Below are 60,948 nucleotides of genomic sequence, written 5' to 3' on the forward strand. Positions count from 1 at the left end.
AAGACATTCATTGTAAATCTATCACTCAGTGATGTCTGCTGTATTTTACTGACTCTTTGATTTTCATTTCTAAATACAGCTTCAGGTGGAGACATTTTGGCTGGCGTTACTGTGATAGCATTAATAGGCTTCTTGCACCATTTTTGACTGCCTAACAAAATAATTTATTACTTACCTTCAGGAAGTTACAACACAGAGAACAAACTTGTAGGTTATCATCCAGTAAAGCTTTGTACAGGCGTTTTGATTTCTCAAAGTCATGGGCTGAGTATCCAAAGTAAGAAATAAAGACAACAATCTATCTGTCTGAAACAAGAGGACTTTTATTATTGGAGTGAGGTTGAAATTTCCAGTGCTGACATCACGATCTCTCTTCATGTATTGCAATTCCAAAAAATTACAAAAATAGCATGGTAGGAACATAAACCAGAAATTAACTTGTCCAAGTGACAGCCATGGTAATAAAATGATAAATAATAATGCTCTAAGCATGTTGACAGATATCTGTAATATTCAGTGCTCTGTATGCTACCTTCAGCATAAAAATGGATCACAAGCTATGAGGCAGAGTGTATTGCTATCCAAGTGTTTATGTCCTGTGCTATTGATGGAACTCCTGAGCTGCCTCCACTGCTTGGAGACAAGCTTTGACAGATGCAAGCCACAGCTGTAAACAGAGGTGCTACTGCTGAGATGAGAGTTTTTTCTAGCACAGATTCTGCCAGCCTCAAAAAAACAAGGTTCATTTATGGGGAAAGCAAGTCATCTGTGCTGTTCACCATACTGGGGCTGGTAAAGCTTCCTTCCATCAGCTGCCTCAGTACTCTACGAGTCATAAACCAGTCTCTAGAAAGACTAACTTCCTTGCCAGGGCTGCATCTCCAAGATTTATAGGAGAACAGAGAACAGTCATGCTTTGCAGTTGCTAATTTATGACTCTCCTGGGTATTTTGTACCAATTCTTCCATCTCACATGTGCCTAATTTAGCTCTCCTGACTTAAGCAAATGCTCAGTTCTACTCTCTGTAGGAGTTATGCCTGAGAAAAGAGGCCTGAGTAGATCCCAGAAGGGAAAAAGCACCCAGTAATAAGGTAAATTCCACTATAGATAGAAAGGCTACATTCCTTCCACACTAAATCAGCTGAAAACTATTGCAGTATGCATTGCACTTGAGGGGGTTTCATGTTTGAACTTGAAAAGAGGCCTGACAGTGGTCAGAAATATGTTTTGAGACATCAGCTTTATGAAGAAATATAAGCTTTATGAACAGAAATTATGTGAAATTATGGCTGGAACTGTACAGCAGATAAGAATGCCCTTGAACTTGGCTAACTTCTGGAATAGTTATTCATTCAAAAAACCTTATAAGGTTTTACTGCTCCTGAACTATTATAAAACATATAGTTTGAAAAGTCTTCAATTAGAGGGAAATTTGAATTAGTCAATGGGCTTTTGCTTTTCAAGTTTTATCTTCTAGTGGTGCTTCTGGTCTCCCATATGAATAACTCCTCAGCATATTTATATCTAAGAGAGAAGATAATCATAAAATTGCCAAATTCTAAGTTCATTTTTAGTCAACACTTTTCAAAGAACATTTTTACTAGGACACAATTTTTAAAAAAATTCAAAAGAAATACAAGGAAAATTAATTGTATTTTAATTAACTTAGCTCCTCATTTTCCAGACAGCTATAGTGTAGATAAAAGTTATGGATTTATTTTCTAATTATAAGATTGAAGACAGAATTTTTGTCAATTCTGCAGAAATATTGAAAAGTTTAAGTAAACACAATTTCATTGAAATATTCACTGTTTATTTTACCCTTATATCTCAACAGGTTATGAGCAGACAACAAATAAAGCCTCTGCCACAAATACCCATAAAAGCCACAAAGTCACAGTTCAAATCTAACAGCGTCCTTTGCAGGAAATTGTTCCTGCCGTAGTCCCCAACATCAGCAGTTGGCACAGGCTGTAACTATGCAGTGGCTTATTTTAAACAATTTTGAATGAAAAGACAGCACTCTCAGACTCTCTGACTGAGTGATTACTTTTGGGCTCTGGTTAAAGCTGTCTGGTTCTATAATAACCACCAAAAGTTTACAAAGGGCTAGAAAATTATTTATCACAGGTTTTGTACCATTAACTCCATTCAGGATATGAGTAAGATGGTAACACTGAGGCAAAATAAAGTTGGGTAAGATGAACCATGCAGAAGAAAAAGTCCTGGAGGAACTAGGACAAATCAATATTTAAGGTAAAGTTTAAATTTTGTCATACTCTAAATCAAATCCTCTGAGCAAGAGACTCACCAGAACATTGATATAAAATAGAAGCAAGTTTATAACAAGCTCACAGGATATTCAAGTATTAGTCTTTTATGCACTTAGAGATTAAATGACAAAAACCTTCAAGTCCTCCTTAAAAATTAACACATAGAGGCTTATAAAGCCCCTGATTTCCACACATACAGCCAGAGTTGGTTGCAGTGTTACAAGTGTAGGAGAAATGTTTGGTTTGGATTTCACTGGGTTGTATTTTTCCCAAATATTAAGTAGGTGACTGCAGAACTGTCTAGCAGGTGAGAGGTGTGGGTTTTTTCCACATACCTGCTCAATTTGTACTTTTATTTACTTGCTTTTCCAGTATGTTTACCAAGAAACCTTTTGCAGCAGCATTTCTATTCTTATAAAAACTGAGAAAAGTGACAAACGCTCATTCAAGCTTTCTTCAGGACTTTATCTCGTTTCCTTGTCTTCCTTAATTTAAAATCCATATTTATCATGAAACAGGGTAAATAAGGTGTATCACAGCTCATGCAACTGATTTGAACTTCATGGAAAATGCTTTTTATCGTAGTATTAAAGGCACTTGTTACAGGTTAAGGAAGTAATTTATGTCTCTGTTGGATCCCTACAGTAGGCATCCCTTGAAGAACTGGAAGGCAGAATACCACCAATCCAACTATTTGTGATAGATCCTAACTATTCCAGGAAAGAAGACAAAACAAGAAATCTCTTCCTTCAGAAACTGCTCCCAGATAAAAAAAAAAAAGGGAAAAAAAAAAAATAAAAGAAGGCTATTGTCTTCAGACAGGAACAAAGATTTCGCTTAAGATAGTCAAAATGCTGTCTATTACCCTCACAAAGAAGAGTGACTGTTCAAAACCACCTACATGTCTGCAGTCACTATCTACACAGTATCAAATGATGCAACATTAATTTTTTTACAAGTTCTTTTCTCAGGGAACTAAGTCTGACTCAGTAAATTGCTATTCAATTAAATCAGTCAAAATCACAATCACTGTGTGTTAAAGGACAGCTGGCGAGGATCTTCTCTGTATCTTGCCTTTCTTTGCAATTTCCACTGTCACCCTTTTCATTCTTCTAAAAAAGCTGATGAGAATACAGCCCCACCTAAATCCATATTTTTGCATGCTTATCTTTTCTAAGGAGCAGGTCTAAAGCAAATTTTCCACATCATCAAGGTTTCAGTCCTGCCAGCCTTTCTGAGGATGGGCATTGCAACAGGAAGGAAGAGCCTGAGTTGGGTGCAAGCCCACCCTGCCTGGCTGGGGAGAGGCAGAAATGCTAAGCAAACATCTGATCTGCAGTGATGAACAGGAATATACAATTTAAAGATAGCACAATCAGTCAAATACAGACACATGGGATTCCAGAATTTATTCAGCTGGGGTCAGAATCCTGGTCTTGTCCAAAGTACCCAAATGTCAATCCACTAAGAACAAATTAATAAATAGCACAAGAAAATTATCTCTGTGTGTGAGAGGACAAAATTGTAGAATTTTATAGGCATAGAGACAAGCTATTTTAAAACAGAAGCATTATGATTACCTGCCAAAACATACAAATCTTTCCTTTCTTATGGGGTCTAACACCTTTCCAACCATACAGAAGGAGTAATTTTAAATAATGCTTCCAGGAACTGTTGGAGATCCACAGTACCAGGTATTGATCCGCCTGTCCTCTGGCATTACAAAGCATCAGTTGCCTGAGCTTGTATCCTCTACTTTTTTTCCCAAACCAGCAGTATTACTGTGGCTCCTTGTAATTCTTTTCTATCAATAGCAAGCAGGTGAAGAAAGGAGGTATCCAAACAGAAAGACCATAAAGGGAATATTTATTTAGTGATTTTAATGTGAAAGTCTTGTGCACACAACAAATTTGTATCACTTGCTCTCTCATGACTGACCCTATGTGCATTCTTAAAACAGAAAAATTAATGAAGTTTACATTAGGTCCCAGCATGCTATACTCAACTAAATCATCTGACATATGCTGAAATTTTGACTGTGCAGACTGTTTAGGCAGCAGCATCCTTGCCTGAAATACTAGAGTTAGTATAAACCTTAAAACCTTTGGTCTGGATCATGTTCTGAAGAAAGCTGTTCTCTTACGGTATTTAATGCTGTACGCACTATAGGCTTTGTACCGACACATTTAACAATGGTAATCGGTTTCTTATTCCCCAAACTTCATTAATCCAATATCCTGTAGGTAGAAAAGTGCAGTAGAATCTCACTCACTTTAGTAGATAAGTGACCAGATATCTTCATTTTAAGTCTGCTCTGAAGCCATCTTAAGAGACCGATTTTCTGTGGTACTGCAGGTGATAGTTTTTACACTGATGAACATGAGCTACTGCTATTTCTGTGTTACTGTCTCTCACCAGAAGCTGCAGAAAACACTGTCAACCACTCTGTTAGCTCATATTCATCAAGCAGCAGCCTGACCTTTTGTGCTTTCTCACTCTCCCGTGGAGCATCCTGTGCCCCCACACAATGAAACACAGGAACCCAAAGGACACAGAAAACAAAACATCCTTATTGACCACGGAAGAACAGACATCACCTCACACAGTCATCTCCACAGTTCGATCAGAGCTTCATGCACCACTTACAGATGCCTAAAGCCAGAGTGTCTCTGACCCTCATACCTCTCCACAGTTACTCAGCTGCACACAGTGCTAGCCTGCGATGGTCAAGAGGACAACACGTGTTTGCCCATTCTCCCTGGCTTCACCGTCTGCTTTTATTGATTATGATCAGCTGTAAAGCCTGTGAATTCTGGGTGCTCCAGGGGTTTTCTTGACAGCTAACTAAGCCTGAGGCTAATACAGACTCATGCAGCTCCAAACAATCCTACCTGGGTTTCTTCCTCCTCCCCCTTCGCCATGCACTGCATTTAACAGTAATTGTTTATGATAAGGAGATTGCAATTAGGAACATGCACTAGCATAAGTGTCCAGTATTTCATATGCCAAGCATGTGCCACCAGCACAGTCAAAATACCTCTAAAGATTTCTTTAAATTTTTATTATTTTCTAAGAGTAGATAAGGAGTCCCTCCCCCACTATGCACACATAACATTTATGCAGCAGAACTCCACTTTCCTGTGACAGCTGATTCAAATGCAGACCAAGTTACTAGCACTGCACATATGAAGTTATTGGTTTTCTCAGTAAGCAGGAGATAAATGTCACAGAAACCAGTACAGTGAACCTTTAAAATGGCAGTCAAGCAGAGAAATTTAGGGCTAAGCTTAAGGACAAATATTCCCAGTCCAGTGTTCATCCAAGAGTGAGAGGCTGTGTGCTGATCTTTGTTTGCAATTCCTGCTTGTGCTGCACAGGTTAGTAAAGGATTTAAGAATATATATAATATGAAACTATAAGGAAAAGGTAAGTAGATGACAGAGTCCTCTTGCAAGCACACACAACTCCACATAGATGCAAAGACAGCACTCCTGTGAGAAGTGGAGTTTCAGGTGTGTAAAAGGTGGCAGTGGGAATGGTAATTTGAGACTTCTGTTAACACTTTTTCTTTAAAACTTGCTTATTCATTCAAGCTATCAACATGTTGACTCATTTCTCTTTGGCTAGAGGTAATAGCTGCACGCTACCATGCATTTAAGTTTCAACCAAATTAGAGTACTAGTTAGGATTCTTTGCCCCTGGCTGACAGTCTTACAGAGCTGTCAAGAGAGCAGAAGACTTTCTCCAGGTAAATAAGATCTGCATTGCCATGGCACAGTTCTTGCTAAATCCTTTTATCTGATGCTGCCATCAGTGAGACCCACCAAGGCAGAAATACATGCCATGCCCACAATTCTGCATACTCTGCTAATTGAGTTTCCTTGCAAAACAAAAAGCTTCTAGAAAAAAAAAAAAAAAACAGCTTTATCCAACTGGCAGAATTAATGCCTCAGTCTTTCGAATTTCACTGCAAATATAAAGAAAAAAACTACTTCAGTAATATATTATATAGGATTTAGGGAAGAAAAAGCTTTCGTGAACTACGGACGTTTGTATAAGCATTTTTTAGATTTATCTGAAAGATGGCTATTCCTCTTGATTAAATAGAGATGTAATCATCATTTGGAAGATGGATTTCACAGCAAATTATCAGGCAGTTAAGACCACAAAGTTTTATCATTCTACCTAAATGAATGGAGCTCAGTAAATAGGTTGTCTAAGAACATCAAGGGCAGACAATGCATTTCCAAGCTTTTATCCATCAACCTACTCCATGTCACATAGAGCAGCCTAATCAAGAGTACAGAAATTCAAAGAAGAGCTTTAAGATCAAGAGGTTTGTTATATTTGAAGTCCACAGCATATAAAGAAAGAGCCCAGTAAGGTTTCAGAGCCATAGAGCACAGTCTTCATGGCAATGTCTTAAATAGCCACCTCTATACATTATCATCTTCCCAACTCAATAACGCTCTCCAATAAGCTCTTACAGATTTTTTTCATCTTGTCAGTCAATATAGGTTTACTTTCATTATGAAAAAAAAAAAAAGTCAATCTTAGCTGTTATGGGCAGTAATATCTAAGTCAACATAAACAGCATTATGTAATAGTAACAACCCTAATGCTCAGGTTGTTCTTCAATTATGAAAGGGTATGTCCTTTTCCTGAGATACCTTTGCAATGGAAGCCTTTGCTGCAGACCTTAGAAATTCAGGAGAGAAAGTCCTTGGGCTAAAAAAAGTGATTTCCTCTTGTCTTATGAAATTCCATTAAATTTTAGCAGCAATCTCAACTGTTAAAAAATTCAAATATTTTATTTCTTTTCTTTCCCTTGCCCTCCCCAGAATATAGAACAGCTGCACTAAGTCAGACTAAAGGTTCATCTGGTTCTGTTCCCTGCCTCTCTGACAGTGGCCAGTAGCAGATGTTTAGGGATAACATGTAAAATGTAGGGCAGACATACCATGATATTCCCTGCTAAACCTCCCAGCTTCTGACAGTCAGCAGTTTAGAGACTTCTTGAGTCCAACTTAAGGCCTACAAAACTGCATATATAATTAGATGCTATATTCCCCATGTGCATTACCTTGTATTTATCAACATGAATTTTGTCTACCCAGCCATTCAGAATTATCAGATAATTCTGCAGATCTTAAGACTCCATCTTTTTTATGATGCTGAAAATTTTGTGTGATTGTCAGCCCTTTTCAAGTCATACTTCATCCCTTTCCCACTCTATTTAGTAATATCTTAAGTAGCACAATTTCTGGAACAAGTTTCTGTGACATTCAAACACTAATCCTATGTCATTCTAAAAAATTATCATTTGTGCTTCTTCTTAACTTTCTTCATAATTTTCCTCTCATGACAGCTTTATTTAATTTAGAAGCTTCGGTAAGGACTACTGAAAAAGTTAGAATTTTTTAATCTTTGTACAAAATATCAACCAGGGAAGCCTTATCCACATGATCTTTACTGCTTCAAATAACTCAAATGGATTTATGGGGAGATATTTAATTTTTCAAAAGCTGTGATGAATTGGTGTGTGTACTCATTCTCAGTTTTATTATTGTTTACACCAGATTTCCTAATACAAAAAACAAGCAATTACTCAAAACTCTCTGGAATTAGTTTTATATGTTGGTGTCATATTTCATTTTTCATGTGAGGTCCTTTTGAGGTTGTGGGCAAATTATGATAATTTGCTACCACTGTTTTCACTACGGAGCAGTGTTCCATAATGAAACATCTCCTGTTAATACATGATTTTCAACCATTTTCTCCAAGTCACCCTGCATAAAAGATCTCCCTTGCATGTGATCAGTCTTCTGTCCTCCTCTAGCCCACAGTGGGTGAGGGCTTGCCCACACACCCCCACCTGAGGATTTCTCAAAGCAGAAAAAAGCAGTGACTAGGTTGTGCCCTGTGAACTTCTTTGATCTATTGCACTTCCAAAGTTACCACTGGGGACCAATTTAGGAGCACTAAGCTCTGAAGGGTATTAAAAAGCTGTTTAATGTCATTCTGAAATACACACTGTGATTTTAAAGCCAATTGCAAATTAAACACAACTTTTTCAAATTCTGTCTAATTAGGGGATCAAAAACCAGGGATGTCAGTTCTCTAAGCTGCAAATAATGTTCCTAAACCAGCAGCTGCTATTTATACCCTTTTCACATTGCAAAATGGCTCCAGCCATTTGATTCAAGAAATACCTGCAGAACTGTTTTGTGTTTGAAAGCAGCTGGAGGGTGAAAGCGTCTTTGGTTTGAGCATGGCTGACCTGTTTAATTCTGCTGCCTGAACCAGTCTATAAAGTACTACCAATTCGTGCTTTTTCACTGATACAGCCTCTGGACACTCATAATAAGGCGCATGCCAAACAAAAGGACTCCCTTTGGCATTTCTTGCAGGGGACACAAGACTTGAGTGTAAGAAATAAAGGAGATATTTTATTCAGACTACTGAGCAGAGGCACTATCTACACTTCTTCGTGGTTCTTTCATTTCTAGACCAAACACAGACTACACTGTACTAGTGAGCTGATGTTTGCTCTTCACTTTAATGTGTTAGCTTTTCAAAACTGAATTCATGCACATGGATGACCCCTTAACCAGCATAGAAAAAAAATTATTATCTAGAACCTCATGTCAGCGAATCCCATTAAAATTACTCTGTGATTTAATATGTTCAGCTTACTATATACAGTCGTGTTGAAAAGCGTGCTTGTAGGCAGAAATTGTCTAGGCAAAGCTGGTTGTTTAAAAAAGTCAGCAGAGATATGAAGTTGAAAGTGTTGATTTAAGGAGCATAGGATTATTTTTGGCAAGTAAATAATAAATGAAGCTTTTAGGCAGAAATAGGGGCAGCTGTGACAGGCTTTAAATTAAGAAGAGAAACACCCGTATGTGCTGCATCTCACGTGTACAACACATTGTATTACTATGAGAAATCCACTAAAATAACTATTGAATCTATAAAGTCTGAAAGTTCAAAACAGGAATCAGGCACCTATTTTATTGGACTGTCAGCAAGGTGGATAACACAGCACTTCAGCACCTGCAATCTGCAAGGGCACTGCAAGCTACATGAGTCCTTGCAACATTAAGCTCTGAGTACACACAGCTTGCAGCTAAGGCCTGGGTTTTGCTCAGCTAACACGTCTAACCCAGATCCTCAGTCTTTGATCACACCTATCAGATCCAGACTTTGTACAGTAAACACAGAGGTAGTTATGCATTTTTATTCCACACCAGTGTTATTAGGCCATTCAGCGGAAAACTGTAACATCAATCTGGTCCTTGTTTTAAATCAGATAAAACTTCAAAAGCCACTGTCCCCTTACAGGTGGAGGATGGTGGCAGTGCTTAGACATGGATGGGCAAGAGAAGAGCCTCTATTTTGCTGTTGAGTAGTCCTTAAAATCACCAGAGAGATGGGGATACATGAAATTGCAATCTGACAAGGACATCACAAAAACCTCCACCGATTCTGCAAGATTCTTCATAGGTAATAGCACATTGTAAAAAATTGCTATTACTGGTAGCTGTGAGATATTATTTACGTGTTTCATTTCACTATCTGTACCTGGCTATGAAAAAAAAAATCTAAATTACTCAATTCTACATCCATAATCTTTGAGATGGACATATAGCAAAATTTTTTTTCCAGTCTAATCCCACCAGCTGTGTGCAAAAAAAAATTGAAAAAATAAAACAATAAAATAAAAAAATAAAAAAAAAATAGAGGGTGGAACATCAAATACTGCATCATTTCTCAGCCTGGTTTGAGTGAGGAACAAAAATAAGCTTTTGTACCAAAAATCTAAAACTTTTCTTTTCTCAAAAAATTAATTAATTAAATACAATTAATTAAGTTAGTTACTGAGGTTCCTAAACTTTTATCAGCATTATAAATGTCCATGAGTCTACAGGATACAAATAACAATCAGCATGTTCTTATTCCAAACGATGATCTGCTCTGAAATTGTTATGTTTATGTATTATAAGCTGCAACTGTCAAAATACCGGCTTGCTGGAAATTTTGACAGAAGTTTTGCAGGCATTTTTGCTACCATTCACTGTGCTTAACTATTTGAGAAACAGATTCAGCAAGAAAAAGTCAGAGACCAGACCAGTTAACCCCTGCAACACATCCCACTCTACTTGGGAAACATTCCATGGACTTTATGTAGCAAACACACACTCGAGGCACTGTTTGTGTGCCTGTGTGGAACCTCCTGTGACACCTCCTGGCCCCAGTGGCACCTCCTGGCCCCAGTGACATCTCCTGGCCCCAGGGACACCTCCTGGCTCCAGGGACACCTGCTGGCCCCAGGGACACCTCCTGGCTCCAGGGTCATCTCCTGGCTCCAGGGACACCTCCTGGCCCCAGGGACACCTCCTGGCTCCAGGGTCATCTCCTGGCCCCAGGGACACCTCCTGGCTCCAGGGACACGTCCTGGCCCCAGTGGCACCTCCTGGCCCCAGTGACATCTCCTGGCTCCAGGGACACCTGCTGGCCCCAGGGACACCTCCTGGCCCCAGTGGCACCTCCTGGCCCCAGTGACATCTCCTGGCCCCAGGGACACCTCCTGGCTCCAGGGTCATCTCCTGGCTCCAGGGACACCTCCTGGCCCCAGGGACACCTCCTGGCCCCAGGGACACCTCCTGGCCTCAGTGACATCTCCTGGCTCCAGGGACACCTCCTGGCCCCAGTGGCACCTCCTGGCCCCAGTGGCACCTCCTGTCAGACACGCAGGGAGCTCTGCACTGCCACCCAGCTCCCTGTCCCGGGACCCTGGGCTCCATCTCTGCAGGCACAGCTCCTGCTGCCCTCCAGCCCCTGCAGCAGGCAGGAGCCAGCACATGTGGATGCTCTGCCTGTCTGTCTGCCAGCAGCATTTTCTGAGGAAAATTCACATTTCCTTAAGCAATTCACAGCTCCTGTAAGTCCCACACCGGGTCTGACATTCCCCTTGGACACGCATGGGTGTGGATGGCGGGGATGCAGGAGCTAATTAGAAGCTGGAATTCACACAGCACAGCAACAGACACATTACAGGACTTCCCAAGCTTACAGATGTAGCTTAGTGTCAAAATTTTAGAGTAATTTTATCAGGCTTTAGATGTCATATCTCTTTGATATTAAATATCCAATAATTTGATTATCTCTGTAGCTCGAACAGGTGGCACCGTACAACTGCAGAGCTCTTCAAAACAACATTGCAGCACAAAGGTTAAAACAGATTCCACTCAACTCCAGTTACCTTTAAGTGAAACACAGCAAATTCAGAGGAGCTGCAACATGCCTTAATGTGTACTTGATACACTGACCTTCCTTTAAGCTTAGCCATTTAAAAATAAATACTTGAGAATTATTTACATTGCATTTTTTCAGATCAGTATAGAAAAAACTAAATATTCATACACTCCATCTCCATTTTTCATGGAATACTACCAATCTTCATTTTCACTGTTTCTTTAATGTTGGCAAGGAGAAATTAATTGCATTAATTCCTTAATTTTTCTATGAAGAATCTAACTTTGATTTTCAAGATACGGCAGTTTCCTAATTAATTTTATTTGAGGACTTTCTTCCCTGAAAACAAACTTCAGGCAAGGTTATACATAACTACATATTTTGCCTCAGTTTGAAATCCTTATACAACTAAATTTTTTTTAGCACTTTCAAAGTAATTAACGAAGTCAAAAAGTCTCTCATGACATCACATTTCAGCCATGCTAAAGCTTCTGCTTTAATCTCCGTGCCCTGGCACTGAAGTGGTACTTAGCTTACCTAAGTGAAATAAATTAGTACAGGAAAAATTTGATCCATGATGTACTTCATTCTGCAGTCTTACCCACTTTCAGGAAACCTCATGCCAGTAGTGCACCTCTCCCAAGATAAACGTAACTACAACTGCATAAATGTTAAAATAAAGTCAGGCAGAAAAACCTGGCTTTTTGCCTGTTTCAAAAGGCACAGAAATATGTTATTCTCATCCACTCCAGGTTTACAAATTTTGCTGTGAGCAAAACACATTTTTGCTGCATCCTTCCCTAAGTAATTTTCCCAGGGTACAATATGATTCTTCCTTGAAGAATTTTGCTTTGCAAAAAGAAGCTGCTAGAACTTTTTTCTTATTAAAAGCAGTTTTCTGGAGTACCTTACAATGAAACACCTCTCCTAACCACCTAATTATTCCAGCATCTATAGAAATCAGAGACAGGTAGTGGCAAAATAACAGTTCCAAATTCTTCCCTAAAGGTTTCTTTTCTCTGCACTTCCCCAGCCTACTGGAGCTCACATTAGCCAAGTTGCTCAGAGACATTCACCTGAGAATTCCAGAAAATTCTGCATTTTGGACTAGAACTAAGTGAAAAAAAATCATCACTCTTTTTGGTGGGATTTAATAATTGTCAAACCATCTTTCTCAAGGAAAATATATTTATTAGCATTGCAAAGTCAAAGCTATTATGTTATTCTTTAGCAACACTGAATCAAGCTGAGTCTGAAAAATAAAAATAAAAAACCTATCTCTCAACTTCTAATTCAGTGTAACAGGGGCACCTCTGGGAGCAGGCCAGTTGTATGCCATTCCTTATACAACACCATGAGCAGGTTCTTTTCCCAATCCTAAGTGAATGACATAATCCCCTCCTTGATTTTGTTGAGGGACATCTACACTGCAGGTCATGTAGCTGTCTTCAGGATTCCTACTTAATACAATCCCAGAAGCACAGGTACAGCAGCACAGAGCACAACATGGACAGCAATAGGCTGTGAAATAGAAACATGAAGAAATAAAGTAAATATTCAATAATTAGCCCAAACAGAGTTATTTTAGCTGCTATGGCCAAAGTGCTACTGAGCCTTAGGCTAAGTTGTTTAAAGCTTCTAAGGAATGTCTTATAGTCCAGGTCCCTAGCATTCCTCAAAGTCCTTTTTCATTTCTGTTCCACCCTGACTGGATGCTGATCCAACGAGACAGTCTGATTTATTTGTTGGATGAAGCTGGCAAAACCATGTATGTCCAGTGTCTTGATTAATCTTCTATGGCTCTTTCATTCCATGCCAACAAGGAGGATTTTTTTATTCCCTGACTTACGTGCTGTAAGGTTTGCTTTCTTTGATTTTTTTTTAGATTATGCAAGTTAGATGAAATTAGACCTCATGACTGTTATCTGTATTGCTCACCAATGTGTCATATTTTGCTGAGTACAATGCACTTTACGCATGCAGAAAGAGCAGAGAGTGAAAGAGCTCACATCCATCTGTTATAGCTGTTATGGACGCTGGACTTGGTAAACTGGCAGCTTATGCTTTGTATTAAATAAAGTGCTTTTCTATGCAGTCTTTGTACACAGACTCAAAAAACCTAACATGAGAGGTAAATAAAATGCAAAAACAGTTCTCAGCAGAGCCAAGATGATAAGTTCACTGGATTAAAAAAAAAAATTAAATCAATTACTTTTTCCCAAGTGGTCACTGACAAACAGCACATGTCAAAGCATTTCATCAAATGAATAAACATAAGGAAAGTATAGTTAAAAGAAGAGTTGAGGGCCAGGGCTCTGAAGTTGACATTGACTCCTGGTTGTTGCAAATACTGTCAGTGGTACAGGAGGGTAGAACTAATAAAAGAGAGTTGAAAGCTGAGTTATATTTTCTGTTTAGGCATTGGTCTCGCAGCTTCTAGACCGTGAGTTTGGATTATTTTAGTAGCTTCTTTGTGAATTTTGGACCTTCTAAGGGTTATTTTACTTATTTCTACCTCCAACACATTATTTGGCAGGCCTGACCTCAGGCTGACAGCTAAATGTGTTTGTACAATCACAAATGTGATGGCTCTTTATCTTAAATTTAACCTGTGGCCACCAGAACAGCATTGATACAGTTACACTGGCAAGGCTATGAGGTAGAGACCATAACCATTTCACACACTGAAGAGGCAGAGTGGGATATTTAGGCTGTGCTTGTTGGTGGATTGCACAAACCCCATTGACTTCAGCCAAACTTGGCGCTTATCTAGGAGGCCCCACACAAGCCTGCAACAGCACCAGAGCTAAAGTTTAAAACTTGTGGTTGACAAAGACTTTTTTTTCTTTTATATAATGGGAAAACAGACATGTCTTAAATGCAAAGTGAATGCCAGAAGAAAATCCTTTAAGACGCTATGCTGAAAATTTCAGTCAAATATACTTTGGCAAACTGGAGACACACTTTGTGCATTCTCTATGAAGTTTCCCCTGCTGAAAAAAGGTCATGCCTTCCAGCTATTTCAGAAATGAAAATACCCCACACAGGTTATATTAAAACAAGTGAAAGTGTATAAAATATATACACAGTCAAATGCAAAGAGTACAGTCAAATGTAGCATTGAGGTTGCTCAACCAACCACACAGGTCAGGAAATTCCAAAAGTTAATGGTCCATGGTCTTCTCTTGTATAACTCTACTGAAAATATTTTGCATTCCCAAAACTCACTGATATAGAAACTTATGAAGAATTTCCATTCATTTTAGTTTATTAATGTTTGATAATTCATGGTGGAGACTAGTAGAAGATTCTATCTGGACACATTAAGATAAAACTGAGTTAATTTCAGTCTGGGTGTATAATCTTTGCATGAGAAATCTGAAGACCAAGTGGTCCAAAGACAATTTAGTGCTTAACAGCTCAGGAGTTAAGTTAATTTTCTCTCTCTTACAGATTCCGAAGTGACCTTTGGGAAATCACCTAAATCTCCATGCAATATTAATTCATTTCCATATTAGTATATTTCATATAGAATAACTTCTTTTCAACTTGATCTACTTTATTTTCTTCTGCAAGAACAATGAAATAAGCCAATTTTGAAGCTGGCATCAGTAATATTTTTTATTCTAGAACATTTATTTTTAAAATATATCAAAAGGAGCATATCTTTCCCACATTGTCATAACAGAAGTAGCTCTTAAAATGCTTTATGAAAATTCAAGACATTCACTATTCATGGAAAACATCAACATGAAAGGACTGTTTCAGGGAGTCAAGACTGCCCTGAAAAGAACTGAAGCTTGACTATATGAAGGAAATTTGGACAATTATCCCATTGACTTTGCCATTGTCAGACTGTCACCTAGCACTTGTGTCGTGTTCACTGTCACTGCTACCTTGCACATTTTTCTGGCAGAAATCCACATAAGTTTCCTGAAAATATTGAAACATTTCATAGTTCCATTGTTTTCTTTTCAGAAAATAAGATATGAAGAAAGCCACTTGATTCTCTTACAGTTAGTCAAAGGTTGAGTAAGGAATGCTTCGTGGTTTTAAATTTTTCTTTAAATTTGAAATATATTTTAAATAATAACATGTATAATATGTGTTTATGTATTTGGAAAATACCTTTTATTTTTCCCTTAACCTATATTCTTATTGAAAAAAAAGCAGATCAACTCTATTTAAACAAGTCACTGTCTGAATTATTCAGAAATATTCATCAAAAATTGCAAATTTCTAGTGTTTGCTTAGAGAAATTAAGCTGAAACACACTGGCAGGACTAAAACACTATAGGCACTGTTGATTTATACCACAAATTGCCCTTGCATTTTTATTATGTTGATGTGTGTTGTTGATTAAATATTTCATATACATTGAAATATTTCTTTACCTTCTTTAGAAGGTAAAACATACATGTGGACTTCTTCTAGTAGACTTTTACTTTCCTAAAATGCAGAATATACTTGCTGTATTTAAAGATCTCCTGATACCTTTCATGTGTACTTACAGCTTCATTAAGTTGTATGAAAATATTATTAAATGGATGTATTTGCTACTGGGGGTGGTTTCACAGGTGTTTAAAAATATGCCATCTGACTGTCCCTAAAAACATGGCAAAACTTTGATATCATAATATATTATAAACTGAGATACCCCAAATACACATTAACATTCCTCCTTGGGAAATCTGTGAGATCTAGTTATAGATGCTCAGTTTTCCTTTTCTGAGTATATTTCAACTTAAGTGTAAACACAGAATTTAAAATTATGTCAAAGAAATGGAAAAAATGTCATTGAAATTTTTCAGCCTTGAAGTGTGAAGTTTTAGAGATGTTAGATTTTATATTCTGTTTGTTCTCAAAGATATAGTTTTGTCTTTAGAATTGTCAACATATGGCTAAATAAAAGTGAAAAGCATTTGCAAGGCTGTCATGTTAAAAAAAAAAAAATCTGGTTAACCTGTATTTTGCATAAAAATGGCTGCTGAAAAGCTCTGTCCCCCAGTGTATCAATAAAATAGGACTGATTTGCCTGGAAATTTCATGTATGCTCTGAAATTCAGAAAAAAAAATCAAGAATGAAAATTGGTGCTCTGGAGATCCAAGTACCCCAAGAAAACCAAAGGATGCTCCTGCATGTTACATTTTATACACTAATATCTCATTTAGCAGACAAATGTGGAAAAGTACATGTAGCCAGGAAACTTCCAAACAATACAGGGGAAAAGGGAAAGATCACACACGTTTTAAGTGAGGCCAGTATTCATAAGTGCTCAAAATTAAAAACTATACTTAAGAAAATAAATTTTTATCATTTATCACTAACTAAATAAACTTTGTAAGAGTTAAGCCCTTCCCCATCTGAGAAAAATTAGCCATAAGTATTATCATTACTAAGTTTTAGAAACATCTGTTGTAAAAAACAACTTTGCCTGAATCTTTTATTTTATATTTCTTGGTAGGAACTTGTGCCCTGGCTTTGGTAAAGATGTCCTCAGACTGTCCCCCTGAGAAGTACCAGTGCTAACAGGAGTTTGCTGTTGCTGCTTCAAGACCTCCTGGTTCCTGAGCCCACAGCTGTCCACAAGTTCTCCCTCCACAACTTGGAGTGGGCTGAGAAAAGGTTGAACTGCAAAGTCACCCAGAGTGCTGGGAGCAGGGACCAGAAGTTCAGATATCTTCTCTCCCAGGACAGTGATGGCCTGAGTGATGAGAGATGTTAGTAGTCATTGCACAGAAAACTCAGTGCAATGCAGGAATGTAGGGTCCCTGGAAATTCCTTAAAGCGGAGGGATATAATTGCTTGGGTTAAATGTAAATCACAAATGAGAAAGCTCCAAATTGCCTGGAGATTGGGAAAGTGACAAGTGCCAGGCCATTCCTGACAAATCCAGCTATCAGTGCTAGACAAAATGTTTCAGCTTCCCAGATTTTCACAGATAAAACTACAATCAAAACAGAAATGAAAGTGCATAGTTACCAAGATGACAGTTATTTAGACCCCAAAACTGACTTTCTTTGAATTAAAAATGATTTCTGAGAAATAAAAAGTCCTAACACTTGTTCAACAGCTTTAATTTTAAAAAATAACAGCAATCAAAAATTATTATATTCTTTCAGTCTGGTTTTTCATTTCATAGTTTTTGTGTTTCTTTAATTATGCAATACATAGCAGACTCTAGGATTTTCCCAAGAGGTTATAACATACCATCTCTTAGAAACAAACACTTTAATTGGGTACATAATTCTGGCTTTTACAAGGTGTTTAATCAGCTCCTAAGGCAGATAAATTCAGGTTTGTATACCACATGTCTGAGTAAAAATATGAATGTTTTAGTGAAGGGTATTTATAAAGGCCATCCTTGGCCTCAGGGGTTAACTTCCTTATGCAATATCTCCTGCTTTGAAATACCCTCTGCCAGAGCCTCTCTTGCTACCAAGCACAAGGACAGTTTCAGACCAAAAAAAAAGGCTAAATTAGCCATTGTGAGCCCCCCACTTTTACACATGCAGGATTTTTTTCTATTAAGATATTAAAGTGAAGGTAGATTATAAACTTTCATATCCCATTTTTCATAATACTAATGTCTTCATGCTGTTTCCAAACCCTTCTGCAGTTTGTGCAGTTCTGCAGTTTGTGATTCTCTCACTAAGACCTGTGCAAGTCCCCATAAAACCTATGTGTATCAATAAGCTCTGGCTGGATCCAAACCCCAGCAGGACAAAGCTTTCTTGAAGACTACAGGATTAACAAATACTACAAAAGTAAACTATAGAAAATGAAATGCACAGTGTACAGATCCAGTGAGTGCTCCAAGAGATCACTCCCAGGTGCAGAGGATGGACAGACTCAGGCCAGCTTCTCGTGATGTGACAGAAATGTTCCAGCATTCACATTTTGCACACGTTCCAGCATTCACATTATGCAAGTATTCCATAGTGAGAGTTATGTTCTCTGAAGCATGAATATAAAATAAAGAAGCTTTCAGTGGAAAATATGTATGCTTTCATCAGTATTTTTCATTTAAGTGTTCTTGCATGCTAATCAGAGCCATCATTTAGAACATAAACTCACGCTTCTCTTGGATCTCAGTTCATTAACTGCTGTGCAGAAAGGGCTGTGGATTCCAGAAGCATCAGTGCAGAAATTGCTCCACATGGGAAAAACTCTGACCTTCTGTTTGGCTTCCAGAGAAATTAAGGGAGTTTTATAACGATGGGCAACTCCAAATTTATGGGTGATGAAGTCTGAAAGAAAGGCCAATATTTAGGTTAGCAGATAACTCTCCAGACTTAGCCAGCCAGCCATCCAGCCAGCTCCACTAGAAAGCAGCTTCAAATGAAGAGCAATTGATCTTACAAACACAAAGGGAATGAACTTAGTCTAGGAGCCATCCAAAACAATACACAAATGCATTCTTGAGAGACAACAGGAATATCTGTGTGGACATAAACCACAATACACTCTGCCAGAAGTGTGACATCTCAGGATAGGGAGAGACATATGCAAGAGTCCAGACCCCATTTATGAAGTTCCAAAATGTAAAAGCCACAAATTCTTTTGTAACATCACAATTCCCTTATTTTTTGTCATGTAAGGCAATATTATCTGTGGCTAAATTGCTAAAAGTCATCTCATCTCAGTCAACATCTGTTGGATTTTCACAAAATAAAATCTTCTCAGTCCATATATTTTTCAAATATCTGGATAGGGCATATTCAATTTTCTCTAGCATATCAGTAGTGCCTAGAAGAGGGAAAACATATTTTATAGACCTTTTAGACAGGTCATGTGAGTAGAAGTATATCATGCTGCCTTCTAAATTCTGTGAAGAGGATTAAGGAAAAAGGAGATTCCCCAGAAATGCCCAGAGACACAAGAAAATCTGGCAGCCTTACTCACAGGCTATCCATGGAGTAAAGGACTACTTAACACAAGAACAGTTTGTAAGTTCCAGATTTACAAAGATGATTAAAAATTGGGTCCTTTTAGTTGCCTTTTCTAAAGTATGAAACAATAAATAGTAGAAGAAAATATTTCAAGAGCATTTCTGTTTGTTTTTTTCACATTATTAATTAACATCAGATGTTAATTCTCTAAATTTTGTTTTTTAAGACTGTGAAGTCCTAGGCTCATATGAGCCATGACTTCTGGCTAAGCTTGATTAACTTCCCAATTTTGAATGTTCATTCTTGCTGTCATATTGAAATCCAATTTTCAAGGGGATGCCAAGTCCTTGATGAAAACAGTCTTTTATTATATCCTAACCAATGGATTAGAATTAGATTGGGCTCATATGGGAATAATCAATCACAGATTATATTTAGGCCATTGAGTACATTTAATATGCACTTACATTTACAATGTATAAAAAGATATATACTTTTAAAAGCATTGTTTTGACACGACTGAAGAAAATACAGATTTAAAGTATTCTAGGTCATTTGGACACATCTTTCTTCCATTAATTTTAATGGAAGAGATGGACCAGGTTCATGTTTGGCTTGCAGTGATATAATTTCACAGAAGTCAGTTGGACAATATTGATTTACTTTTGCTAAGAATAAGAGTGTAGATCTCCCAAAAGAGAATCAGTTTGTGAAACAAAATGATACTGTGCCAGAAAAATTCAAAAGTATTCTCATTTTGCAAAGATATATTGATTCAAACTCCTGAGCTCCATCCTTTACTTCAATTATTACATTCTTACTGATTTTGACATGTATGAACACAAAATACTTAAGTCCCTTTAAATGGTAAAAAAGTTCCATAAATTAGGGCTCCTAGATAAGCAATTTGCTAGTTAACCTCTTAAAAGATTTCTGAGAATATTGGTGTCCTCAGAAAATACTACTGGACATACTCAGAAATGTGTTCATTTTGGTAATATTTTGTTTCAGAAAAATATCCAATCAAATACAGTTCAGTTATATCAAACCATGCTAACACTATAAGACTGCTAAATGACTTTTTATTTAACTTCTATTTAACACATTATAAAATACTCTATAGCATAAAATAATAACAGAAAATTAAGACAAAAAATATCTTGATTAACTAATATATTTTTATGCATTTTTCCATACATAAACTGTACAGCAGCATAAGGTATTTCTTAAGATACATAGTTGTTAACATGGTTAGTTGGAATTGATTTAAAATTATTTCACCATTAAAGGTTTAGATTTACTAACTACCTAGATAATGCATTTTACTGTACTACACAAATATAATACAAAAGTATTAATTAATGTATGTATAATTTTATGAGATGATGCAAGCTATTGACAAGTCTGTGTTCTACTTATTTTCTGTAAATGTCTTCAGAGAAGACGATTTTAACTGCAAGCAAACCTATGGTGAATCCAATCTAAATGGTAATATAATAATCCAGTTTTGTCACCTTATTTCTTTTTTTTATCCTTAAATAACATGTTTTTAAAAAATGTCTATTAAAAACTTTAAAAAGAAGAAAGAAAAAAAAATGAGACTATCTTGTCAGGAGAGTTTCTCAAATTATGTGATTCTCCAAGAGTGAATTACAGGGATACAAGCCAATAAAATTTTTATAGCTCCTTCTTCACCATATCAGAAACTTGATGAGAAGGTTTCTGAGTAAAGTACTCTCTGTTAGATCTGGGTTGTGGGAGTTGCTGAAAAAATCCTTTCATGATATCATGTAGGCACAGTTCAGTAAGAAGAACCACAAATACCTGTAAATTAGAAATATAGTACAACTTAAAACCAAAAAGAAAACTCCATTTCTCTGGAAAACCAACCATCAGTTCCTCATTACCACTCTGTGCTCTCTGATTCTTGGCTTTGTCTTTCAGACTCCCACCAATCAGGACTATTTCAAGTCCAATACTGGCTTTTATCTTCACTGAGGGACAGTAGTCTTTCCAGTGGAAGTTATTTTGAGCACCACTGAGTGCAGCTTTACCAGACCTTCAAACAGCTCCATTTTCTGCTTTTACACTTGTGAACTGGCTGTTGGATTAACATATAAAATATCCCTGGTCATATTATAAGTCCATGATACTAATGTACAAGTATGTTAATAGATTAAGGATGTGTTATAGCTGTTTTTTTAACCTGATGCCAGATTAAATTACTAATCTGGAATGCCTCAGATATTTTTCCTGACTATGAAGATTAACTCAGAAAAACACGCCAAATATTTCAGTGTCTTCTTACAGTGACATTATGGTGGTTCATTTTGAGTGCTAATGGGAGGATGAGGTTGCTGTTTTCAAAAAAAAAATTGCACGACAATCCAGAATTATAGAACAAACAATTTCAAAAATAAATTTAAAAGGCCATCTGGTCTAATTCCTGTTGAAAATAGGGCCCAATGTAAATGCCTTGTACAGAACTGAGTCCTATTGAACAGCTTGCTATTCCTATTTAGCTACAGACAATTATTACAATATTATATAGGCCCTGAACATTGATGATCTAGTAGACAATTCACCTGTTCAGAAAGGATTCTTGTGATCATGATGTGTTCAGCATCACGAAAAGGACTTAAGAATAACTGAAGTGGTTGCCACCATGCCCTACATTTCAGTTTTAATAAATGGTCACTCTTACTTATTTGATGTTTTGTGGACTGTTAAAATCTACAGACTGAGTAGATCTGAGTGCAGATGTGTTACAGGTTCCAAAAATGTTTAATGTGTGGAACTGTTGGGGTTTTTTATCAATTTTTGTTGCTGTGCTTCCAGAAGGAGTGGAGGGATAATATTTCTGGAATATTGAGTCTGATTATATTGAGTAAAGGTTCATTTTTTTACCAAATAAAAGTATAAATATAAAGCTGTGTGTAGGCTAATCTGGAAACAAGAACTATTATTTAATTGGTTTGTACTGATAGCGCAGTACTTTTTAAATTTAAATAAAACATCACAGCACAGTTGTGACATTTCATCTCTTTAGTGAAGTGGAAAATATCACATGCTTTAACAAACAGACTTTTTATTTACAAATCTATGCAAGTAAGAATTTTCAGACAGTAAGATATTCTGCCTCCTAATAACAAGATGAAAAGATTTTTAATTTGTAAAATAGGAGGGGAAAGTGAAAAACAATACAAAACAAAACCAAAACTGGAGGGTGCCTCAAAAAGAATTGTTCAGTTTATAGCTGAAATCCTTTTATTTTCCCTTCCCTCCTACACCAGAGCTGTATGTTCTGGTCCTATGCAGACTCCTGCAATGGCCAGAGCAATGTACTTCTCTCCTTCAGACCTCTCTTTTCCTCTGCATTTTAAAGAAGACCCCTCTGGAAAAAAGGACACTGAGAAGTGATGAATTTGGTATGGAAAAGATATGACAGAGCAAAGTTGCAATATTAGGATACTGCTAGAACACTCATTAATGTCATCTCATTGTAACTGTTAAAGATATTCCATATGCACCCAGCCTTGCAACCATTTCCTGGACTATTTGCTTTTAGCACCTTGCTCATTTCCCTGTGTACCTCCAGCACTCCCACTTTTTATCTCATCAGCCATGAACTCCTCACCTTTTGCTTCAGCAGCACACTCCTGCTAGCTCACAAGGACTAGCAAAATGTTGCCTACATCTTAATTTCACACACATTTTCATATTTCAAGTCCCTGACAGTGTCTAGGCAGCCAGTGGCCTGAGATCACAGCCACACATGCATCTCTGCATTGTCTTGCAGTTTCCTTGTGCTTCCTCTGGTTGGAATGGACCCAGCAGTTAAGTCTTTCTCATCCTTAGAAGTTGTGAGTTGTATAATGAAGGATTTTCTTCCTTCTGAGTTTTTTCAGACCAGGTAGTTCAGCTTGGTGAGTGAACATTTCTAGTGCAAGTGTAACATAGAGTCAAGGGGTAACAGAAAAATATTTGCTCACAAGAAGATATCAAAAGTAAGACATTTTTATACCCTCTTTGATGAAAATAATGAAAAGTTTTTAAGACAATATGACTTAGTTTCAATAGTTGTTAACAATTTAAACATTGATAGGTCTTTTAAATGATAACTTGCACTGAATCAAAAATTACTGCTTTTTATCAACACTGTGATAAAGCTAGACAATTTATAGGGTTGTCTAGCTTTTAATGAATTTATGAATTGAAATGCTCAAAAAAATGAATAATATTTGCAGAAGTATTGTCTACAAAACCTTCAGTAAAGCATTATGTCATGTATGGGAATGTGTAGTATACTCTGGTACTCAGTGATTGATTGCTTCCCATTTGAATGACACTTGCTGAATTCTGAGGGACTTCCATTTGACATATAACATTTCTTTTCTAGTCCTTAAATACATGCACATTCACACACAAAAACACATCGAACAAGACAGATGTATTAACATTTGTTAGCAGGTCAAACTAAAACATTTTCAAGGACACAGTGTTCTCTTTGACCTGCTAACACTTAAGCAAGCTGCAACAGCCCTATATAATTCAGATTGTAATATGCTTTACTTAACCTTTGTTAACTAACACATGAAGGAACAGCTTTTCCTTTTAGTAGGACAAAGCATGGTATTTCAAAAGGGCTTATGTGAGTTGAAAGTATGGCTCTGTACACAGTTAAATCCTACATTTGACTGCTGAACCTATTCTTTCCCCTTCCTATCCAAATCCACATGGAAACAGAATAGGGGGAAAAAATGTAGAACTGAAAATACTTTGAATTGTTTTCCATACCAAAAATCAAAAAATACATACATTATTTTCCATTTGTACATGATGTTCTCTTGTAGACAACATTAAACATCTAAAGGTACTTGTCAGGAACAAGCCAAGGAAATGAAGGATTAGGTTCATGAATATGCTGCAAAATAAGATGCACTGGTTTATCCTCCAACTTAGTCTCTGGTACACATAGTATAATCTCCAAATTACAGTTCTTGCTTTTACTTTTGGGATTTGAGATAAGACTTTTTGACAGTCCTCACCAGAGCATTCCCCACAAGGGTGCTGTAAACTACTCCAGGCTACTTCTCAGAGTAGAGACCCCGGTAAACATCCTCATCCCTGCTGGGGTTTCTGAAGTGCTGAGTTACTGGAGGGTAACTCCTCTGTTGATTCTTTTCAGGGATCATTTAAGCACACTACAAACTTTTTAGCAGCTTCTGTTTCAGGGATTGGAGGAGCTCTATCCCACAAGATCAATGTCATCTCTTTGGAGAAAAATTCTTCATTCAGACCCATGCTTTGCCTAACTCAGATCTCCCATCTAGATTCAGCAGCCCAGCCACCACATTTTTAACTTCTTCTATGCCTTTTGAGTCTCCTAAGCCTGTTCACTGTGGTCTGTGATTACACTTGACCTTTGTATAGGAAACACAGAGTAAGGGAACAAAAGGGTCCTGCCAGACACAGGCTGTCCTTAACAAAAATATTCTGTCTCAGTAAACAGGCTGACTCCCTGCAAGTGGAGAGTATTGTTACGGTGAGTCTAGTAAATCTTGGGGAACATCAGAGATAAAAAGCTGTTACCTCTGGGCCCTGGTTCCCCTTGACTGTAGGGTTATCTGTTCTTCCATGTTCTTCCAATGTTCTTCCCTGTCCTCACTGCAGTCACCCATTATATAGAGTGAAAATGTGACTCTTAATTCAATTCCACAGTCTATCAGTTTTCCAAAACCCTTCTTTCTGACACATGAAGGTAAATGTTTCCCCCCTTGCGCTGTATCCAAATGCCTTTGTGTAGAAAAATTGTCTCCTAGGGTATCATTTTGAAAGGTAAAATGAAGATTGGAGAGTTCAAGTGATCTCACTTGAATATCTAATGCTATTAATCAACTTCAATAAATTTGCAAGAAGCAAAATCCCAGATTTCTTTTTAATTTTGAACACAGTTAATTGCAGAATTGCCATTCCTGAATAACTCAGGGTACTGGGCAAGAGGAATGTTGAAGATTTAGCTGTCTAGGATCATATCTTGGATCTTCAGATCTAGTCTTGGACCATTCTGGCACCTCATACAGGTTTGCTGATTGGGACAATGATTTTAGAGGTAACTGGCAATACAACCTAGGCTAATGTAAAAGTAATCCAGCTTTGTAGGCAAATTTAATTTTCCACTGTCAGTACAATGGATTCTGCCAGGGAGGACCTCAGAGAAGCAGTGAGATTTCTGCTGGAAGCCTCTGAATAAGTGGGATTTTAGGAGGTAGATGAGAACAAATTTCTAGGAGGAGATCCTGCAGTTTATAGGGTCTCAGGAAGCTGCAGCCATGGCCTTTCTCTTTTCCCACTTCTCATTGCTTCACTATCATTTTCTGTCTATATACAGTAAAACCACTGAAAAGATAATACAAAATCATTCCAATGCGGATCAGAATTGTGCAATAATATGAAAAACCACCATCTTCTGTTTATTTTCCTTTCTTTTCCACCATTAATCCCCAGGAGATACACAGAACAATCTGACTTTGTGATGCAACCTGTCACTGGCTTGAAAGCAAGCAAAGAAAAGAAAGAGATGGAGGAAGAATTGCAAAAAAATGAAAGAGTTCTAGGAAGAATTGCAAAAAAATGAAAGAGTTCTCAAGACCCCCCCTTGGAGGCCCTGGAAGATGTTAACATAAGGTCTCTTAGTGGCTAGGAGCAGTTCTGGAGGCACAAAAGAAAAAAAAAAATTTAGAATAACAAAAGCTGAGAGAGCTTCTATATCTCAGCATGTCCCCATTTTTAAAAGCATTAGTATGACAGGACTACTAAGTAAAGGCCTTCAGTTTTCTTATTTAAATAAATGAACTACAAAACACATCAATACCAAAGGGATACCTGCTATATTGCCCAAAAGCAACATTTTTTCTAAAGCAAATAGAATTTTTGCTAAAGCATTGGGGAATACATGTTCTTGTTCTATGTGTGAAAATCCAGGTTCATGACGGGCTTCAAACACTCTCCAACGCAGCTATTGTTTCCTTCCTCACAGTGTTCAGAACAATGGTGAGTGCATGCAAGGAGAAGATTTCAATACCTGAAATACAGCCTGTGCTCACAGAGTACACAGTTTCCTTAGGGTCTGCTACCTTTCCTTCCTAGCTCCCTGGACTTACTAAGGAAATAATTTAAAAAAACTAAGCTGAACAAGGAAAACTGCCAGATGAAGAGAGACCATCTAAAAATACAACTGCAGAATAGTCTTTACAGGTCAAGACAGATCTCTGATATTCAGCCAGAATTTCCTGCCTTGGCTTTCAGCCATTCTTCAATATACATGATGACTTATCAAATAATGTTAAATAAATTGCTCAATTTCTTGGTTAGAGCTCCTTATATGTGACATGGAGAGAGTACCAACACCTATTATTGTCTGTTTCTATGTGTTCCTGGTATTCTGTGTTGCCACATCTCTAAATATTTAGTCATCACTGTACCAAACAGTTTATATTCTAAATTTATGTAGGGATTTTCTTTGATTTTGTCAGGAATTACCATGCATGAAGAAAAATACAATTCATTTAAAAAATCTTGCAGGCAAATATAACATTTGTCTCAATAAAAAGCAACAACTTGCTCTTTTGTTGAAGTGTTGCCATAGCTATTTGCTATTCCCAGTTTTAAGTACAAATTATAATGCTATTGTGAACTTATGAAATATCACATTAATGTTTTCAGCCCAAATAAAAGCACATGCTTAAAGAAATACTGTGTACATTAATACTCATAAGATTATTCGTTTTTCTGGCTCTTTAGTTCACTGGTTCTTTGGTGTCACTCTATGTTAATAAGTATTCAGCATCTGAAACTTTTTTAAAGTATTATGTTATCCCTTATTGCCTCTATGCCACCTTCTCCATGGCTAAAAACACAGTAATCACTACACACTAGTGAGAAATTCACATTACAGCTGTACAGCCCACCCAAATACCTTAAATATCAGCTCTGTCACCACAATACGTTTGAATGGGAACACGAAGGACGTGGCAGAGTTTATTTCCAATATTCCCACCTTCCACCTTTCCAAATACATGAATAAGCATTTCTGCTTTTAAGAGGTGTGCTGTGAACCATGGCTTTAATTCCTCAGCAAACCTACCCCAGCCAGGACAGACAGGCTGAGCTCAAGCACTCCAATGCTATTAATAGTCCAATCCAAAGCTTCAGTCCCAGCTTTGCTGCTTCTCCTCTCTGAGCAGGGAAGGAGCCAAAGTGGTGATGTGTACATTTCTTATACAACTTCAGGCATCATGGGTTTGGCACCAACAGCTACAACTCCATTCTGAACCTAACACTCTTCAGTAGGAGTTGAAGCAGCACATGTCAATAACATGAGAAGATAAACAATGTTTTCCTATTAGACTATTGCACAATTTTAATTACAATGTGTCAGTTTTAATCAAGTGCTTCACTCTGATATTGCTTAAGGAAAAAAAATAGGATTATCATTTTCTCCTCAAATCTGTCATCAAGAGCACCAACTGCTATCTTAAAAACTTTGGTTCAAACCACAAGTTTTGCCAATCTCAAAGGCTGTCATCTCTGAGGTACATTGAACTAATTAGTAATTTAGCAGGAGTAGAGGGAAAGAAGTTCACTTCAGGCACTTTGGTAGACAGACAAAGAACAAAGTTCCTTTATCTGTATTAATACTTTAAAAAATGGAATTAATGTCCTGCAGCAAAAACAGTACCTGGAATGATTTTATGGAGTAAGTGCTTAATCTGAAAATATTCACACACTAAAAATATTTAATGAAACTAATTAGGAATAAAATTGCTTTTCTTTCAACAGAAGGAAAACAATACCAATAAATAAATTATCTTAATGTATGTATTATAACAAAGCCAGGATCACTGGGATCCCAAACAAAGGCTAAAGCATGGCAGTGTCTGCCTCCCACCAATCAAATGGTGATTCACACTGGAATGGCCCAATCTGTGTCCATCCCCACCCCAACTGCAGACAGCCACAGGATTTTCCCTAAGCTTTATTTCACTATTCTGTTTTCCTTGTTGCTGTCTTACTGATGAGAGTTCTGCCTATTTTCCTTGGGAAACTGGATGATCCCACCATCAGAATATTTTGTTTTCAAATGCACAGCACAGGTCCGTCCCATTTCCAAAGCCAGGTTGGACAACCCTTTGTGTGGTTAAACAGAATCAATTATTTCAGATATATTAAAGAGAAAAGAACAAAATCCTCTTTTATATGTACACCCACTTCCCAAGTCAGCCCATGGCTAGTAGCCCTGACGTGTGACAATCTGTGCCCCCTTAGTCAAAGTTGTATCAAGCTAAGCATCTGTACTCCGTCCCAGCACTGTACAACAGTCTCTGCTCTTTACCAGCGGGCTCCTAATCCACCTATTTTAAATGCCTTGGCTCCAATAGCCCAGTTGCATTGGAAGCTGGGTATTTCCTATTGCAATAATTGTGCACAATTTTTAGAAAAATATTTTTACACACAAGAATAAATTAAATATCAAAAATCCGTATCCAGCTATTATTTCCTATAATGTGCTACACCTAATGCATAAAGTCGAAGGAATAAACACAGAAAGCTTTTTCATATGTGATTAAAAAGAAAAGTATCCCAAGAGTGATTAAATGTGCTCTATTGACCTCTATTTTTTACTTTTAACCTTTCAAACAAGCAGTTTGCATGATGAGAGCTTTCAAATCTGTGAAATCCTAGTGAATTAGGAAATTATGCGGCCAACTGATATAAACTGTCTGGGTTTTGGGACTCTGAGATAGTTGGTTTAAAACCATTTCCTTGAATCACAATTCAAGATACTTTTTCATAGAATGAAGTAATAAGTATTCCTTCTGTGGTGATAATGAACAAGTTGGTATTACAGGTGAACCTTTGCATTACTTAATCTTTTCTTCTTTTAGCTATCAAAACCAAATATAAAACCACTGCACAATTCCCCTAATCATAAGCTACAGCTCACTTGCTATTTTTAAGGGGCTTTTGGTGCCATAACCCTGTTGTTTTCTCTTATAGGACCAAAAATTTTAATGGTTAATTGTTTACAAGTGCAGTGAAAGGATTTCATTGCTTTTTTAATGTCTATTTACATGAGATTAATCTCATTTATGTGGGAAGCAAACTGATGTGATGTCCTTACCTGATGGATGGTAAAAAATAGTAGAATGTTTTTTTTGCTCCCCAGATAACTTTTTACCACATAGTAAGAGCACAAGGCATTCTAGCCCTAATTGCTTGAAGCATAATTAGAGCAAAATATGAAATGAAGGAAAGAAAAATGATGTGTTCAGTATCAAACCTTTCCACACTTGCTGGAGCTGGGCACTCCTCAGAGTCACAGATCCTTGTGACACCTGTAACCCTGCTGCGGGGGATAATGACCAAATAAAGAGGAAGGTTCAAATAAGGTTTGCAAATGTATCTAAATTCCTAAACGTGTTTTGTAAAACTTTTGTGTCAACTTGTCTAAACTGACACAGACACTTTTCAGAAGAAGAGGGGGTCCTCTAAGAAAAAACTCCCAGAAAAGTGGTTTAATTATTTCAGCCTTCTTCCTTAGCAGGAGCTATAAGGCAATAGAATAATTACATAATAACAGTTCTTAAAAGCTCATCATTTAGACCATGCAAAGTGAACTGAAGAGTTGTAAACTGACATTTGGAAAGGTGACCTGAATAGAAAGCAGATATTTTTTTCAGTCACTTATTCTCCAAGCTGCAAAATTTGAATTCTAAACTGCAGTTAAATGTAACCACTGGCAATTATTATTTTTTAAATACCTTAAAAAAGGATGAATAAATGAATTTTTCGCTGGCTGAGGATACTAATAGTAGAATGGTATGGTATAATTTAAAAACACTCTGAAACAAGCAAAGTCTCATCCTATTTCAGTTTCTTAATTTTACTTGTAAATTTTCACCAACATGCCATAAGTAAACTGCTTGCAGCATACTTTAATCATTTGGCAGACACAGTCAAATAAGTGATATTTCTGGGTAGGCCATTTGCCTTGGATTTGAATCCAAATGACAGAATTATTTGGATATAGCACAATTAAGTCTGTCCAGTTATGATGGCCATTTAATGAGCTTCAGCAAGGCAGAAGGGAGTTGGCTATACCTGTCTAACCAGGGTTTTAATATGCCATAAAGCTAACATAATAAATAATTTAAATGTTGAAACATTACAAAGCTAAGACTTTTCCAGTGACTGTGTAACGTGAATTTTCACACATGGAGACAGCCATTAGGAATCCAACCAAAAACAATGTGAAAAAAAGTAGATCACAACATTTGACTGCTAAATATTACAAATGCGCTGTCTCTCTTCATAGGAACACGTTATGGTTTGAGATAGTTGTAACTTTCACTTGACAGGGATTTTGTGGCTCTGCCTGTAGGTCTGCTCTCAGGTGTCATGTTGCTAGAAGGCACAGTCCTGGGGAAGAGTGAGTGGATGAATGAAGGAAGACAGGCAGCATCTCACAGAGTGGTATCAGAAATCAGACGCTGCCCTATTTTAAACAGAAAACCTAAATGATTTCTAACAGGCACTAAATTAACCCAGCAGGGATTTCTGACTGTTTCAGGAAGAAAACTACTTTATTCATAAGAATAATTGGATATTCGAGAGATCGTCATGTTTTGTGCCATGAGTTGTAAATGTTGGCTCATCCACAAAGGATTATCATGGGGTCTGTGCCTCTTTACCAAGGCAATTATACAGTTGGTTAAGTTCAGCAATGCCCTGAAACCTAGCTTTAGGACAGAGTCAAGGTCCTAAACCAACAGGAGTTGGCCTTTTCTGTGACAAGCAGGAATGAAGTTGGCAGCATTGCCCTAGGAGCCTCCTCTGTCGCTTATTACATGAGCCAGCTAAAAGGAAATGGAAATTATACTGGGAATGGAGAAATGCATGGAGGTGAGGGGGATAAGAGGACTGTCCACCTTTAAGAAAGAAATGTGAAAATTACCCTTAGTTATGGTCCTTTAGGAACAAAAGGAGGATATACTTTTTACATCTGCTAAATTTTCCAAGTCCTCTCTTTTTTTTGGTGACAAAAATACATAATTCCAAGACAAAACATTTTTTCACCACCATAAGAAGTTCACAAGTTAGGAGGTAATTGCATTAGCACGCTGAGAAAAGAGAAGAGAATGCAAGAAATCCTGATTGGCGTTTCTCTGTTTAAAAGGAATTATTTTCCAATACCTGAGCATGCCCAGAGGAGCTAGTCTCTGAGCAGCTGTGAAACAGAACCTTTTTACTTCAGGGTTAGTGCAGGGAGCTCATTAGCACAGCCTCAACCCTCAGCTAAACAGCCTTGTTTGCATATTGAAGCAATAGAATGTGAAGGTGTTAAAAAGGAAGAATTGCAGCCGCTACTCCTGACTGACATGTCTATCTGGGCTCTTGTGTTTACAAGAGAATAACGAAGCTGCCCCAAAGCCCCTACTGGGCCTGATTATTATGCAGAGGCTTCTTAGATTATGTATAATTGATATCCATTTTCCCTCCAGCTAACCAATGGCAGCTCTCAGGAGTAATGCTCACTCTCCTGCATCTTACCAAGCAAGCAAACACTGGAAATTGCTATCTTTTGCTAGGCTTAATAATTTTTAAAGACCAAAAATTGACATTTACATTTTTCAGAAGCACAGATTACTGCACTCTTGGTGGGGTTCTCCTCCTAATAGCAATCAAACACTGGAGAAACTGTATTTAAGGGTGATGATGGTCTGGGGCTATGTTTGCGTATCATTTCTCTATATTTATGTACACATAATTTTAATGGACCGTGTATATAACGTGTGAATGCCCCAGTTTTTCTATATAATAACAATATGGCAACAAAAAGCAAGGGCAAGTTCTGAAAGCTTGCTTTCTGCTGTTTTTTTGTGAAAGGTTTGCAAGGTGAGTTATGCAGGCAAGGACATTCCTTCAATTACATTTACTTGTCCCCTTTCTCTACTTACAATAGTCATCTTCATCCTTACAATTTTGGCCAAATGTTCAATTCCTAAAATTGACTCAGGCATGAAATTAAGTAGTGCAGTGCTCATTTTTTATTGCTTAGATATTTCTCTCCTCTTCTAAGAGAAAATCCCATTGAAGTTCTTCCTCAAAAATGAGATATTACATTTAGCCTTTCAATTACAAAGAAGTTATGAGACATGAGAAAGGGGAGGTTTTTATTTCATTGACCAGTTATTTGGGGTTGGGTTTGGTTTTTTTTTTCCTGCTTCAGAGCTTTTGAAAATATGTTTGTGTGGGAGGATTGAGCACAATAATTTTTAAAGTTTTTCCAGTAAAGAGTTGATCTTGAAAATGAAATGCTAATAGCTTGAGATAAACACGCAAAGTCTGTATAACACTCTCAATGTGCTGCACTTCAATCCTGACCTTCAGCCTTTTTGCTGGGTTGGTCCCAGATATCTCTTCAGCACAAGCTGCCAGTTGCATAGAGAATTTTTATCCATACAAATAGTTTCCAGAATAAGGATGTGTCCAGTCCAATCATTTTCATGTCACCTTTCTCTCTAGAGGTGAAGACCTAGCTCACTAATCCTTTCTGCTACCTAACCTTGGCAGAATTTTAATTTTAATCTGCTCTCTGAGGAGATGCACAAGAAAATGCAAGGAATATTAATACATGGGCTGAACTAGGTTGACTGTACAAAGGGGAAGTTTCTTTCAGTCACTTGGATATATACCTATTAAAAAGCATTGCCATTATGAGTGCTCTAAACCCTCGCTCCACACAGAGCAAGGCAAACCAGCAGAAAGGAAGATCGTGAATTAGTTTAATCACTTATACCTTCAGATTTCCTACCAAAAATCTTTTTCCATGCACTGAATATCTGAGCAAAACTAGATAATAATAAGCAAGGAGCATACAACCTTCACATAGCTGATTTTTGTTCCAGTAATTTTTCAGAAACCAGAGAGCAGTCAAAAAAACTGAACAGCTTGCAGCTGCCCTTACCTTAGCATACCTGCCTTTATGTTATAGAAACATAAATAGACAGAAACCAACTGTAGCAAAAAAAAATCTGCTTAAAGAAAAGACAGGAACAGTCCCAACAGGCAATCATTCATATAATGATCTCCTGACCTGTATTTAACAAAAACTGCACACTACTTCTAAGAAAGAGTGAAGTCAAATAGTCATTTCAGAGTTGTACCTTTGGCCAATGGACTACAGGACTGCAGTCTGCACTGTCTCACAAGGATTTCAGGCCACAAAATTACATTTTAAGCAGTGTTAGTCCTGCATAGACCATGTAAAACTGTTAAGAGATAGAATAGGTCTCATTTATAATGTAAGCTTCTGCTTTTACATAAGCCTCTGCAAAGTGGTTGCTTCAGTTCTAGAGAGCTTCCTGGTCACATACATCTGTCTCTCCACCTCCTTTCAGGTGCTAACTTTCATTAAAAGAAGCTTTAATTAAATATTAATTTATTACTGATTTATTACATATTGCTTTTCCATGCTCAGAAGTGCTGAGCTTGCCATACAGATAGTATTTGATCTCTGGGAGGAAAGCAAGAAGGTTGTGTGTCCATGGATGGGAGAGGCATGATCTGTGTTCAGATGCAGACCACATTATGAAAGACTTAGGTCACATCCAACACTTATAAATCTCAGGAGTGGCTCTGTGATTATTTTGTTCACACTCTCAGTGTCATCTTGAGATGCTCCTCAAAATAATTGGTAGTATTCTGCCATCACTTCTCCTTGGTGAAAAAGGTCAGCAGAAAGACAGTCTCACCTTTTCTTCTGCCTTTTCCTTAAAAACACTGAAGCACAAGCCTTCTTCTCCACCAGTGTCCAAAAGTGGATACGATGCTTTCCTTTTCTTCAGAAATATGGAACCACCTCAGTGCTCTGGGTCTGGGGTCCTTCTGCAGGACTCTCACATGAAGAGCAAGCACATTTGGCATGATTTGCTATGTACCTGTAGAAACTATCAGTAGAGAAAGGAGCTGGCTTTAATAACACAAAATGTGAACTATTACAGTGATGTAACTTTTTTCCTTCTATCTTTGGTGCTATAAGTCTAAAATAAGGACACAAAGCCGTCCTTCTGAAGAGTAGACTCTGTTTCTCAGTATTCTGCCCCTGAGAAGAAATATAACAAGAAATGGATGTTTTTCTTTTATAATGGAGAATACTTTCCAAAGTCCATTTGCCATCATCACAGGCAGAATATTTGTTCTGACTGTCTGAAAAAGTTCATAATCAGTAAATATGCCAGGTGATGTACAGACTAGAGTTTTGGTCCAATTCTCTATATGATCAATCAGCACCAATTAAGAAATATTCAATGTTTGGTCCATGAAAGTGTTTAAGTATTAACTTACATATTAAGACTTAAGTTTAAAAGGTTGACTGAAAACCTCATAAGAGGTTCTTTACATTTGATTTTAGATTACACCAGATTTTTCTCATCCCAGGTTGGTAATCTCCCAGGTCCAGGAGAAACACAGCCATACATGAAAATCTACATTTTCAATCAGGCACCACATCTTTTCTATTCTCTGCTTACAATTTGTTTGGTAGCAACAGAGGTCTTTTGAGTCACAGCTTCTGTGCCACCCTGATGGCACATGGCCCACAGATGAAGCCATAGCATGAGAACAACTGCAGGACATGGTTATAGTAAAGAATAGGCCCAGGTACCTCTAATCCAGAATAAATTTTAGCTTGCCATTCAGCATACTCTCCATTCATTACTATTCAGTGGAAGTGCCATACACACAGACAATAAAAACTTTACCCTTGGTACTAGAATTCTCACCTGCAAGAAGGCAAACAGTCTAAAGTGAAGAAAAAAATAACTGCTGGAATGAATATTTAATGACTTCTTCAAGAGGTTATCACAGGAAGGGAGGACAACAAAGTTTGCCCTTCAAAGGCTGCTCTTGTATAAGGTCAGTGAAATTTGTTTTACAGCTCTACTGAAATAAAACATAAATTCCCACTTAATTAAATTGGTCCTTTCTTTGTTGCTGCTCTCAGACACACTGTGAAACACCTGAAACTTTATGTGTCCTAAAGAAACCGGCTATATTTTTATGTAAGTACAGAAATTATTATAATCTCTTTTGTAGTCAAATCTCTTATTGTTCCATATTGTTTTCTACTTCAACAAAGGAATTTAACACAATCCATTTGCACAAGCCAGTGTCCAGAAGCTACCTCAACTTTTCATTTCCTTTATACCTTGCTGGGCTACAGCTATTATATGTTATCTGAATCTCACTGACCTTAGTGCCTCACAAAATGTTATTGCCTCAGAATTCACATAATTTTGTGTACAGGAATCACACAGACAGTATGACAAATTAAAGCAATGCTTTTTGAAGAAACATTAAAAGTACCATTGTGTAAGAAAATCACCTCTCCCAACTCAATCAGCTAAAGTTTCAAATTGTAAGAATCTGTTTATGTCCAGAAAAACATAGGTCCTAAAGTTTTCAGGACACTATAAAGAACAGTCACTTATTTATTTTCAAGACTCTTAGTCTTTCTATCTTTCATGTTTATCACTGCATTTCTCTTAATTTCCTGCCAGACCAGCTACATGGATAGAATACCACAGAGACAAAAGAAAACTTCCACAGTCAAGTGCTGCTTGCTTGGGCTGCTTTGTTCCTCAGAAGTCCTTTTTCAGGCAGCACCTCATTGCTGCAACAAATTAATCACCAAAGCCCAGGTCTGGTAATGAAGTGCTATGGACTTGAAAAAGTTTGGAAGGCATTACATCTGCTACCTGAAAGAAAAATTAGGTGAAGGCTCAGCCTGGGAAAATTAGCACAGCAGCTCTGTCAGAGGCCAGTCATCCTCTGGAACAGTTATTAGTGAAGTTAGTGAAGTCTCAAATCCCCGTGGTTCATTTTTGGCCTGTGCCAAAGAGTTATGTCTAAAGTTGCACTTGAAATCTAGAACTGCATGGATCATATGTTGCCATTTACCACAGGTTTGGTGAAACAAACTATTCTCAAATAGTGGCATCAGCCTGATCTTTGTTATTACTCACAGAGGCTGAGATTCAAATACAGGCTACTCATTAGTCTATATTCATCCTTCCCCTTTCTAAGCCTGTCATAACTTTTATTGTGTTCTGAAGGAACAACTGTGATGTTATCCCATCATTCAAGTGGCTAAATTAAATATATACTATCTCAAAAGGTTTTTGCATTTTGCCACTGTAAAATAAGACAACACTTTTGGGAGACAGGATGGACAGATGTATTTGTCTTTAAACTGAAACAAGAGGATGGGGAAAGCACATAAATGTGTAAATATGTCATTTCCTGAGTCCCACTGAAACACCCTGCAGAAACATTCAACATATGTCTCCTGTGACACTTGAGACTCAGTCCAAGACTGCAAGAGCAATCAGTCTCTTAATGTTCCATTGAGAGACTTCCTCCTCTGGAGAGGAAGAGTCAGCAGCTCCTCTGCAAAGTGGTGTTGGTCCAGGCTCCTTCTTGTGAAGATGGATCAAGTGCAAGAAATCATCCACCACCAAACAGATCAGCTCACTTGTTGTGGAATGGGTACTTTGAGATTGAGATGGAGCTTGGCTGCTTGCAGAGTAGGCCCTGCCACAGGAGCTCAGTCATGATAATTTTGCTCTGAATCCACTGAAGTTGCTAATTTCCTTTCAATTACTAGTACTGCAGCTGAAAGCAGAATCAATGCCGAGTAGATTGTATTGCTGACACAGCAATTGGGAGTTCAATAGAAAAAATTAATCCCTTACCCTTTTATTGGAAATTTATCTCCCAGCAATAAAGAGAGAAAATGAAGAGTATCTGGTGAGGTTTCCTATTAAAGTATCACCAAGCATGTCAAGTCCTGAACACATAGTGCATAAACACATCAATCTCTGCCTCTCAGCTTTTTCTAAATCAAGACATTCTCCTATCTCTCCAGGCATTACATTTTACTTACCTTCAGGACAATGGAATTGCCTAGAGTTCATGGCCTTTTTCAGGATCATAATATGAGCCATTAAGCAAAACACATCCATTCAAGATTTTGTATTTAAAAATAATTTCTAACAATATCAGAACCATGTCTCTGCATTATTCCAGGATATTATTTAACAAATTTTTGCAGAGTAAGTAAAGAATGTGTTTCATTTGGTTTCCCTTACATTTCAGATACCTGTAAATATACATACAAAGTAAGCATAGAACATAAACATTTTTGTAATGAGGCATATTGTGGGTATTCATCTCATCCTCTTAAAAACACAGACTCTCAAATTAACATAGTTCAAAAGAAAGCACATGTCATCCTATCATAGGTGTCTAAGGCAAGTGTAATGAAGCTGAGTTGGCTCAGTCTAGATGTCTAACATTAAAATGCCTGAAATTAGAGAAGATGAAGACCGACTGCTGCGTGGCAGGCCAAGAAAAAGGATTTGGGCCAGTGCAGAAGGACTGGGACCACCTGTATGAACTCACTTTTGTTACAAACTTCAGAAGATATATAATACTTCCTGTTATTCTTGGAGAACTAGGTTCCCTGACCACACGTAACAAAAGATTTTAAGGATTTGTAAGAAAATAATGTATTGTTATTCACTCAGGGGAGTAATTTATTTGAGAGATCATGTACAACACTCCAGTGTGCAGATTCCTTCTCCTGTGACAAATAAGCTACTCTATGAAATTTAGAAATTAATATTTATCTACATCTAAAGCACAGGACAATTTGTAGGTGTGCAGGGCAGTGGCAAACTTTCAGTAATAGACTGAGCACACACCCCAAACATGAGAACTTTTCTTAGCCAAAAATACTTCTGCATATGACGCCTTTATCCAAGCCTCACCACACTAACCTTATCAGTGTCTCTCATTTAGGATTTCTTCTTGTGTGTTACACCAGAAATCTATAGATTTTTGATACTAAGAAGGCTGAGCTGAACTTTCGCCAAGACTTTTAAATGCTGATATTGAGAGAAACAGACATAATAATTAGACAGGTAGGACAGCCACTTAAAAAGAAACCAACACAGCTGCCCATTTTTATGTTGATTGTCAGAAAATTTTATATATTTTTAAAACACAAGTTTCACCAGAAGAGGAAATGAGATGGGGTAATGCAGGGACATGAAGAGCTCAGACTCTCTTCCAAGAAAGAAGAATCTGGGCATGGCCAACAATCTGCTAGTTGTGGAAAACCCTACACCATGAGAACTAACAAGCAGTCTAAATAAAGAAATTGGTGTAGATAATAAGGTTTCCCCTGAATTCAAGGTAACAAAACACCTTTATGCAGGCAACAATCCTTTTACCCATCAGTCATCAGTTAATTCATAGTTGTCATAGCAGAAAGCAACTGAAGTATTTCAAAGAGTGTAGCTTCAGAATTGCTTCCAGAAATTGGAGACAAAGGCTTATCAGCATGGAAAACACAAATCTGGCACAGACCTCATGTAAACTAACAGTAGCAAGAGAAGTGAGAGGCTGAAGTTCAAATGCCCTTTTTTGTTCTGTTCCACCCTGCTTTGATATTTTAATTTCTAGGTTTGAGTCACTGGAACACAGTAGCTGGTCCCTTGCCTTAATCAGTGTTTTTCTGGCATCTACGAAAATGTAGTTTTGCCTGTGGTTCCATTTTCCAGGCATTACAATACAAATGTGTAAACAGTAAACATTTATTGAGCTGATTTTTTCTATTAATCTCTCTTACTAAAAAAAATTTCTATGTCTGCTAGCTAGGGGCTTCATCTATGAGGAAGACTAAATAGTAATGTGAATAAACAAATACTTCCATTAATATCTTACTTAATAAATGAATAATCAACAACCAGCTCCAACAAGAAGCTTCAGTTGTCAAAATCTGTTCTTGAAACACAAAAAAAATCAGAAATATCCTTTCCATGTTAAAAGTCAGTTAGAGAAGTTGTGATAGTGAAATTAGGATGGTCTATATATAGAAGCATGGCAAATTGTGTAGGGGAAGATGATGTTCTAGCATGACACCAATTTTTACAACTAGAAAAAAACAGATGAGTTTTCCTGCACACAAACTTCGGAATGCAGTGTTATTCTTTGTGGTTACAATCATATTGCATTATCACCTTCCATTCTTATTAGTTACTTCCACAGGGCATAAATATTTATTCCATTGACCATTCCAACTCCCTAGAATGAATGCCATCTACCATGTAAAAAAATTTTGTTTATAGACTTGGCTTTGCTTCTACCAGCACAAAGTCTTTATATATCTCTATTACAGTAGATACGTCTTTTTTCTGTACTGGTGTTGCCTAATGAAACCCTGACCAAAATTGTGCCGCATACTCTTAAACCACAGCAGGAAGCTTTCTTACATTAAAAGCTTTGTTACCTAAATAAAGAAAACAAGAGGAGAATGAAAAAGAGGGCATGTTACAGCTGGGGAACTGAGACACAGACTGATGTGCTCAAAAGCATTTTCCAAAGACATACACTAAGTCAGTGGCAAAAGGACTGATTCCTTACTCCCTATTCAGTCTCAAACTTTCCTTTCTTTTATTATTTCCTCTTCTACATGATATTACTTACCAATACACATGAGCAAGATAACTATCACAACTATTATGCTGTGCTATTCTGTAGCACTAAGGATGAATAAAAATGCAGGCTGTGGAGTGTTTCAGTTTTATACCGTGCTTTCGAATGTCACAGATCTCCACCCATAACCACTCTGCATCACTGTTTCCATAGTAACAAGATAACATGAGAGGCTTTGGTGTATGTTACTGTCTCTGAAAGAGTCCAGCCTCAAGATGAGAATAACATATTGGACTTTATAAATGAATTCTGATTTGTGCCTTTCATGCAAAATATATCCCTGCATGATGCACCAACTTGAATACTGAAGTTATTCAATTTGATGATAGTAAAAATTATAGATATAAAACAGGTTTTAATGTGTAACAAGGAGCTGAAAATGCTTTTCCTTTTAGATAACAGGAGCTATAAGGCAACAGATTCCCATGCCAAATTAAAAATGTTTATAGTAAATTGACAGGAAGGAATTACGTGATGTTATTGGCATATAAGTAACAGCAAAAGACTGTAGAGAATTTTTAATACAGAGTAGTCCCCCAAAATGTAGCTGATGGCTGAGGAAAAAGGTGTGATGTGAGATCACTCCACAGTACAGATATAATGGTAGCAAGCCAGGTGTGTGCACAACCCAGCAGCTGAGATCTGGGAGATGACAGACAAGAGAAGTAGAAGAGCCCGAGGAGAGGACAGCAAGCTATAGTGGAGCTGAGAAACAGCAGCAGGTACAATGGAAAAGGAGCTGATTTGTGTAATGTGGTCAAAAAACTACTGGGAATATGTACCTGGAGGCTCTAGGACAGAAAAGAGGTAATAGTACTGCAAGGGTAAGTAAGAAAAAAATCACCTATAGGTTGTAGACAGATAATAAACATTGAGCTCCAGGAATCATTTTTACCACTCCTAAAAATTTGACCTGACGAACAGCAATACCAACAAATTTGCAGTCTTTCCACTGCTGAGCTCCAAAAACCACTACATAAGCTCACTTCCTGATTTTATTTTTGGAATATTTTTCAGGATATCAGTAGTTTCATAGAATAGTTTGAAGTGCAATGTACATGTAATACATTGTAAAACATAGGAAATGTTCTGACTGGCTCCCTGTGTGGCAGGAATGTGAAATACTTTTTCAATACTCACTGGAATATGATGCATTCTTATAATTCAATTCCTTTTTTCATATATTCTGGATGTTTGTATTTTTTGTCATTTTGATGTCTAAAAGTTAAATTGATTCCAAAAGTCTATGGAGTTGGAAGAGCTTGAAGGGCTTCCCTCTGATTTGCAGAGATGTGCATGGCTGGACTTGTATTCTCCTGCCATATGTATCTCTTTTAATGGTTCCAAATTCAAGGGGCTGACAGCATTTCTTCATTAGATCAGCAGCCTGAGCAGTTGCTATGTGCTCTGGTGTGTACAATGGAAGGGGCCCGGCCGTGCTGCCTCTCTCAGAAAAAGCAATAAGAAAAAGTCACTTCTTTGCCCTGCATTTCTGCACAGCAGCTCTTCATCTGTGTTGAATGTCACTAAATCCAGACAGCAGCTCCACATGGCCACGCTGGGCAGCGGCAGCGCTGTGCTGGTGAGGTCAGCAGCCACAGGACTGCACAAAGGGGGAGCTTCCAGCAGTCAGCACACAGCCAGTCCAGGAGAAATTAAATTGCCTCCACTAAAACACTGGCCAACCCTCACCACAGGGAAAATCTTCAGTTAAATGCTCTTTTCTTCTCTCAAAACTTTGCTTCACATCATTTGTGAGAGGAACGTAGGGGAATCTCTGTAAAATCATGAGAGCTGGGGAGAGACGTGAAAGTATGAAAGTGTAGCTGTATAGTCTACTGTGCAACCGTTTTCCACACAAAAATCCATTCTCCTATTCCTGTTCCATTCAGGCTGGTGGGGACTCAAGTGGCTCTAATGAGACAAGAATGAGCAAAAGGCAGACAGGTAGACTGTGAACTGAGTTTCAGCAATAATGTGTCTCAGGGGCTGGTTATGCTCCTGAGTTTTAAACACCACTCAATTATTGAAGGATAACTGAAGATGAGTATAAACATGTATCTATCTATATGCGAACAAAAGTGAGATTTGCACCAAGGCATCCAGTGATCTCGCTGCTCTCCCAGTGAACCAGTCCTCTGACCTGCCCCATGAAAGCTTTTCTTCTTCCTCCCTCAATGACAGCTCTGAGCATCCTTTTCATCCAGAGGTCTCTGCCATTTCAGATCACCTGCTCTACAGCTGACTTTTGCTCTAGCCCTGCTCAGGTTTCCAGGGAGTTCAGAAATGACCTTATGTTTTACAGAATACATTCAACCTTTCAAACACAGTAAGGAATTTCAGAATCTATTGTATGCAGTGCCTGTCCATAATATGGCACACCGCAAAACTTCCTGCCCTACCTGCAGATTATACAGCTGAAATGTATTTAACCTGCAGCACATGCAAGAGCAGGAAACAGCTAGAACTTTGCCTTATAATAGGGACATGAAAAATCTGAAAATCTGGTAAATTACTATGGAACAAAGCTTCCAGTAGAAAAGTGACATTATAGTAATGTTGATAAATTGGCTATCACAGGTGTTAGAATCTTCTATGGAACTCTTCACCCTTTGTCATGCAATAGAACTTGACAGAAGATACAGTCTCAAGCTGTACCAAGGGAAATATAGGTTGGATATTAGGAAAACATTTTTTACAGAAAGAGTGATAAATACTGGAATTGTCTGCCTGGGGAGGTGGTGGAGTCACCATCCCTGGATGTGTTTAAAAAAAGGTTGGATGTGGCACTCAGTGCCATGGTTTAGTTGAGGTGTTAGGGAATGGGTTGGACCTAATGATCTTGAAGGTCTCTTCCAACCTAGTGATTGATTCTGTGATTCTGTGATACTAACAGGACTCCAGTCTCTAACTCTAAGTTTGATTTATTCCAACAACAAACTGTAATGATATTCTTTAAAAGGATATTACTCAGATTTGCTGGGTGAGATAACTAAAGCCAAACCTTTGGAAGCTGTTTCACTCCTTCACAGGGAGAGTTTGAAGGGGATGCTTTTGTACTGTGTTTTGTTTTACTGAGAGGGTTTTTTTTACAGTCTTTATTTGCAAGCCAGTAAGTTTCAGTGACTTCCTGCATTACATTGACCCAACCTCAGATGGTTCTCCAGACAATTATTCTTCTGTTTGTCACTTCTAAGTGCTAGTTTTGAATCTGATCCTTGTTGCAGATCATACTCTGCACTACTGTTGCAATTCCCTGCTTCCTAATTACCTGTGTTTCATGCCTTTCTCTTAGGGAAGAGTGTAATTTTTATTTTCTTCCCAAATGCTCCAGAAGTAGGCAGGATAACAAAAAGTCCCTTTCCCTTTTACTATTACAGAAGGTGCACAACAAACAGAAACAAACAAACCAAGTGGTTTCTAGTATCAGAGTCCCGGGTATGGAACAAAATAATATTTTTCTTTCATCAGGATTCCCACCTGTGACCTGACAGTGTCTGTGAACCATGAATGCAGTTTGTATTGTGAGATGTCTGCAATGCAGTGGTGTGGGATGGATACCAAAAGGCTTTCTTAATAATAATCCAGAAGGAAGCAGGAATTTAAGGGTGGAATTAATTCTAAAAATTTGAAATGCTTGGTTTAGGCTGAGGAGTACAAAACCTTACTTTTAAGGGTTAAGTCGTTGGGAGCTGTTTAGAGGCACAGCATTCATTTGATTTCTCCAAAGTAATCCAGACATAAGTGGATCAAAAGTGGAAAATATATGGCATATATTTACTTCCAGAAGACTTAAAAAATTGGGGGATTAGTTCCTCCTGTTGATCATGGCAGGGTTGTATTAATTGCCCAAATGGTGTAAGATAAGAATAACTCCTTGCGATGAAAAATAACATCAGTAAGTGAAAAATGCACCAGGGATTTTGAGAGAGAATGGAACAAGTATTTTAGAACATATTTTAAACCCTTCCAGTTATGGAAAACAAAATACTTATAATCTCTATATATTTAATGGGGTTTTTTTTATTGTTCAATAGTATTGTGTCCTCAGCTACAAATTCACCATCCAGAACTATTTATTTAATCTCTCCAAAACTCACCTCTGGACAGGTGAGAACTTCCCATTTGCTAAGGGGTCTATAGCCTCATGGAAGCAATCCTCTAACAAAATTAGAATAATTTATCATTAAAATTATGCTAGTCCTCAGGTTACAGAAGAAGCCACATGCTTATTTTCTTGCAAGTCTACTGGAAATTAGTACTATCCATCTTAAGAGTGGGTTCTTTGAATAAGAAAGAGTAGGGAAACTTTTGTGTTGGTTTTCTTGGAAGTTTTGCACGTTATATCTCATAAGCCAGGCAATGTCTGGGATCTCCTAACTCATTCTGTATCACACAGAAAATTGTCTTAGGCTTGAAGCTATAAATATCATAATATCATATTAAACTGAAAATTGAGACAAATAAAGATATGTACTCATCCTATATTCCTATATGGTCCTCTTGTCTAAAAAGTATCAACTTCAATAACTTTAATTTCAGAGAATGTCTCAAGCATGAGACATGCTTTTCTGTGTTGTTTAGGAAACTTACACTTACACTTAACCAACTCTTCAACCATGAAAAAGAGAGAGAAAAGTAGCATTATGCATCCTGCATGGATTTTAAATTGTTTGTTACCCTGGAGGATTAGAAACACCGTCTTTTGCCCTATAAAATCTTCCTATGGTTGTTTTTTTCCAACCACAGGTTTAGAGAATTCCCCTGCAAAAGACTGAATCAGGCCAATTATATGTAATCTATATCTAATAACATATATACACATATAGTGAGTCTGTGTGTGTGCATGTCCATGTGTGCACACATATATATGCATAAAAACCTCAAAATCCACTCATATTTTTGTCTCCATAACTCTGTGTGAAAATGTTCTAGGTATTGTTTTGCTGACTTCTTGCTACATGGTGATTTTCAGCTCTTGTATTGGAAAAAAAATTATAGATTATTCTCCATCCCCATCTCTGATTGTGATTTTCTAGCCCTCTGTCATATTCCTACTGTCTTTATTTCAGTGTCTCTTATCTGAAATAAAAGATCTTAATTAATTTAGTATATGTTCACATAGAGATCTGTTTCACATTTATTGCCATACTTCTTGCTCTTCTGTGTAAATATTCTTGCTGGTTTATATGTTTTTGTCAGGGGAAATATCAAAACTTTTGGCAGTGTTTAATATGTGAGCTCACCCCTGATTGACAAGAAAAAATCCCCATACATCTGTGTTCTGATCTTCTGCTCTCTGCCCTCTCCCATGCTGAGGAGGATCTGCTCAAAGCTAGCTGGGAGGAAACACTCAGAGCAAGGGGATGCAACCACTAAATCTGGGATTTCACGAGCTCCAGATCAGGAGTATGAAAAATCTCATGAGGAGCACTCCACGGCACTCTATATAAAATCCTGTACTGTATAGAGATCACCCACTGGATCTGAGAGAACTCTGGTCCAATTTCTCGCTTTCTGCTGTTGATGATTCCAAGCCATCCTTCTCAGCTCCATAGGAGCACCCACAAAGGTGAACCTACAGGTGCATCTCCTCCCAGGTGACCCCTGGGCTGGTGGGGAAAGCATCCAACCCTCCACAATGGGTCATGAGGGGTATTTTCTAAGTTTTTTGTAAGCTATAAGGGCAGGGATTGAAAGTGTCTAGAGGAGTAACAGGGCACCCTTCAAAAAGAAGAAACCTGGATTTAAACCCACAGAATTTAGTCACTAAACTGAGGTTTTCTACATGCTGGTCAAAAGCTCCAACTCGTGAGCTGCTATACAGAGGGAAAAGAGTGTTTATACTTTCCAGCTTTGTTAAAGGAGGGGGGGCAAGGTTTTCTTTACTTTTAAATTCACATTGTAAAAGCTTAATCTTTGTAAATTTGTGTGAATAAACATGGAGAATTGTACTGTGCAGTGACACTCTTTCAAGAACAGAAAAGCAAGACATTCTTTCCTATTTTTCCTAACATACACAGGCCTCAGAACTGAGATTTCTAACCCAGTATAGCAGCACAAAAGTAGGGACGTTTTGGCCAACAAGTTGAGGATCTAGCAACAGGGAAAGACAGGAAATTTTTTTGCCTTTCTTTTTCTCTTGATTTGTTGGTAATTTTTTTTTCTAGATATTGGAAATGAACACAGCAAAAGGAAAGGTGGGCTTGAATTCAGAACTGAAGCTTTGATCCTAAAAAAGTTAAAAGTCAGAGCACAGAGAGTACACACATCACTAGGTCAGGGGAAGTGATGTCACACTCATAATGAGCAACAACGCTTCTGAAAAAAACAACTTCAAAAAATGCCCCCCTAGATATTACATCAAGGGGTATGTTTGCATGTTAACTGCCTCCAAGCAATCTTTTATATTAAACTACTTTATGTGCAAGACTTCCAGATCATTTACAGGGCAAGTGTTTAGGAAAGTAGGGGCTTTCCAAGTGCCTGAAAAGATTGTCTGACTGATTGTCTGTCTACAGGTTTTCTTTTAAAGCTATTTTAAGTATATGATTCCATCCCAGCTATTTAACTCAGGAACCTGTCAATCACACACTGCCTAATTGAACTCTTGGATACTGTAGGATTGCAAGCCACAAAGCATATGAACAAAAATGTGAAAAAAGGGTTTTCTGCTGTTATTTCATTCTTCAAACCCAATATGAAAAGGTCAAATTTCAGATTGCACAGCCCCATTGAGACTCAGGGACTAAACTGGGACAATCAAAAAAAAAAAAAAGCAGCTAATTTTTTTCTTCCATTTTTGAAAAGCTAGAGGAGGTCTTTAATACTAGTTACTTGCTGGGGCTGATAGCAAGGTCTTAGGGTGGGGAAAGGACAATGAAAACTGAAAAAGGGAGACATGAGTCAGTTTTTGTACTGCTGAGCTGCTAAATGATGACTGACTGACTGTATGACATCCCCTTCAGAGACACTTGTAATCCTGCTTTGTCTTGTTTGATTTTTTTTTTCCTTCAAAGAGCAAATATGGGAAAACAAACAGAATTAGGGTCTAAATAAGGGAAAATACTTCTGGAATACATTCTACAAAAGGCTAGAAATAAACTCCATTTCACAATGGTTGGACTGTGGTTCTGAGCCAAAGGCCCCTGAGGTTAAGTGAAAACCTCCTTGATTTCAACATGTCAGAACCTAAACCTCAGTGTTTTACAGAAATGAGAGTGGCAGTATTTATCTTGGCATGTATTAAACAAATTTAAGATACTAATTTAATCAGTATACAAGTGTGTTATCATTGTTTCTATGTTTATTGATTGACTACATAAACGTGTGACCTCAACTGGCATAAAACCTTAGGACTCCAACAACTCTAGAGGAGTAGTGAGAGTTAATGTCAGCAGAGAGATCTGAACAATAAAGGAGAAGGGACCCTACACAGTCATGGACATCCATGCTCTTAAATGAAATATGACTCAGTGAGCTCATAATATTGGCTGAAGAGCAGTTACTCTAAGGAAGAAAAATCCACATATGCGCATGTAGCAGGTGGTTTGCACTTGTGATCACCCCCAAAAAGCCGCCAGCAATATGTAGTTGATATTTAAGGGGTAAATGAGTGTTAATTCTGCTGACCTTATTTGCAGAACTTCTTCCATCTTGTGAGCTTTAGTGACTGTCAGGCTGCACACTTCACAAAGCTGTCCACTGGATATTTTATTTCTAGTGTTTTGCTTTTTTTTCACCTGAGGCACTTGAGTCATGTAACTTCAGCAATCAATTTTGGCCCAAAGCAGCACAGGCCTCAGTCACAGAAAAGCAAGTATTTGCATGCAAGCTTGGTATTAAAGCACTAGGGAGAAGAGTGAGTACACAAAAGCTTAAGAAATTGGAATCTGAGTTGAATCATCACACAGTCAGCTAAATTACTAGCCCTGTAATCAGCCTTTTTGGAGGTCTCTTAATTGTTAATCCCTTTGCTGGTTATAATTGCTTTATTGAATCTAAATTAATCCAATTTTTTAAGAAATTATCATGCAATTCTAATAGCTACATAAAATTAAAAATATGGAAACTACTTTGAGAACTAATTTAGATTAAGCTCTGTTGAAAAAATTAGTCTTGAGAATGGTATTTTTTGTGGGTTTTTTCAGTAACATTGAGTTTGCAAGGATGAGAAGGGTTAATATTTGATTTACACAGTGTATGCAAAGCAGTTGTATTTAAAAATTCACTAGTTTGGGAGTATCCACTGCATATGGAGAGCGAGTCAGTGCCAAATCAGAGCTGGATCCATGCCAAGGAAAGAGAGCCAGGGGTTAGACATCTGTAAAGTGTTGGATGGGATGAAGACAAAGGTAAAACACTTTGGATCATTACACATCTAGGCTATTTCCTAGCCACTCATGTAAATCAAATTTTCCAGACCAAATCCACCATATCTAAACATGGATATTTGCATATTTTTCAGTACACAGAAATTTTATTGGGTCCCATAAGGACTGACTTAATCTGAACATATACCACTGAAATTACCAAGGTATTATCTGACCCAGTCTGGGATAGAAAAAAAAATATATATCTTCCAGGTGTCTGGGACTTCCAACACTACCAGGAATTACCTCATTATCCCACAGCACTATTCTTTATCCCTCATCAGATAAAGAGTATTGGGGGAAGGACATGGAAACATGAGAAGGAGAAGAGATAAAAGGAAACTAGGAAGAAGAAAAACATGTTGAGTCTTAATTGAGCTTGGAGAGGAAGCAGGAGGAGAAAAACATAGTTGGCTGGTTTATGATTTATTCTCTTTAGTGATCTGTGTTTGCAGTAGATTGAAACGTGCTCTTGTTCCTAATATATATTTTATTCTCTGTTTATCAAATGTGAAGTTAAGGATGAATAAGTTAAAGTATGGACAAAGTATGATGCTTCTTTAGAGCCAATCTCATGAGGAATTACATTGTAAAGCCCAGTGAGCATGTTAACATTTTCCAAGCAGTTACACATCGTTCTACCCTGAGCCTCAGCTCAAGGAATACATTATTTTAGTGTGTTACAATAAACATTTAAATGTGTCTCAATAAACATTTAAATGTATTAAACTTTATATAATCATCTACGTGCATAATGTGAAATCTTGATGCCCACTGCTTCACCGAGAAATCACTGAGCACAAGAAAAGAAATTAAGGCTAAATTTGGAAAGAGAAAGGGGAGAGGAAGAGCAGAGCCAGATGAACAAACCAATAGAAACACAATCCTCTTTCTCTTTCTCCATTCACATATAAAAGAAGGGAAGGATGGCCAAGTTTGGAGAGGCAGCAGGAGAGAACCAGCACAAGGAAATCACTGGTAACAGGTCCCCAAGGTTTCATAAATAATTATAACTGTTGAACCAGACTTTGCACTTTGATTCCTGTGGACTGTTTCACTGGCTTTAAGAGAATTATTATGGATTCTATGTTTACATGCACATTTAAAATTCCATATTCATATGTACAGATATGTATCATCTGTTATACAAACTTCTTTGTGGAGAGTTGAGGCTCCAGTAGATTCCTGTAGTATGCATGAGTATTTAGAATACCATCACAATTAGTCCCGATAAAAATCAAATGAGGGTTTAAAACTAGCCCTGTATACCTAAGTGTCCAGTTGCCCTTTGAAAGCAAGCATGTAAAAAAATGTTATCTTTAAAATACATCTCTCTATTTACAGAGAGCTGGAAAACAGCCATCTCAGCAATGAAGCTTGACAGCTGCTCAGATGAATTTTGTGTCTCTTCTCTTGGTTATGATGCCATCAGTAACTCTGCACTTATGGAACTTATAACTAAATGTATTTTTAATTGTGCATAGAGGAGGATTTTACAGCACACAGGTATCAACCGATCCATTGTTATAACACACTTTTTTTCACATGATCACAAATTTCCTAATTCTATAGACAAAAAAATCTGTGTCATCTGGAGCTATGTCTCAAAGTCCACATAAGTATTTAATGCTATTAACATGCTGAGACAATTTTTTTTTAGTCCCTCTCCATGTTTCATATAGAGGTGAAAGAAAACCAAAAACAACCTATGGAATCAATAAGTTCCCTATAGACAACTCCAGGTACTTAGCAATATTTTTCTCTGTTGTTTTAGTATTACTTTACAGGGAACCAATATTAAATACATTAAAAGAGAAGCCATCAGCATGCTTCTTATTTCTTATTACAAAATACCTGCCTTCATGTCTCATTTGCTTTTTTAAACTGCAAGCACTTCCTGCCTTCCTTTGCCAACCTTTTGCTTTAGTTGAGGAGATCATCCTATACTAGGAATAGCAGAATTTGTACAATGCCAGTTATCTCTGTCTAGAGGACACATACAGTATGTTGTAGAACACTGGCCTGGCCTGATCATGCATTCCTCAATGATCCAATATCCAGGAAAGATACATAAAAAGATGCATAATCAAATTGACTATAGAAGTAGCACAAATTACTAAATGCCAGTAAAGGATGTAAAGGATGGCAGAAACTCATAGCAGAAATACTTCTATGGGCTCAGGACCATGTCTGTGGCAGAATTTGAAGGGGAAAAAAAACATCATGAGAAGACACTTTTAGGTGCTTTATTAAGAGAAAAAGATGTAATAGTTAATAAAAAATACAGTTAATTACTAGCAAATAGGCTAAAGTGTTGACTCAGACAGGGTTACAGGAGTGAACTTATACCTCTTATTAAACTGAATAATTTAGTATTAAAAAACAAAAAAATCTTCAGAAACACAAACCCCATTACAGAGGCAGATGCTTGTCCATTTTCCAACCATATCAATTGGGTTAATGAGAGAGATTGTTTTTTATTCCACCACTGTTACTTGCTTACATTCTTAGGCTATCATACTTACAGCATTATCACTTTATCTTGAAAATGTTCAATTTTCTTTTTCCTTAGCCTTTGTTTAAAAGATCAGTTTTAATGTGATAGTCAACCCCATTAAAATCATAAATAGAAAAGTGAAAATCAGGCCAAAAAAAAACCAAAAAACAGTAGACTCTACATAGATAATGTAGTTGTTTTCAAGTTGGTTGGGTCTGTTGCATTTCAGTTCTGAGAACACTGAAAATATCTTATTAGATATTAGCAATTGTCTTTAGCAACTTGAGGGACACAGATTCCAGAAGTCTAGAAAAATGCAAATACTTACTTTCAAAATGTCAAAAAGGATAAGAGAGCTTAACTTAATTACAATTACCAGAAAATATCAGAACAAATAATGAAAAAGTCTATTTGCAAGAATCTTGAATGTAAATAGGATGTAAGAGACAAATGAATTTATAATAAATAAATCATGTAAGAGCAAGTTTATTTCTCTCTACAGTAGATAACAAGATTAATGGAGAGAAGAGAAAAAAACACTGTCATGCATCTGGATTTTGGCTTTTGACATCTCACAGGATATTTGCATAGACAAGCAGATTTGAGGTAGGTAGTTATTTGGGAAATCCCATTCACAGAATTAGTTACCAATAGTTATTAGTGATTCATTTTTGAATAAGCAAGATGCATCAGGTCAGATTCTGCAAGAATCTGCATGACATGTTCATTATTGAACCGAGAGATGATTAAGATGCTTTTTGCATTTTAAAATTACACTAAGCTAAAAGGACTTCAAATCCGTCATAGTGCAGAATGTACATTTTAAATTACCTTGGTGCACAGCAGAAATCTGAATGCAGCTAAGCAATTAAGTGAATTCACGTGTGCCTATACGAGTAAAATTACCTGCACAAATATAAAAAGGAGAATGACTAACCAAACACAGTGTGAAAAAGAATCTGGCAATTAGAATGGATCACAAACAAGCAATAAAATTGTACGATTGCCTACGAAGCAATCATGTTGTGTTATATAAAAGGAGTACATTTTATGTTAAACACACAAAATATTCCTTTCTACTCAGAGCTCATAATTCTTTACCTGGATCCCTGTGACCACTGCAGGTTATCACATGTCAATACAATACATGAACCAGCTGGAGGAAGTCCCAGAACCTGAAATAAGAATGAACATAAAAAAACTTTTCTAGCATAAGACTTTGCAAGAACTGAACTTGCAAAGCTTAATCCAGAAGGGGAAAGACTAGGAGAAGGTTCAATAGATGTTCTCAGATTTTCAGAGAGATGTTTTGTGGGAGCAGGCAATGAATTGTTTTCAATAATCTCTGAAAAACAGAAAAGATTGCAATAAGGGAGAATTAGGTTAGAGGTGAGAGAAATAATACAGTGTGAAAGGCCAACTAAGCAATGAGTAATAGACCTATGGAGATTTTTCCTGATTGCTAGAAATTTTAAGGAGGAGCAAGCCAAGCAACAGTGAGGAGTGGTTTTCTGTATCGTTCCTCTTTTGGAGAACACTTTTGATTTACTTGATCTCATAAATATTGCACAAAAAGTATTATTATCAAGCAGTACACCACTTTCTAGCCTTGCTCGTAGTATAGATTGTGGTGTTAAACACACATCTAAGAGCACTATAATGTCAGCTGAATATCAAAAATTAAAGTAAAATGAATGCCTTAAACAAGGAATCAAATTCTCTTTAACTAGGCAGCATGCTAATGACTACAGCAGAGGAATTGAAACTGGAGATATACAGATATACAGATTTCTCACGGATTTTTCACAGTAGACCACTGCTTTCTGTCCAAATATTTAATTGATCCAAAAAGACTAAAGTTTAGTTATTAATTACACCCACAAAATTTAATGCCTTTGTGAGTAGTCCATATTGCACTGGCTTCTAAGGTTACTGCATGCTCAACAGTTGTCAGTTTCTCCATATTAAAAAGTAAATAAAATGAAATCAATTTCTCTATCCTGTAGATCTGACATGTCCATTATTTCAGAAATATTGATTCTTGTCACTTTCTTTCCCACTCCAAATTTTTCAATCGGTCATTATTTATATAATACTGTGGATAATATTTACATCAACAAGCATGATTATCAAGTAACCTAAAAGTTTGATGTATGTATCAGTATACCATACAGAGGCAAATCCTGTAAGCAGTCTCAATGACACGCCTCTAAATTTCTCGGACAGATGAAATAATGAAAATGACACCTTGGGCCATTAAGAGGGAAGGTGGTCCCCATCCTGTCTGACATAACTGGATTCAAATATTCTCCACTTTGTTTTAGCCTCCAAGCCTTTGTCCCCTCTTAGATTAATGGTTCTGAGAGAAATAACATGTGAATGTTTAATTAAGCCTGTGACATGTTCCATTTCCAGCTCTTTATAGTGCTTTAATAGCACACGTGAACTGTTAAACAGACTTCTCCATCTGGGTGGAAAAGCACCACTGAAGCCAAGGGAAATTCTGCACACAAAGCTGGAGAGGAGCAAGTCCAAGAATGGTGAGAAGGCAGCGTGCTGAGTTTACCCTCACTACATCTGAAAGTTCTTCTTTTTCATAAAACACATTTCCTAGTCTTAAAAATTAACAGGGAATAGCAAAGAACAGCTGCTGCTAAAAGCAGCAAATGTCCCTGTTGCTGTGCGCTCATAAAACTCACAGGTCTTTCAGACAACTTTACTCAAAATGGTAAATATATACTAAAAAAAGTGTTCACAAGATCCCACTTGCCAGTATAGATCCTCGTATTTAGAACAAATCTATGTATGGATATATTTTCTAGTAAAAGTGAGCTACTAGGAACTCCTCATAAAATATGGCACTATGAGAAAAGATTGTTTCAGAAAGTTTCTTTACTTCATCAGCAAGATTTCCCAAAAATCAGCGTCATCAAAAATAGTGTTTGAAAGGCTTTAAAGTTATTTTTAAAAACAAATATACATACTTTCTGAAAAGAATGAGAAAACTTTTGGAAAGCTATACAAAACCACAACCTACTGCTGCTCTGATCATTATTCCCAGTTATTGGACTACATGTCAAAGCAGCTAAAATGACAAACTCCAGGAATAATTGTGTTGGAGTTTTAGAGCTGCCTCAGAATCTCTCATGTTGTTGGACAATCTCTTTGTTGCTCGTCTTCCTCATCCTTCAGAAAGCCATTTCCTTTCCTTTCAACATTTTTTTTCGTATAGTTTGTCTGGTTTTTATCCATTCATGAACATTCCACTCAAACCCTTTATACATCCTGCGATACACAAGATATGTTTAGAGGACCTTCAGGCTGTGAGGGCAGGTTTTGCTCAGATGGGCAGATGGATTTAGGAAGCACATGCCTGCTGACATGGAAAATGCATACCTGGAGCCTTCCTGCTGAAACACGGCCTGCGCAGTCTGAAACCTTCACAGATACATACCACACCCCCTTAGTCAAGTAACTATTTCCTATTACAATGTTGGGTTCTTTTCCTGACTAGATCCTGCTTCAACATGGAAAACTCAGACTTGGTCTCATATTTCATGTGTCCCATTCAACTCAGGAAAGTTTAGTGTGCTGTCTGTAAGCAGCTTAAGGACAGAGTTGGATTTGATCTGAATTTTGTATTCTGCCACTGAGATTAAAACAGAACTCTTACTTTTTAGGGAGTGCTTAGACAACTCTCAGACAGAAAACTCCTGAGAGCATCCAGAATACCTTGTGTGCCTGCACACTGAAAGTGCTTGAGTCATTCCCAGCATCTTATAGCTATACTTCCCACAAGTATGCACAGAGAAAATCCTGGGACACAGGTTCTGTGGTGTGCAATAAGTCACCCATCATTCATCCTCCCATTTTCCACATTGTGTAGATGTTATGAGCTCACCATGCAATCCTACATAAGGCACCGGGCCTCAGAAAATGGCTGGCAAAGAGAGGAGAAAGTCACAGCCAGGTGCCAGCCCCACAGGGTCAGCCCTCCCCACAGTTTCCCAAGTGTTGACATTGTCTGAGCTTGCAAATAAAGGCTGTGGAGTAAGGATAAGACGGCACAGAGATGCTCATTAGCACAAGGGCCCTTTATTAGGCAAACTGTGGAGATGCCACCACTGCCAGCTCAGCTACCACGGGTCTGCAAGCCTGAAGGTGGCTGCAGCCCTGTGCACGAGTCCCTGGAACAGCAGCCCTTGCTCCTACAGGGCACTCCTGAGACAGCCAGGGGTGCATCCACCCCTCACAGGGGATTCTTGGTGCCCCTCAGAGGCTGCTGCAAGGTCTGGGAGCATGGGCAGTCAGGGCACTTTGTCTCAATGACACCTTCAACAGAGTCACAAGGCACCGGGCCTTGTGGTTCAGCTGTCACACCATCTCAGCCACCCTGTTTGTGAACCACAATTACAACATCCTGTACAAATAAAGGCTTGTTCAGCAAGATCCTTGAGGGCAAAGCTACAGTTAGTGCTTGCATGATATGCTGCAAGCAAGTTGCTGGGCATCCTCCTCCTCCTCCTCCTGCTGTCCCTGCATAGTGCCCTGTCAAAACAGTCACTGCTGCCCACTGGGGTGCAGGCACTGTGTGCCACAGGGGAGAGAGAAACCTGGATAAGCAGGGCACAGGAAAGAGAGGTTCTAACCTGTCCTCCTACCTTCTTGGCCTCAGTTTTGATCCATGGATCACAATGTGATGTGATTGGTGACCTATGATAATAGGGAATGAGCCTGGATTTTCCTTTATTTGGACACTGGACACATATCCAGCAGATCAAATGGGAGGTGTTACATCCTTACCAAGCTCCATCCAAGTAGCTCCACACTATCCATTGCCAGCTTGCAGTTCACAGGCACAGCCTTTCTCCAGTGACAAGACACATTTACGCCATAAGTTCCTTCAGGCCCAGTTTTACATCAAGAACAAGCCTGTGCTTTTTAGGAATAATAGAAAATGTTATGTATGCATTGATATATTGAAAAATAGTAAAAAATATATTCTCAAAAATATTAAAAATGCACATTATGAGCCATTAGGAAAAGACAGTGATATTGCACAGTATGGATCACATTATTATGTCCAAAATATCCTGACCTGAATCTATCTTTATTCAGCTTTTTCAGAAAGATGGAATAATCCCTAGTGATTTCACCAAGCACAAAGAGGTAAAGTGATGTGTCCACAGTAGGTAAAACAGTGATTCAGAATTGTTCTTCCTTAACCCATTATCTGTCAAGCAATATTTCTACACCTTAATAACAGGCTAAGAGATCATGAGAATTAATCACTGTGATTAACTGTGCTTCTAGATAAAATGTATATTGCAGATTGTTTTTTACTATGTCTGGAGTTGGGGAGAAATCATACATTGCATCAAATGACTGTGTCAGTTCTGCTGCAAACTCAGTTCTTGCTGCTCAGCTATAAATAGTGCTCCCAACACATGTGAAAACCATCATGCTTCATTCTGAGGTGGGAAATTGCTGAAGAAAAGTGTTCTGGTAAACAAACCCTTCCTGATGACTCTCTGAATATCTGGCAGTGAGCACAACTCCTGGTTTGCTCTGCTGACAAAATCTGCCTCACTCCTCCCTGCTAATAAAGCAAGTCTCTATGTCAGGGAAGGCTGAGACCATTAATACAGAGGAATCTTGGTGTCAGCCTTAGAAAAACCCAGCCAAAGCTGCACTTTTTATCAAACCATCTCCCAGGTGTTCACTGCAGCCCAAATCTCACCTGTTGATACCATCATCTCCCTGCCAGCCCTCACCACAGGCCCAGCAGTGCTCAGCCCCACATGGCACACACCACAGATGCATTTTTCCAAGTTAGAGATTCTTGAGGAAAACAATTTCACAGCCTGTAGGCAGCCTCTTTCAGTGCTGCTCAGAAAGGCTTATGTCTCACTAGACTCTTCTCTGCTACAGTTTAAGCACATTTTTCTTCCCTGCCCACCAAGAATGGAGAACAAGCTATCCTCGTTTGTACCCTCCTTGCGTTTGGACATCCTAGACAAGGTCACTCTGACTGTCAGCAATATTTCACACAGTTCAAAACTGCTACGTGCTCATATACCATCCTGTTCCAGAAACTACACAGGCTGCAGCAGGGCTGCTGCATGTAGCCATTTGATGGAAGATATGTTTAAGGTATCACACGCCCCTGCTTTGTTCTGCAGTGTCACACGAGATCTCCAGTACCTGGATGACACAGCATTTAAAGGTCTGGTTTCCCACCTTACCAATCACATGCACAATGCTGACTGCAACCATGCCCAACTTCCCATGTAGTATCCCTGCCAAGAACCCTGGGAATGTTTTTCCTTCCATTCATTAAGCCATTCTTACACAAGCATAAAATATGCCAGCTGACTTTGCTATTGCTAAACACACCACAAAACTGACATTTAGTCTGCAAGTCACAATGGGTTGTACTCACGGCATCCCCCTTTAGAGTTTGCAAAAGTCATCCTTCAGATGTGCCCACCCCTTTCCAGTGACTCTAGAGGAGAGGAACACTAACACTAACATTAGGGTCCCAACTTTTGGTGCATGAAATCACATCTTAGTCTGATATCTAAAGTGGACAGTGAGTCAATCTTGCATCAGCACCGACATGGGTGGTTAGCTCAGCATAGGACTTCAGGCATAAGCAATATTTGAGTAAAATCATGCAACAGATCTCCCATAACCATGGCTCAAATGCTCGCAAAGGATGCAACCCAGTCCTGACTGAAATTAATTCTTTTCTAAATATAGGTGAAAGGACAGAAAATATTTTGCAGTCCTCAGTCTAACAGTGATGATGAGGGATCTAAAGAAGTCTTCATTTTGAGTCACTGGCCATTGTACACACACACACACCCTTTAGGCTGTTAATACTGAGTTTTGCAGTATAGATAACACATTGCAAACTTCTCTATAGCTATCCAGATCTTCAGAGAGAGAAACCATGTAGTTAGCACTGACATTAAATGTTCATTCTTTTCCTTCTCCTTTATTTTTGATGGCTACAGTTTAAGAACAGACTTTGATATAGCCCATGACATGCCTGAGGGTATTTTTAAAAAGCAGTTTGGGGGAAGATGAAGAGAATTAATATATGAAAATAATGCTCGATCTAAATTAGTAATTTACATGTTCCCAGATGTTTCCTTCTTGAGATCTTGCATAGAGCAACTGTATCAGATCACCTGTAGTTTAAGTTTTTCAGTTTGTGACTTAATCTCTCCTCTTTTTTTATAAACTGATCTCATGTTTTCCAGAGTAATGTTTTCACTTCATATCATCTGAACAAACAAATGAAGTATTCCCTCCCCCACAAACACCAGCACATGCTCACTCATGCTTCTCTCTTTGGTTTGCATAAGATAGCTTGGCACCAAAAAAAGTATGTGATTAAGTTTTAACAAGTGTCAAAGGCAAGAGGCTCACAGACACTTACCTGGAGATCAGAATGAAGTTTAGGCGCTTTCTGAAATTCAAATTAGCAAGTGTCATTCTTCCTGCCTTCTACCACACTTCAGGGAATGTTTGATCTGCAGAGAGAGTGACACAGAAAATGAGCAAGAGAGAAACCTCCAGGATCCAGAGGCACAGACTTTCCACTCCCCAGCATTACCACTGTCTCTAGGAGCACGTGAATAATCATAGTTACTATTGCTTACATGATCATATTGCAGGGCACTAATGTAGAGTATTGTAGAACCAAATTACTCATAAATATTTAGGTCAAGAAATTCAGCATAAAACAACAGTACAATTAACAATTCAAAATGCTGCCACTGAAAGTTATTTTTGACACCATCAGCTGGAAATGAGCAGACATGCCTTTGTTAACTTATTCTGTAGGTTATCATTTGTAATACAATATCCATGCAAAAAACAACCTCCAACAGCATTGATCAGAAAATTCATAATCTTTTTTTTGTTTACTAAAGCCCACGTTTTATAAAGACTCTTGTGGTCTCATGTTACTGCCATGTTGCTCAGAAATAAAAGACATTGCCAGGGAAGGAAGGAGATCTAACATCTCATGACCTACATGGGTTCTTTATTGTTAAAAATTATAATTTTATGTAGTTTATATATCAGGGGAAAAAATTATACAGAAAGTGTATTTTATACATCAACTTCAATACAAATTTTACACTGTAATTAGTGGTCTGAATTAATGAATTAATGCTTACCTATATCTACCCTTCATACCTCTCTAATACATTATTACACAAGTGCTTGAAAAAATGTGCCAACAACCAGAAAAAGACTTGCAGTAGCAAATAGAGATATATGTACAATAGTGATCTCCTTTCATTTTTAACTGAAAACTATTAAGTCTAGTGAACTGTAAGACCTGCATCCTTTGTCCACCTGAGTATCCCATTATGTTGCAGCTTGTACATTGCAAAGGGAAAGAAAGAAAAAATTAAAAAGAAACCAAGTATCAGGAAAATAGGAACTGTGCAAGAAGCAGGTTTTTTCCTCTTGCTTGTGCTCAGTCAGTCCTGTACCATCAATCTTCCACTTTCACTTCTGCAAGCAAGCTTCTGTTTGCATGCTCAAATCTGAACAGTCCATCATCCAATATTACACTGAGCCAGGGGCTGAGTTTTAACAAGTGTTAACTGCATAGAGTGACCTTGGTCCATTTACACACATTTTAAATACTGACTCCTTTCTCCTGTCACAGGACAGGAAAAAAATGGCATCCAGTTTATATTGGGTCTTCTAATTTTATATTAGCTTGTTGAATTTGGGACTAATCCTTTCTTGAATATTGATGCAATTTGGGGTATTGATACAAGCAGTGCAAAAAATGAATGGAACAGGGGAAGAAAATGTATGATCAAGGCACCGTGAAGTCTTTATCTCTTCTGTGTGTTTTTTCTTGCTTTGCTTTCAATCCCTCATCAAATTGCACAAGGACCTGTTACACTAAATTCTGACAAAGGAGGCAGTGGTGTGGTCATGCAACAGGCGCATGGCACAGAGCACAGGAACCTCTTCCCTGACCTTTCCTGGTTGAAAGATGCACAAAATGCAGCTCTATCAAACCATGCTACACCTAATTCCCAAGTGTCCTGTTTTCCTACCCAACAGCAGTACAAAGCAAGAACAAAGGGGAATTAATACATTTGAAAGTACATATACCTCTTACTGTTAATAAGACCTCACAGATATATAAAAGAGGCACAATTGTTAAGTCTTATTAACAAAGAATCAGCCTACTGTGACTGGCTAGGCACTTTTATATGTGCCCATCCCTGGAAGCATTCAGGGTTGGATGGGCTCTGAGCAGCCTGGCCCAGTGGAAGCTGTCCCTGCCCATGGCAGGAGGGTTGGAGCTGGACGATCTCTAAGGTCCCTTCCAACCTGATCCATTCAACGATTCTTTGATTCTGTGAGTACAGGGTATTTTGTACCTTAAAATCTTTGCAATGACCCTCTAACTTGTCTTTGAGTGCTGCTGATTTTAATGCTGCTATTTTTGGTAGACAGCAGTAAGATCAGAATGCTTTCTGAAAAATGCAAGATTTAGAATAATGAAGGGTCCAAATCTGAAGACATTATTTTTTACTTTATTCTGATTTTTTTCCTTTGGCATATCTGACAATTTATTCTTTTAGACTGATGCAATCCATTCAGAAAAGGTATCATAGCAGCAAGATTGAACTGCAGTGCAAAAAAGCAACAAAGAAGCACTGTTTCTGCCTTGTCCTAAAGACTTTTTCCAAATATGTATATATATACATAAATGTCTTTATTTATAGCTCTGTTGAACTACAGAAGTTAAGAGAGAGAAAAGCACTGAATAATTCATCAAATTTTCTTCCTTTATTACGAAGGTCCAATTTTCCCATATAAACATAACCAAATTGAATTCTTACAAATTATTAATATTAAAAATGCAACCAGAGAATTTCATCCCGAAGAAAAACAGTCTTGCTAGTCAGCATTGGTAGAGCTTCTGTGCCTTCAGCTAGAGACAGGCATACCAATCTGAGGCAGCAATCCCTGCCTCTGTGCTTA

General features: G+C 37.8%; 1 long non-coding RNA gene across 1 annotated transcript; it reads right to left on the reverse strand.

The window, feature by feature from the left end:
- Positions 1–17,603: 17,603 nt before the first annotated feature.
- LOC131576197 (uncharacterized) lies at positions 17,604–58,460 on the reverse strand. The gene is made up of 3 exons (XR_009276934.1): positions 58,364–58,460; positions 52,018–52,091; positions 17,604–18,783 (listed from the first exon to the last, which is right to left on the reverse strand). It is a non-coding gene; the product is annotated as an uncharacterized LOC131576197 (long non-coding RNA).
- Positions 58,461–60,948: the final 2,488 nt, after the last annotated feature.

Source organism: Poecile atricapillus, chromosome 2, assembly GCF_030490865.1.
Source record: "Poecile atricapillus isolate bPoeAtr1 chromosome 2, bPoeAtr1.hap1, whole genome shotgun sequence".
Taxonomy (NCBI): domain Eukaryota; kingdom Metazoa; phylum Chordata; class Aves; order Passeriformes; family Paridae; genus Poecile; species Poecile atricapillus.